Raw genomic sequence first — 72,089 nt, 5'->3', positions numbered from 1 at the left:
ATTATATCATGCGGTGACCGACTCAAATGAACCAGGGAAGTCATTGCATAATTGTTATACTAACTATATTCAATGTACCTGAACAAAAATGATTTCCAAACGCGTGACCGACACATATCATGCGGTGCCCAGAAGAATCAGGTGGTGGTTGACTTCTAAGAGGAAAAAATGTCATGCTTTATTGTCGGGACAACAATAAAAGGATTACGTTATACTGTGATGCAATCACATATCTCATCTCTGTTATATCCATCCACTTGTCCACACTAACCTGAATTAAGCAAACATACACATGTAAGTAATTTAAAGTTTGTTATTAAAAAAATTAACCTAAAAACATACCTTGGAAAACTCATCAACAAGTAGGGACAACTTTAATTGTTCAAGTCTCTTTGTGCCACCGAAGAGGTTCATGTACTCATGCGACCACCTACCAAGTTCTTTAATCAATTCGTTACGCACTAACGGCCACGAATCTTCCCCCATACCTAATAAAGCGATAATGGACCGATATCCACAGTTACCGTCCGCTTTCACATCCACAACGTCACAAATGAAACCTTGAATGAATGACGCAAATTGATCCAACATCGGGATTATCCTTGTAGGCTGAGGCAGTTCAGAACATGATACACTACGTTTGACTGAAGAGTTGCTGCTTTGAACAGAATGAAAAGCATCAACATACTCCCAGTAAGACGGATCACACTTTGTAGATCTTTGACTTCTTTTCATTGGTTTCTTCGGTGCACCTTTAGTGTTGACCTTTGACGGAGGAGGGCACATAGAGTTCTGATCAGGGTATGCAATTTCTCAAAGTTTACTCTTCAGAGTTACTTTGCTAGACACATCAAGTTCGTCAAACCTTTTAGATATGGTCTCAATCTCTTCCTTGATGCTGACTTCCACCTCACATAACCCTTGGTCTGAAAAGCAAAGTCTCCTCCAAAAAATATGGACTGACTCCACCGGGATGCTGCCAGCAGTATACCTAGAAAGCTCACATGCACAAGGAAGACCGTGCGTGCTTCTCATCACACAACCACAAGAAGAGTGATTGTTGTCGAGATAACATAGATGGTCAACCTCAGAAGTAATCTCATTTAATGTGTCCTTTGAAACCATCCCAAGAAGCCTCTTGTATAAGGTTTTTTTTAAATACATGCCCAACCACATGCGTATTGGTTTCAAAGGATGCTTTAATTTCAACGTGTTGTAGCGTGATCATGTTGTTCATGGCATCCCAAACACTACACATGTCTCCAAGGCTATTTTGTAGTACTCTTTTTAGAGCCCAATGAGCTGATATAACCCTACATTTAAAATACACAACAAACATGAAAAATATACAACAATTAAATACCATTTATTAATAATCCTTACTAACAAATAAAATCAGTTTTTAATACATGTTTGTTGTTGTGTTGCCTAGGTGCATGACCTTATTCGTCCATGCTATAATAAATTTTTCCTTGTGAGGGATAATCCATGTGTCCTTAACATAGTCAACGAACATCGGCCAAGGCGAACAAGCAATTTGAAACTTCTGAAGTGACTCAGCGAACTGGTGTTCGGACGGACAATCAACCAAAGTACCCTAGTTATCCATTACATAGTCCCAGGCATTTTTTTGACCGATTAAAGATTTGCACTTCGCCTTCACATTCTTATCGATATGAAACCTGCACAACAAATTTGTACACTCCGGGAACACAATTTTCACTGCATTCATATAACCACATCCAAAAATTTACTACATATTAACTAACAAACATATTAACAGGACATATGCATCATACACAAGTACATTCAAATTATCATATAATCACATCCAAAAATTTACTACATATTAACTAACAAACATATTAACAACTAATACAAATACATTCTAAATTTATAACTACATTATTTACTTAAACTAAACTTAACACTATAATAAACAACTAATAAAACATTTTTCTACTACAACAAAATACAATTATGTTACCTAAATCATTTAATATTATACCAAAATCATTATACCTAATTAAACCAATTATCCACAATTGAAAATACAGATATTATAAATGATAATATTCATATTATATATATATATATATATATATATATATATATATATATATATATATATATATATATATAAATTTTAAAACAAAATTAAAAAAATTTGTTAATAAACTAACATTCCGGAAGAAGTTCTTCCGGAAGTTAGTATGTGCAATTCCGGAAGAAGTGGTTTCGGAAGACACTTCCGGAACCACTTCTTCCGGAATTTGAATCATCAACTTCCGGAAGAAGTACTTCCGGAAATTCATAATTCTCATTCCAGAACTACTTCCTCCTTTAAAGTTCTTCCGGGAATAGCTTTTTACTGTTCATCTTCTCTAACCATCTACCAAGAAAACGCAAAAGAAAAAATCGATAAATGCGTACCTCCGACGAAATAGGAACAACAACGACTAACACAACTTCAAATACAGAACATCTACTTCACGGGACCACCAAATCTTCAAAAGCTTTTTACGGAAAAGGATAGCAATAGCAAGAAGACGGGGATGAAGGTGAAATCGAAAGGTGTAAAACGGAAAAGCAGCACAGTAAATTTAAAGAAAACAACACAGGGGTAAAATTGTCATTAAATATGTATTAAATATTATTTTATTTTTAATTATTATTATAAAATGAAATTTATTTTTACTTCACGTTGTTATAAAATTAAAATTATTTTTTTATTATATATTAAGTTTTGTAATACAAATTAAATGTTATCATAATAAATAGTTTATATTTTTTTATAAAATATACGAATTAATTAATTTTTATGATTCAAATTATACTAAATTGTCATACAAATTATTATTTAAATTTACATGTGCGTAAAAAAAGAAATACAAATATTAGTCATAATTATGTTTACTAATAATTTATGTATAATAATATTATTTATTTTATAACGTAATTTATTTATTAAAATTAAATTATTATAAAAATATTGCATTTTAAAAAAATCACATAAAATTACTTTCAGAAGACCCTTCTTTCGAAAAAATTTCGGGACACGTCCTTGCAGAACGTATTCTGGAGTTCTTCGGGAGGCCCACCTTCTTCTTCCGGAAGAAGGTTCTTCTAGGAGTTTTTCGGAGTGACGTCTTCCAGAATTTTTCCGAAAGAAGAGTCTTCCGGATACAAGCTTCACAGAAGGACAAAATGGTTCATTCACTGTTTGCTGGGTGTTCCAGCAATATTGCTAGGTGCACGTAGCAACTCCCAACTTTGGCTCCATTTCCCATATGCCAGAGGCTATCCCATTGAATGACCTATTATATTGATGCTTTCTCCATGTATAGTGTATCTATGGCATTTTCCAATTGGAGGCTAAAAAATTTCCCATTGTAAAAATATTTTTTTGCCACCAATAATAACGGCAGATGCCAAAATGACAATTTCAGGTAATAAATTCATAACGGTATTGTCATGCTCACTAAAGAATAGTATTAAGTATTGGAAAATGCTAATGAGTGTTATTAGAATATTGGTTAGATAATTAATATATATATATATATATATATATATATATATATATATTAAGATATGCAAAATATAATTGTCCATAATTTTCTTATGATTTTCTATAATTTCCACAATAAAAAAAATTTAATTCCTTGATCAATATTCTAATGGAGCACCACTTGGGGTCTATGAATTGAATTTTTATATGAAACGAGTAGCTTCAGTAGGGTATATAATATTTGCAATTGAACAAAGACAGTTAGTTGGAGGAAAGACACAATGAACTGTAACATTAGCATATAAACTTATATAATTAATAAACGGGTTAAATCCAAAATGTCACGGTCAAACACTGGATCTATTCCTTCTGACTTTAAAAACCAACTTTCACGGGATACCCATACACTTTTACAATTTCCACTTTCCATCGTGATTTTTTAATTTCATTTTTTTTCTTCATCATGTCATTCTGAAAATTTTAATTGATTATTTTTAGTAAAATGTTTCTTACAAATCACAATTTTTTTTTTGTATAAAACTTAAATTCAAGACTTTTATTTAAAATTTCACCAATCACGTTTCTTAGGGCATGGTTTACCTATATTTCCTGATGTTGCCGCTTGCTTTGATATTCACATTATAAAACTCGTACCATCGATGCTGTGAGAGAAGTGCTAGTAATTAACTCACCCAGTCCCGTATATGCTGCAATTAGAACATTCCCGTGGAAGGAGAGATAAAAATTAAATCTGTTGAAATTAACTTAGAGGGCAAGCATTTCTTTGAATGTAATCACATGTTCAATACTAGAAATCAATCATCAATTAAAAGCTATCATTGCAAAGTTGTATGAATGTGACCCTCATTGATTCACATTTATAGAGCCTTTATTTTGGGCAGTTGATATTATTTATAGAATTATCTTTCCAGCTAACTTTGTATCTTTTGTGGGACCTTCATTTTTGGTTATGGGTTATGGCTTCCACATCAAGTACCAAAATGCTCCCTCAGGACATGCAGAAGCCAGCCCTCCTAGTTGGGGGTGGGAGGAGGGGAGAGGGGGTTGGATATAGTAATTAGCTCAGTAAATAACATCATCACATAAAGTAAAGAGGTTTTTTTTTTTCAGGCCATGTGTAAGGAAAAGACTTTATTGAAAGAAGTAAAATTTATTTCCGGTGATTTTTACATCTTATGACTTCTAATTATAGGAAAATATTAGTTTCAGAATATGTGAGTTGTTTTAAACTCTTAAATATCTATCTTTAATTTTTATAGATAAAAAAAAATATAATAATAGAAAGAGTAGGGTGTTGGCATCAATAAACTAAGTTGTTGTTTTATGTAAGATGGACAAAGTGAGAGATAAGGTAGTTGCACTGCTATCACTACCTCTTTAAGTCTCACATTTATGTAGATGCTGTATAATGGCTCCAAAGGTCCAACCAAACATTCATTTCATGGGGAAACTCCATTCCCCTTGTAAAGAAGAGTGAGAAGCGGTGAGAGCGGGAATAAAGTATCTCATTCTTGAACAGAGAATTTAATTAAAAAATGATCAGAAAACTTGTATTAGGATTTATGATATATCTAGTCCCCCACCCCTCTTCTCTAGCATTTCTTTTCGGTGGGGTTTTATGGAACTTTGTTGAAAAAAACTCATTCCAAGGAAGTTTCCGTGGCTTATATATGTCTCACTCTCACCTTGAAACCATCAACCATGTTTTGTCCATATGTGAGGCAGAAAAATACTAACAAACGTATATATGTTTAGAGAGCATGCATGGTCCTGTGTGGAGCACTCTGAACAATGGTCCTCTGATTTCCCCAACACACAAGGATGTTTGTAGGCTCATTGATCAAATGAAGGAAGGCCAGTAATGTATTTTTCTTAGAAAGAGTGCCTCATTTATGAAATGTATTTATAGCTAGTTGTATGTACAAGACTCTTTCTACCCACTTCGTATGAATTAAAAAATTCAGTTAATTTATATATTACTATGTATTTTAATGTATTGACTAAAAATATATTGTATTCTAAATATAACTATACTTTTCTTCCATTAAATATTTTTAGTCTATTTATGTTAATGTTAAACATTTATATAAAGGAAATCTAATACTTACTCGGGTCTTTTCACTAAGACATAATTAATTAATTTACAAGAACTAAAAAACTAGTTAATTTAATTAAAAATATTAAATTTTTACTTACCTTATATGTTTTTTAAAAATTATCCCTAACAATAATGGTGCATATTCTCGTTCTTTTTTAAAAAAAAAATAAATATTTGTTTCAATTCTTTTTATATCCAATAAAGCATATGGCTATTGATTTTTATTTTTTTTGAGGTTATGCTTAAGTTTTATTAGCTATACATACAAAGAGACAGAGTAAGATGTATTTTCTCATAAGATAAAGTTAAACTTTCAAAAAATTAAGACATTTTATTAAATTTATTTTGTCTACTACAGTATTTATTTAACTTAGAAAGCTAATTAACTCATAATTAAAAGAATTTTTTATAAAAATAATAATGTAAAAAACATTATTGATTAATTCTTAACTAAACCACTAGCTAGTATTTTAGTTTTTGTATAAAAAGATACCGAAATATAGTAGTACTAGTACTCCATAGAATAGATATGAATGGAAGATTGTATATGGATATATAGATGCATGCAAGGAGAAGGCTTTATACAAAATTTTATGCCAATAAATTAATATTCATTTGATTTAGAGTTTTTCAGTCCCCTAAACCTTGAGAAAGCGTGTTGGGACATTGAGACAGGCATCCTGTTTGAGAAAACTCGGTGCGTTTAAGTCAAAAACCGATGGGAACTTCTAGGAATAATTAATCAATCAAACAAATCCGAGTTTCACCCAATAATTAATGCCTAGAGTGTCTCACATCTTCTTTTACACCACAGTAGAACATGTTTTTCATTAACCCCTTCACTGACCGTGTATAATTAATAAATCATGGTCTTATGCTCCCACCCAATTAATGGTCAGGATTCTTCAATAGTAATTTTGAATGTTTGGATATTAAATATTTTATCTATATATAGTTAAAAAAAATTGTTCGATCGCTTTTCCAAAAATGTTTTTGAAAAGTTTATTATTAATTCGATAAAACATTTGATTTTTATTCATTTTTACTAATTAAAAGAAGTATTAAGGTGGTTAAATTAGAGAATTTAAATTTATTCATATATACTCCAAGGATTAATTGTTATGCGATGGACAACAATTATGATGATAGCCCTATTGTTTTTCCTTTGAGGTAAGGAAAGCTAACGATGCCTAATAATAATAATTTGACAATGAGCGTAGTAAATGCAGTGTCAGTAATCTGACCGATTTTCTAATCATGATTTTACACGTATAGTTTTGCCTATATAAATAAGAACATACTGTAAATGATTGTTCCTTTTAAAAAAATATTAACGTTGAAGATTGCAACCTAAAAAAATACTACTAGCATTGAAGATGGAAAAACATGTTGATCTTTCCTAGATATAAGATCTTCAAATCTTCCCTACAGTGTATTTTAGAACGATCTTAAAGTCCATGCTTAAATTAAATAAAAGATTAAAACCTAAAATATTTTTATAAAAAATACTACTACAATCTTAATGTTTTATAGTACTTGTTTTTAATAATAATAAATATTTATTAATTACTGAACTACTATTTTGTGAGAGAATGATTTCTAAAATCCATCTTAGAATTGCAGCTAACCTTAATTCGTGACTTTAAATGTATGAAAATCCGCACAAAACTGAGTCACAGACACTGAATCAATGGCGTAGCAGCAGCGTTGTGCAGAACAGTGAAAATTAGCGTACTTTGTACTTATTAGCTAGCTGTGCTGTGTGCATCACAATATTGGTTACAGATTCAGTACTCATTCAGAGTAGCTAATATCGTGTGGCCATGATAAAATAATTAATCGATACCACAAGAAGAAGATTAGTAGATCTTGCCAATTAATTCTCACACACTGTGGTTTTCAGTTTTCCACAGATGGATACACAGAAAAGAAAAGAAAAGAAGGAAAATTCATTACTGCAAAAGAAACGAGAGCATTAACACTAGCCTCTTCATTTTTCTTTCTCCCAACTAACTGAAAAGGCTAAAGCTATGCTCTCATTCTTTTTCCAAATCCAAAATGGTTACAACATAGGGGTGGATTACATTGATATGCACTAGAACTTAATAACACTATCATGCATTAAAGTTTAAACACTACTAGCATACAAAATTAAATTAACCTTCTACCGTGGTTGGAATTTGCCACTACTACACTAGTTGTGAAGAGGGTTTGGACCTGTGTGAATTATTCTCTTCTCATCTCCATAAAGGGTAGTAGTGTGTGGATCATGATCAGCATCACCATTTTTTGAGCTCACAACAAGCTTGGTTTTTTGAGTGGTGGAAGTGGTGGTGGTGCTTCTTTGAAACAAGGCCCTGCTGAAACTACGTCGTTTTGGAGGAATTGAATGGCTGGTTCTGGTTTTGCTTTCATTGTTGATGGAGAAAAACAAGCTTATTAGAGAAAAAACTAGGATGACCCACAAGAAGAAAATTGCGACTCTGGCCCAAGAAAGCCTTCTTTCTCTTGTTCTTTCTCTTTCTCTGAAACCTATCATCGCAGTTGCTGTAGATGTGTCACTCACACACACAAGCTTTCAGAGAACACCCTCAACAAGGTCACCATGAAAGTGCACAAAAAAAAATTGTCTCCTTGACCCGTAGCACAGTGTGTATGGAAAACAACACAAAGTAGTGGTTTTTGGATGATTCGGAGAGGGGAAAAGTATGAAAAGAGGTGGTAGCTAGAAAGAAAGAGAGTCAACAAAATAAAAATGTATAGTACAAAAAATTAAAAATTAAAAATTAAAAAACACATAAAAGTGTGGGTTATTTTCCTTGTCTTATGGGTCTAGTCACATGATCTTGACCCTTGATTCCTGGAAGCTTCTTATAATTCTTAAATTTCACTTTCTGAGTCCTTTTTCGTTGGACTTTGCACTACCGCTACAAACGGATGTCATGTTGGACTTTATTTTTAAATTAAACCGGTGCATATTGTTTTCAAATAAATACAAGGTTTAATTTGATCTTTTTTATTGGCAAAGGCTAATTATTAATTTATTAATTTTTATTAACAGGAGGGATTAAATTTGTGATTTTTTTTCTCTTTTATAACTACCTAATCAACATTATATCCCTACAAGGTTTAAAAATGTATATTCCACATTTGATGAAATATTTTATTAGGTTAAAGATTTAATTTAATTCTTATATATAGGCCCAGCAATCATACTCGCACCCAAATGGTCTGATCCTCATTCATCTTGAGTTTGACAAAGAAAAATCGAATTGATCAAGGTTAGGTTTTCCCTGTTTGAGAAAGTTAGGGACGGGGATAGGATTTGGTATTATGATCTTCGTCTCGCACTCACACTTATCTCAATACTAATATACCTTAGTACAAATATATTTTTTTAGAGAGATTTGTGTCACCTCCTTTAACTTTCACTACTTTTAGACTTCAAAGATATGTGTGTCCTTCATCGTGTCGTTTGCCCTGCTCATGCCCGCTTCATCGTGCCACGACAGACACACTTCTCCTTCATCGCATTGTTCTTTGTGCTCCTTCATCTTGTCCATTGCATTGTATCGTCTGTTGTGTCATTATGCTTGTGCCTGCTTCTTCGTGCCACAGTGGTCACACTCTACCTCTTTCATCATAATGTTCTTTGTACTCTTTCATCTCCTTCATTGTAGCGGTTGCACCCTACTCCTTCATCGCGTTGTTCCCTCTTTCAACATAGTTGCTTCTTCTCATTAGAGTCAGGCATGTTCTTCGCTACTTCATCTTGTTCTCCAAGGTCAAGGATGAGGTCGAGGAGAGAAAATCCGATACCCAACTAGGGGTGGGGTGGGTCAAATTTTTTTAACCCAATGAGGATCAAGGTGGGAATAGTTTGGGATGTTGAGGGTAGGGAGAGGCTAAACTCACTCCTATCTTGTCCTGTTGTCATACCTACTTTTATATATATATAAATTCTCAATTTCATATTTATAAGTAAAAATCTATTGAATTGATCATAGTACATTTTTGTAAGGGACTAACATTTCTCAACAAATATTTTTCTATAGGTATAGACTTGTGATCAAACTTCTGTCCAAATGTTTAAAGAAAAGTTATTTATCAACCATGTCACACCATATTATTTAGTCCTAATTATAACATAGTAGATTTAATTAATTTGATCTCTACTGCCATTAATTCTGTTATGTATTCTTAATTTGATCTTTGAAGGTATAACATATTCTTAATTTAGTTCCTATATAGAATCTAAATTAAGAATGTTATATATAGAGAGACTAAATAAAAAATATATTACATATGTATAGAGATAAATTAAAAATGCATAAAGATAGATCAAATTGATAGGACTTTTGTGAATAAGGAGAAATTTAATAAATTTTTATGAATAAGAACTAAATTGAAAATGCACGACATATACTGATATTATATTATGTGTTTTGAACTTTTTTTTCTATGAACTCTTTTAAATTTAAGAAGAAGAAAATTTTCTATTTTTAAATATAAAATCATTACATTTTATAGACTTGATGTTTTCATATATTTTATGGCTTGATCATATTTCTTTCTTTGAGGTTTGGTTTAACTTAGAAAACTTGACAGAAACCTGTTTTAGAATAAGTTTCAAGCATGTCAATAAACTTATATTTAAATACGTTAAACGGCTTTTAAATAAGTTAATAAGGCAATAATCTTACAAGATTGGGATATTTAAGTACAAGTCAACAAAAGTAAAAATAAAAATTAAAATAAAAACATATTTTTGGTTAATCCGGCCAACTTTTTAAGATTAAAAACGCCTTTTAATAACATGAAACATAACTTTTTTAACTGAATAGATTATTAAAAAATTCTTAACCTAACTAGATTACTAATTAGACTAAACTTAACGTGGGTCAGGTGTAAGTTTGAGTCACTTGCATATTTCCACACCTGTTTATCTCTTTTACTCTATTCATACACCGTTTCCATAACTGGCTGGCCCGCCGGCTGGTTTGGCTTCTTAATATTATTTGCATTTTGGCATCTGATTTTTTTGTTACATGCTTTATGTATTTTTTTTTCTAACCTGTTTGTGTTTACTTGGTAAGGGCATATAGTAAAATTTTGCTTGATGGACAAACCCTTCTTAGAAGATATTTTAGTGTCCAGGAATCAATTTAGCAACCACAACGGAATAAAAACTAATTGAGTTTGGTAGAATGAAATGAAATGGGATGAAAATTTTAAATTAAAATAAAATGTAAAAATATGAATCACACCTTATTTTATTGTTTATTTTATTTTTTTAACTTTCTTTTATTAGTAATAATTCTGAATGAATAGTTGTTTTGGTCTATGTTAGAGTTTATAAGTATCTTTTAATTTATTCGACAAGAGATTAATCTCATTCATAATCCGATTAAATAATTATATCCCCATAAAATTAAGGGTATATTCCGATGCGTGTAAGCCACCGCTCTTCAGAAGTATCTCTTGGATAGAGTAAATCTTCAAAGTAGTTCTCAAGATTGCACTTATAAGACATTTTAGTTCTTAAAATTTTAAATATTCTCTGTTAATTTATAATCAAATGGCATTCGTTTTAATTAATTTTTAATGAAAAATAATAGTGAAAAATAAAAAATCAAAATTTGATAAAAATAAATAAATTTTCAAAAATAAAAATACCTAACTGTACAATTTGGAAATTTAACACAAAAGGTTTCTCAAAAGTGTAGGGACTGCCCAGTATTAATAACCGCTCTCTCCGGAATATTTTCAAATTTAGAGAGCATCGGAAAACAAACTCAGCGTCGTGTACTATTTTTTTCTCTCTAGAGATCTAGTGTGCGGAGTTATTAACTATATTGTACAAACTATATTAAATTGGTAAACGTAATGGTTTATAATTTATCGGCTCTAACTATAACGAATTATAATCAAATCAATGATAATATATATAATTTACCAAATCCCAAAGTAGCATTTACCTTTAACATAATGTCTTTATAACTAATCTAATAATCAAATTATACCGATATAATTTTGATAATTATTATATAATTTTATAATTTTTAACTCTAATATTTTCATAAAATTTATTATTTATCATTGGATTAAAAGTTCATTTCATATCGTATATACAAAATTTTATATTATTACAAAATCATTTATTATTTTGTTCATATAGATTACAATCGGTCTAATATAAATATTTTTAAATATATTAATATATAAATCATTTAATTACCTCTGTGATTAAATTTTGACAAAATTTTACACAAACAATTTTGATAATATTTAAATATAATCAACAATTAGATCAATAAAAATCATATTTTATATCAAATTATAAAAATAATGTAATAATTATTAAAATTATACTGATGTAATTTAATCTATTCGCATATATGTATAATATTTATAAATTGTAAGTATATTTCAAAATATATAAATTTAGTTAAATATATTTTAATATTGTATAATGTTAATTAAATATTTTTAGTTTTGAGGAAAGTAACACTATATTTATTTATTTGTACATGCATCTTATACATTCAAATTGAGGGACATTTAAGTTATCTTCTTCATTAAATACCGGTGAGTGGAACCTAATTACTTGATCTTTAAGTTTATAGTATGTTCTTCAATGGACATCAGATCTCGTCTACCAAACTGTGATTGATTTTTGAAAGTGACCGTAAGATAATTGTCGACAGTTTTGTCGACAGTTTTGAAAGTGACCGTATGTTCTTCTACTGGCATATCTGATCATCTCCATGTTATTTTAGCAAAATGTAGACATATTTTTTATAGTTTCTCAAACTCTAGTTAGGGTGACTTTTGTAAGACGTAATTATGTTGTTTATTCTCTTACAAAAGCATTAAAATTTAATGCTTGCAGTTATGTTTTCCATCACATTTCCTCTTGTATTTGGTCTTTGATTTGGAATGAAATTGCATAATCTTGTTTCCCTTAAAAAAAAAGGTTATAGTTTACAATAATAATAAAAAAAAGAACCTTCTGAAAGAATAATTAATATAGTAGGAAGAACCCATGAAAAATAATAATTGTCTGGTGCAATAAAATTTCTTTTTCTTAAGCAGTGTAATAAAATTTATGGATTGTTCTAAAATTGATTAATTTATAATGTTCGAATAATGATAAAGCCTTCCATATCTCTCTACTTCAGTGTAATTTAAGTTATATAATTAGAGTCTTGTTATTTCTTTGTAATATATATATATATATATATATATATATATATATATATATATATATTATACACATATAATGAAATTCAATAAAATTCTAATTTATTTGTCTTCTATATTGTATTAAATTAGCCTATAACTTCACAACCCTCTCTACTCATGGCTTCCTTACTTTTGGAACTACCCACCGCATCCACCCTTCCCATGCCAATCACCACATTAGGCACACTCAAATCACTCATATCTCCTACAAGTTCATGATCTCTATGGGTACATCACTCACAGCACTCCTTGTCCCATTGCCACCATTGATGAAGGAGATGCAACTACTGTCAATCCCGCCTACACTCATTGAAAACACCATGATGTGTTCCTCACCTTTCTTAGTTCTTACGGTCTTGCTCAAATTGTCATGACCTTTGCAACTTCTTCTTCTAATGCATGGATGAAGTTAAACAAACACTATGCAAATAGAACTCACACTCGTGTTGTGTCCCTGAAAGAGCACCTTTTATTTGTTACCATATGCACATTTAGCGTCAACAATTATCTACATATAATCTATTAGGTAATCAACGCTCTCATAAATAAAATTTCTCACACCCATAAATGATCATGAGAAAACAACAAAGATTACACCGTAGAAAAATAATAACAAACACAAGAATTTAACGTGATTCGGAACATCTTGCCTACGTCCACAGAATTGTCTCAAAAATATTTTCCTATAACAAAAATGATTACAAGATTGTAACCTTCCCCAAATAGTGTATCACTCTACAAACCCAAGTACCTCATTCAATGGTTACAAGAAATAATAACACTCTCACACAAAGACATTTTTCTCTCAACAAAAGAATTTTGTTTCACAATCTTTCTTCATGTGTTGTGTTTCTCCACTGATTCTCTTCTCTATTTATAGTAAAGATTGTCACCAACTATAATAAATAAGTTATATTGGAAGTTGAAACAAAAATAACTTTCAATGTATCAATTCAACTAAGATTCATCTAATAAAATACAATCTTCCACTTTGCATTTAAGTTATCTAAACTTTAATGATAAAAAATCAATTTCTAATATGCATGCACATTATCTTTTGGCTTGAAACTCTACACAATCAATATGACTCATAGCGGATGGACTTGATCTCATTGGTCATCCCATCGATGACCCTGATCTTGTCATTGTCACCCTTAATAACCTTGGATTGTTGTTTAGTGAATTCACGACCTCATTTCGCACTAGAGACACTCATCTACTATTTGATGAACTCTTTGACAAATTAGTAGGTTTAGAAATCTTCATGCAACCAGATGATCTTAACTCACACTCTACTCTAGTGATTACTAGCTATGCACAATAGGGATTTGACTTTCATTTCTCTTGAAACATTTCACCTCTCGTGGTCAATCATAAAATCGCTATACTTCATCGGCTAACACAAATAAAAAATCAGAACATCCAGTCGGTCAATTTTGTGACAATATAGGTCTCACCGCCGAGACCTGTTACAAAATTCATCACTATCCATACCCCCAATAAATGATCTTAGGCCCATATAGTCCAACATGAGGCCTTAGATGATCAAAGTTGGCTTGTTAACTTTGGAGCCTCACATCATGTTACCAAGGGCCCTACTAATCTTTTGTTGCCCAACAAATACAATGGCTCTTACTCATTGATTTCACAATTGCTACAAAAACACAGAAACAAATCATAAAGGAGGAGGAGGTTAACAACCATTCAATCTCAAATATTGGCTATTCCAATAAGCAACCATTTAGGGATGTAGACAATAAGAGAATTTTTTTTCCATCTATAGAAAAAAAAATTCTTCGTATATTTGTAAAATTATAAATGAGCTATTTGTCTTTTAATTTTCCCTCTATAGTTAAATCTATTCAAACATTTTTACCAATCGTGTGGGATTGATGTACTTGTAGCCTGTTTGGTTGAGGCAAAGCAAATTAAAAGAATGCAGCTGTGATGGTTAGAATTTATTCCAACCAGCGCAAACATATTTGGTATAAAATTTTAATGTTTTTAAAAAAATACGAAATTTAAAATTGTATTTGTATTTACATTTTTAAAGAAATTCTACTTTATCATTAATAGAAAACCAATTCTTCTAAACTCATTTTAAAATATAAATCTTAAACGCGAATCAATTTTTTAACCTCAATTCTTCTATCATCATAATATCATATTTTAAAAATCAATTCTTCCAAAAAAACAAACATTTTTTATGATAAAATTTTACACACTATATTCGTCAAATTATGTTTATCAAGTTGGTTTGGATATTTTTGTAAAAAAAAAAAGTCTACAAAGAGTTTTTGACAACTTATCTACGTTTAAATAAATTTATCTATTAACACTTTCAAAGAGAAAAGAATAAAAACAAAAAATAACATGAGTTTCAGTTAAAAGTAACTTATGTATAAACTATTAAATTAAATTAACTTATGCTTAAGTTAATTGGTAGAAATTTTTCATATTAAAATTTTTAAAAGATATTTTTTTTACTTGTGTATAGTATAAGCTAATTTTAGCTTTTGGATAAATTTTTTTTTCTTATTTTATTCTCTTACAAGTATTTTTGGAAAACTTTATCTAAAGTAGCTCAATATTTATACATGATTATGTCATAACTATTTTTCTTTCTCATTTTATTTATTTTCTTCTTTCGAGTTACTTCTAGTTTTTGTTAAATATCTTAATATTAACGGTTGTTGAGTTGTCAAATATTTATCCAGTGTCCATTATAAATTTATAATGCTTGATGCAATTTTAATTTAGTTTTAACATATTCTTAAATATTCATTATTATGAAAACATCAATATATCAAAATCTCGTTCCAGAAAAAGCATGTATTTGACAAGGCATTTTAGTAAGTTGTTAATTTTTTTATTAGTTGAAAACTTATTTAACTACTTGATAAATGAATTTTTTTTTCCTCTGAAAAACAGTGGTCTAAAGTGATGGAAAACATTGGAGAAGAAAGGATAAATAGTAAAAGAAGAAACAAAATTATAAAACGAAGAAAAGAAAAAGAATAAAATCTAGCCCTTAATTTAAAAAGTAATATATCTAATGTATAATATACTTTCTCATAGTGATAGTGAGAGATATGTTTGCCTTTTCCACCCTAGAAGCCACCATGGATTTGATGTCTGCTCCTAATGATGGGTTGGAGTTAGTCTCTCTTGATCTTTTAGCTTATTATTTTGCCATTTTTCTTTCCTTGTACCGATATATATATATCAACTCTAAAAAATAATTTCCAAAAATATATTTTTATAAAATACACAATTTTAGAAGTTAGTATATGTTATTCTAGAAAGTAATTGCTGCAATTATATTTTAACCAAATACAAATAGTTTCAGAAAACTACTTTCCATAATTGGTATATATTATTCTAGAAAGTTATTTTTAGTAGTCATAAACAAATCTGAATATGAAATTGGACGTATGTTCAGGAGTCGCAATAATAAACATGGGGCATGTAAAGATAACGTTAAAAGGGTATACTTGACAATAAAAGAATATAAAGAGAAGGTATAGGGAATACTTAGCAAACGTGTAAGTGTAAATAACAAGAACCTTGTTTTCGTCTTAAAACAAAAAACTCTGGTTGTAAATAGGTTAAGCCCAATTTTCCTGCAAGCCCAAACCCGATACAACAATTTAGTTTTTATTTATTCTTTTTTAGGTTAGTTTTTATTTACTTAAATAATAATTATTATGAAACATCAACATCAACAGAACAAAGTCTCGTTGCAGAAAAAAATATCTCTCCAGGAATAACCTTCACAAAATTTGTGTGTACAACTATATATATTTCACATCATATAGCAAAATTATACGTCCCTTAACAATTATCTTTTTTGAGAGTTGAATACTGAAGTTTTTTTTAAAAAAAATTCATCATTTGTTAGAAGTACTAATTTATCCTAATACAACAAATTTGACTCTTATTTTAAAAAGAAGATAACTTTGATACCTCCTTCTTATATAACTAAAATATATTCAGTTAACATTATATATATCATCAATTTTTTTTTTTACAATAACATCAATAAGGTTTTAACTTTAATGAATAAACCCTAAACTTAAAACCTTGTATATATTACTCAAACTCTTACCACGAGACTAACTTTAATGGATAAATCGTCATTGAAATAATCTTATTAATCAAATTAATTTATAATTTATAGACCAAATAAGTGTCCCACCAGACTTTTGATTAATTTTCTTTTGGATCGTCATAAACGTGAATCACAGTTCGTTCACACCTTTTGATTATTTTGGATTGGATTTACTTTTTGTTATATTTAAAATTAAGCAATTAAAATTAAATTCACTCCAAATTTCAAATGGGTGTCGCACCGGATTTTTTGGCATTGTTTTGCGCACCCAGTAAATTATTGGTACACCCAGTTGGACAATTTTGATATTGCCCGTAAAGTTAACATGGATTGCAAATTCGTAAGTCCAATACGGATTGGTTTAATTTTTTTAAAAACATGTTTTATGAATTAATTTAAAATTAATAGCACATGCAAGAATAGAACATGTGACTTTCATAATTATTAGCACGACACTCTAACCAACTGAGTTAATAGATCAATTATGTTATAAAATAATTAATATCATTATATATAACACTAAAATTTTTAATGTATATTTAATGGACATATAAATTTAGATAATAAATTTTGTTACAATTAATTTTGATCTAATAATTAATTTGTTTACATATATAAAATTTAATGAAACCTATGATTTTTATTTAAAATTTATATATGTAAAAAAATACATTATTAGATCAAAATTAATTATAATAAGACCAAAAAATACATTAATAGATTTATGTTAATAATATATTTTTTATATATATAAATTTTTATTAAACCTATTATTTTTATTTACAATTTGTATATGTAAACAAATTAATTATTAGATCAAAATTAATTGTCACAAAATTTATTATGTAAATTTACATGTGCATTAAATATAAATTAGAAATTCTAGTGTTATATATAGTAATATTAATTATTTTATAAGGTAATTGACTTATTAGCTCAATTGGTTAGAAGCATTGTGCTAATAATGTGAAAGTCACATGTTTAATTTCTGTATGGGTCATTAATTTTAAATAATTTGTAAAACATATTTTTGAATTTTTTTTTTAAAAATCATATGGGTTACTTACAGATTTGTAATTCGTATCAGCTTTATGGAAGGGTAATATTGAAATTGTCCATCTTATACTAGGTGTACCAACAATTTGCTTGGTGTGCAAAACAATGCCCCAACTTTTTTTGTGTGCTTAGGATAACCATGAGAGGAGAATTATTCTCACTACCAGTGGTGTTATTGACACCACCATGAGAATGGGATGAAAATGTTATTTTGCCCATAAATCTAAATTACACCCCTTGACCCCTTCCCTCCCCCTATCACTTCCCACTCCTTAACCAAGCAGTTTCCCTCTCCTCAACCATTATAGCATGGTCGTGTCACCCAATTGCCACTATTGCTCTTCTTTGGAAACCCTTCCCCTCCATGTCTCCTTTTTCCTTAACCCCTTCCATTGTGTCCTTTGCCATTCCTCCACTACCACCACCACCCTTCTCCTGAAATCCTCATTCTTGAAGCTGATTTTGCAACAACCTCAACCATTTTGGCGCAATTACCATCACTGGCAAGGCATAGTTGGATTTGTGGGTGTTGAAGACAAAGTTTTAGATCTCTCAGGTAGAGGAAGGTGAAATTGGGTTTTGCATTTTTGGGCATGAGGAAGACAAGGTTTTGTGATGCTGTTGTGGGGAGGGTCGACGCAAAATGGGAATGAGGTGGTGATTGAATGGAAATGGAAGAAGTTTCAACTGGTAAAGGGAATGGGAATGATATTGTGGTGAGGAGGGGCAACACATGTTCATGTGAAGGGTAATGAAATTGTGTTTCCGTTTAATAGAAAATAATTAAAAAAAAACAACATAAACATGCTTCCATTGTTTGCTAAAGGGGTGAAAAAAATTGAATAACATAAATACTATTATATTGTGTATAATGGGGTGTAAAAAAAAAAGTACATAATAGAAACACGATTCCATTCATAAAATACATAATGGAATCATGTTTCTATTGTGTAATTTTTTTGCACCCCCAATTTTATGCAACAAAATTATAATTACATTGTGTATTTTACGAAGAGAATCATGTTTCCTTGAAAATGACATTTTCAGAAAAAAAAAATATATTAAAAGCACTCTGGGTAGTGTCAATAGTTAATCCTCAACCTAAACTAGGTTAGGCCCAATATTTTTAAAGCATGAAATCCAAAACCCGATCCAATAAAAATGAAAACCCTACTTCATCACTCGTGCTTCGTCTCAGATCATTCTGCGCAGGTAAGACAGAGAGAAAGAACTGACCTCAGCGGCGGCGGCGGCGGCAACAGAAGAACAACCACCACCACACACAATGGGTCGCGTGAGAACAAAAACGGTGAAGAAATCCTCCCGCCAGGTGATTGAGCGTTACTACTCGCGCATGACCCTCGACTTCCACACAAACAAAAAGCTTCTCGAAGAAGTGGCCATCATCCCTTCCAAGAGGCTGCGGAACAAGATCGCGGGTTTCTCCACGCATCTCATGAAGCGCATCCAGAAGGGTCCCGTTCGCGGCATCTCCCTCAAGCTCCAGGAGGAGGAGCGCGAGCGCCGCATGGACTTCGTCCCCGACGTCTCCGCCATCAACACCGACCACATCGAAGTCGACAAAGAAACCCTTGACATGCTTCATTCCCTCGGAATCAACGACATCCCCGGCATCACACAGGTTGACCCTGTTCCTGTTCAACAGGCCTTCCCCTTCACCAGGAGGTACTGATGTTGATGTTGTTCATGGAGACTCTTTTGGCTTCAGATGTAAGACTTTGTTTTATTCTCTTCTCGTTTCGTGTTTTGGTGCTTTTTATTTATTTCGTAAGCCTTTAATTTTTGTTGCTGCTGCTACTGCTGCTTTAAATTAGACTGAGTATGTTTTTCAAGTAAAATTAGGGTTTTTGGATTATATGAAATGATATACTGTCCGAGTCTTTGATATATTCTTTTTTGTTGCGAATGTTGAGATTTTTGGTTTCGTGTTTAGCTGTGCTTCTCGCTTGTGATTAATCTGAATTTGAATGAATGGAAGCTGGAATGTGTTTATGAATTGCTTCGTAGAAACTGAAATGGCTATTATCGAATTTGGGGGAAATCGTAAACCCTATTTTAAGTTGGAAGTGTCAGCGTCATTATAATTTTAACTTTTTTGTTTTGGATTATTATCGTTTGTTTCATATGCAAAATTATTGAAGTGAATATCGATTCATGGAGGTGTTAAAATGAAAATTTTTGTGGTTTAGTATTGACGAAAGTGTTAAAATTATTGAAGTGAATATTGCTCCCTTTTTTATTATAAGAACCAGTTTAAAAACAAGTTCAGTTTGATGATTTAGCTCCAAATTTACAGCATAGGTCTTCAAAATGAAAGTCTAATTAAAATTCAAACTCGTGCTAAACAAAATTAACATAATAGAATTAAGGGAGTTCAACAACAGTTTTTTATTTATTGAGCAAAAGATATGGAGAGACAGGCAAAAGAAATCTACCAAATTCACATTCGTTTCACCTCTATGCAGAGACCAGTATGCAGTTCCTAATGTTGCATCTCACATCCTTACTCTCCCCAGTTCATGAGGGTTAGTAAGAATACCAACACAATTGTTTTTCCTGGGCAAATAAAGCATTCTAGGGTATAATAAGCATAGCCTAATGTCGAAGATAGACTTATGTTGAGTTGGGAATATTTTTCAACTCGGCCTTGTTCGCTGTGATGTGATAGGAATAGTAATTGCTTCAATCTTTGTTGTACAAAAGAAAAACGAGAAAAGCCACCTGCCATTCGTTTTTAAAACGCAAAATGATTGCAAAAATCAAAGGAAAAGTCATGCTTAACATGTTCCAATTGAACCTAGTTTAGAAGTAAAAAATTAAATAAAATCTAAGGAAATGAGAATCATAGATTGGAACAGCAGAGAGGAAGCCGAGTAGGCCCTAGTATCAGATCTCATTTAGAGGCAAATGAGCTGTCTTGGAAACTTCTAGTGTTTGTATTTATGTTTTAAAAATGTCAATCCAAGATTCAGTTGTATTGGAAGGGGAGACAATAGAAATTCACACTATTAGGTGTGGTTGGAAACCTATAATAGAAAAGTCTTATATCATATTTAATATTACTCATATTTATACATATTTAATAATAAATATTTCCTTGAGAAGAGGCCAAAAGATGCGCATATTAAATTGCATTCTTTTCTTTAAATATTTAAATATGTACAAGGAATCATAGATTGGAACACAGTCGAAGTAACTAAAAGCTTATCTATGAAAAAATCAGAAGGGAACCATCAGAATGCCATTCTTTCTGAACAAAATTGGTGTCAAGTTCCTCCCTTAGTGTCCTAATCAGCTGAGAGAATTTGTGGAAGCCGAGTGGACCGTACTATCAGATCTCTCATTGAGAGGCAAATGAGCTGTCTTGCAAACTTAAGAGTGTTTGTATGTATGTCTTAAAATTGGTTGAACGCCAATCCAGCGTTCAGTTGTATTGGAAAGTGAGACAATAGAAATACACACTATTATCATCATGGTGTGTTAAGTTGATGTTGAATGTGGGATTAGTTAGACAAAACTGGTGTCCATACGTTGTGTTTGTGTTACCGTCCAACCAAACATAACCAACGTTTTTTTAAGAAAGCTTCAAGATGTTGCTTTGCTGTTGGAGGCCTAAGAATGTGTTGGATGCCAAAGAATGTGTGAAATGTCTCTTGGAGCCTTTGTAATGGCAAGCCGAACACACACAGAGCGTGTTTGGATTGCCAGTATCAATTTCCATTTTCAAGAAGCATTCTCTTTGGTTCTACGTTGAAGTTGTCTCATACTTCGTGCTGCAACAAAATCACCAGAGATCAAAACACGCACATAGTCATTTCTTGAACACATCAAACCTCCATTGTGTTTTCATTAATGTTTCAACAATAAAGGGCATTACCCAACTTCAATAGCTAGAAAAAAAGCACTAAATCAAAGCATCTTAGAGTAGTTTTAGATAATCTTATAATATCAACATCTTAGTTAAAAATGAAGAATGCCTCACCTCTGCATCAATAAGGATAAAAACAATTAACCCGGGACAATACATCCATTAATGAGTCAGTCAGTTGCTTTCATCAACTATAGGTATTGAATTTACCTGAGCTACAAAGCAAGCAGATTTTAGGCACTCTACCTACTTTAAAAATTGGTACTTCTGATTTAACAATTTTCTTATTTTCATCTCAAACAAAAATGTCGAACTAGTAAAAAAGAAAACATAATCATGCATACAGTGTCATAATTTTAATGAAAGAATGAAATAAGTATAAATTTGAGAACTGAATAATTTTAATGAAAAAAGTATAAATTTGAGGAGAACTGAATTTTTTTTCCCTACAAAGCAAAGGAAAAAATGTTATGTTAACATAATTATGAACTCACTATCATCACAAACAGCACTGTTAGTGACTTAGCTTAGTTCCCTAGTTCCTTATCTACACACTATTTTTTGTTTGATGAAGAAACACCATACTAAGACTCCCTTAATAATTCTGTCAAAAAAAAAGACTCCCTTAATAACATGTTTAGACCTTTTTCAAATTTGGTCATTTAGACAACTGATACACGGGGTTGAGACTCAAACCTGAATCACAGCCCAATCCAGAACATGGTTGGATATCCCTGCAAACAGGCAGGTGGCAAAATGAATTTTGCAAAAAATTCACACCCTTCATTTTGCGTTCAGTTTGTGGTGAACCATTAGATTTGATCTCAAAATTCGTACACAATAAGTTGGACCGGAAACAAACATACTAAGTTCTTCGGCTGATCCGGTTTAATTACATTCGCGGCATTCAATCAAAAAAGCCTGAACAATTTAAAAGGAGAAAAAGAAAAAACATACATGTAGATTTTGAATTTTGATGCACACAATTAATGAACTCACGATGTACATCTTCCCACCATTCATGAGAATTTAAGATACTGAAATGCTGACGGGCAAGGTGTCTAATATGACATTATACTGCTACATAATCCATCGCATCAAGTGTTGAGGGAGAAAATGCTGAGATAATTTTTGAGTTGTCAAATTTCTAACTGAGTCATAGTAACCTATGCCCAGAGCTAGAGGCAGCAATCCAAAATAGAGCCATAACTTCTGCTACTATTGGTTCCCAATCTCAGGTGAATCCTATAGAATTTGTTTTTGTTTTTAGATAATAATAGCCACGTCTCACATCTTTCCTTTGCTCCGAATTTGGAATGCTAGATATATCTCCAAAGGGGAGGTAAGATAAATCATAAATGTAAATTTTCTGTAAATGTACTTTGAACCATAGACTGAGACACTTTCCATTTTCTAAATTTTTTGTTGATGAGAAAATAGCAAATATATCTCCAAAACAAAAGACAGGGTTTCTGTGATTGCTTGTCTATCGCATTTGTTTCTCACATTGGGGATACTCTCTGCCTCAGCTTTGGTTCCTTAATCTAATGAAAAAGGTGCCTGGTTTATATTGGTGTGTACTTTTACATTTAAAATAGATAATAACACTGAATAAAAATCAACGTTGAAGAAAAACTATATGAATGAGGCAAAAAAAAACTATAAACATAGTCATAAAGGATGAATGTAAAGGCTGAAAATTAAAGAATAATGAAACAATGAAAAATTAAAGTTATGACGGATTGATGATTGTGTGAACATTTTTAGTTTACAAAGCCTTTTTACATGGCTAAATCAACTAAGTTAGTCGTTAACTCCACACACGTTTTCTAGTGCTTATCATTTTGTCTTCTTCCCCAACATTTAGAACACTTTAAGATTATTGCGAACGTTTAGAATGCTAGTTATTATTTTATTAGTAAAGTTTCTTTATTTTAGGGGCCAAGAACACCTCCAACGGCTCCAAGGTTATAAAACTCAAAAGTTTACGCAAATTTATGAGAATTTTATAGACTTGACTCGTGACTCAACTTGTAGACTTGTAAGAGTCTACCCCATATAAAAATAATAATAAAATATCTATAAATAACATACTAATTAAACATTTCAACAATATAATAAAGCAAAATAGTAAATCATAAAGTTCAGGATATTTAATTAACCAAGTCTAGTAATAATACATCACTACTAGATAATAACTTGCAGAGAGGTTATAGTAATGGTAAATCATTCTCATCGAGGGTTTCATATTATTAGAGAACAAATGTTTGATATTATTAAAGGTAGGAATTTTGTATTTGAAAATAACACACTAAATGAAGATATGTTGAATGTTATACAGAGAGAAAATAATAAAAAATGACTTACATTTTGGTCTAATTTTTTTTAACTTGCTAAAGTTTGTCTAAAGTCTACTAAAAAAAGAATTTACTCAAGAGTTAACTTACAGAGGACAAGTGGACTCATAAACTCGTAAAAATAACGAATTAATTCGAGAATTTGATAACCATGATCAGCTCACTAACTAGTTAATCAAGTAGTTTATTGTTCCAACCTTACTCATAATTTCATGGTAAGTGGTTCTTCATGAATAATGTTCTCACTTAAAGGTAATTTGACCTAGTGAAACCTAAACAATCAACACGATTTTCCGCTGATTAATCAAACCACATAAAATCCAAAATGGAACTCTGATCATGGACTTGCCTATTATATAATCTTGATCAATATTAGCTTATGGACCCCCTCTTAGTACCCCCAACTGATTCCCTCGGCAACTTAATGAATCCAGGTCCATATATACATAAATTTTAATATTTTATCATGACTTCAAAAATTACACATTTGAAATAAGGTTTTTGTGTGTGAGAGAGATAATGTGAAATAATGATTTGAGTACTTGTGATAGTTCCAGACTAAGAAAATGATGTTTCATAATTATTTATTTGAATATTGTCTTTTTTACATTTTTTTTTTTCAAAATCATTAATATTAGCTTATGGACTTGCCTAATATATAATCTTGATCAATATTAGCTTATGGACCCCCTCACGTTTTGTAGTGCTTATCATTTTGTCTTCTTCCCCAACATTTAGAACATTTTAAGATTATTGCGAACGTTTAGAATACAAGTTATTGTTTCATTAGTAAAGTTCCTTTATTTTAGGGGCCAAGAACTGAAGAATAGCTTCATCAGCTCACTAACTAGTTAAGGGGGTGTTTAGTTTGGTTGTTTTCTGTTTTCATTTTCACTGAAAACAGAAAACGGTGATGAAAATGTGTTTGTTTGGATTTCTGAAAACATTTTCAGTAAAAATGAAAATAGGAAACAACCAGAAAATGAAAACAATAAATTCTCGTTTTCAGTGTTTTTCAGTTGAGAACAGAAATCCCATATCGAATAAAATGAAATTACGGTGACAATAAATGTAATTTTAAGCAAATATAAAAATACAAAAAGATAAGAAGTCAATAAATTCTAATGGATCCTATTCATGAAAACAAAAAATAAGAAGTCAAACCAAGCATGTTTTCAAAATTCTAATCTTTTGAAAATGAAAACAGTTTTCAAGAAATGAAAACAGAAAATGAAAATGCAAACCAAACACACCCTATTCAACTAGTTTATTGTTCCAACCTTACTCATAATTTCATGGTAATTGGTTCTTCATGAATAATGTTCTCACTTAAAGGTAATTTGACCTAGTGAAACCTAAACAATCAACGCGATTTTCCGCTGATTAATTAAACCACATAAAACCCAAAATGGAACTCTGATCATGGATTTGCCTATTATATAATCTTGATCAATATTAGCTTATGGGCCCCCGCTTAGTACCCCCAACTCATTCCCTCAGCAACTTAAAGAATCCAGGTCCATATATACGTAAATTTTAATATTTTATCACGACTTCAAAAATTACACATTTGAAATAAGGTTTCTTTTTTTTTTTTGGGAGAGATAATGTGAAATAATGATTTGAGTACTTGTGATAGTTCCAGACTGAGAAAATGATGTTTCACAATAATTTATTTGAATATTGTCTTTTTTACATTTTTTTTCAAAATCATTAATAATCCGTTAATAAATTAAGATTTTTTTAAAAAAATTAGACAGAAATAAAAGAAATGTCATTTAATCTATCCTTATTACATAATAAATCACAAATGAGATTTTAACAATTTTAATTTCAAAAAACTTCTTTAAGCATATGCAACATTAATAGAAATAGTTGAAATTATTTTATAAGCTGTAACTGCATTAGAAAAATAATGAAATGTTTTTAAATAATTTAATATCATAAATTTTAATTTTGATTCAATTTTTAAAACTTCTTATTTTATCTTCAAATAAAATTTTATCATCAACAACATGAGAATTATCATATTTTACTGAGCCAATTTTGTTATATTGCCCATAATATTATTTTATATATGAGAAATATAACACAAATTTATATTATTTAAAATATTATATAATATAAAAAATATAAATATAATTACTGCAAGTTGGATCATGACTCAACTACGGTTACACACTATTAAATCTGCATTCATTGATCTCGTTTTAAAATAACATTCTTTAAAGGTGAATAAATGTAGATGACTTCTAGCGTGCGAACACTAAGTAGATCCTCCACGGTGCGAAAGTTTTTCAACCATTGGATCCATCTTTTCCTAAGCAAAATGAGTTTAAAATAAAAGTAGAGTGGGATACGGTGTGGTTTACAAAAAAAACAATCTATACCTTTTATTCAGGGATAGATGGATCTGGATCCAACAGTCTAAAAAACTTTCATCGGACAAGATGCATGTACTTAGCCTTTGCAGGCTGAAAGATGTATTCTTATAAATTGTGATTTATGTTTAATACTCATGTCCTAATAATATAATGTCATCAATTATAAGTTATCTTGATATGATTTTAAAGATAATTATTTTAAAAGTTAATAAAATTATTATATATTATAAGTTATAATTAATAAATAATGGAGTAAAAATATTACGTAGTCTATTTTCTATAGTATTAGTATAGCAGCGGTTAAATGTTGAGAGGGAAGCTTTGGCTTCTACACTTTCACGGTAAGCCTGGAATAATGGTATCAACCAAAGAGCATGAAATAGTCGACTGGTGTTTTACTACGTACGAGATTATTAGCAAAATTCATAATTTTCATACTTTCGACCAATCTTTAGTTTGCTAGACAAGTACATATAATGTTTAACAGTTTTAATTAATAGCTTACTTAAATTCTGAACACTCTTCTTAAAACGATTGTATAACCATTTTCCCAATCACATGCAATACTAAACACTTGTGTTGTCAGTGTGAATGATATAGGAAATATATATATATATATATATATATATATATATATATATATATATACTAATAATTAAAGATTAAATAACACAACATAATACTACATTTACAACATATCTTTTTTTTTTTTTTTTATAAAATCTTAACGAGAGGATATATATCGAGAGTGAGAGTACTATTCAATATGTTGTAACTTGCAAGTATAAATAAATGAATAACTCTAACAACAAACAATATAAAAGGCTAACATTATCATTGACTTTTGTAAGAGATGGTCGGGGGACAAGCACCTATCTATTATTCATTCAATAGTTAATCAGCTTCCAAAGTTGAGACAACAGATTGAGTTTGAGGTTGGCTATATGATATAGCCACTATTTACGGTTTTAGGGTACACAAAAGCTAGTATTTATTCTACACGTGAGACACGCTGCCATGCCTTAATTTTACGATAAAGTTTTTGCTTTACATTCAATAAGCATTCAGTATCTGAGTATGCTCTACACGCAAGTTTATTTTATGACAATGATGGATGACAAAAAAGGTTGGTGATACATGAACAAAGAATAATCTGACATTTAATTCTTTCCGCGTTGTCTGTATGATCATATATATGTACGCGTAAAATGTTAATCCGATAGACTATCTTTTTAATTAGATGTGTTTTGAAATAAAATGTCCAATAATAATACATCATATGCAAATTGACCGTAGCTAGTAGAAGTAAATTTGTGATAACCTTTATTAAACTTGTAATTTTTATTTAGGAAAATGAGATTGTGGAGTATATAAAAATTAAATTTGGAAGGACGGAAACATAATTAGGTAATCCAAATCTATTTTAGTCTCAAGTCTCTCAACTAATATTTATGACACAAAATTAAGTGTTATTAATTATTTTTATAGACACATTGATCGTTTAAAACTACCTAATAATTTATGAGAAAGAAGCTAGAGATAAAAAGAAAAAGTGATAGATGTGAAGAAAAAAAGAAAAAGAAAAAATGAGGTGAAAGATATGAAAGAAAAAGTGAATGTATATTATAAAATGTCTTTACCTAACTATATATTACTCTCACTTCTATGATTAGTCTTACATCTTTGTCTATAAAGATGTGGATAAAAAGTAAAAAGGAAATTACATATTATATAACAATTCTATTATTTGGATAACTTCAAGATATCCTTCAGCTGAAACTAATATGTCGGGAATTGATCAAGACTTATTCAAGAGACTGGTCACTTTTAAGTATTCCTCCATACACATGAATTTGGGATCGAAGCCCTGATGTATTAAGCATTTTTGCAAAGTTAATACTTGATTTAGTTTTAGGACAATTTGTTAAGTTTATTGTAAATTCTCATCGTAGTTGATGTTTTTTCCTAACTATGCTCGGGATAAGTATTTCCCTAGCTATTCTAAACTTTTATACATATACAAAAACAAATTAATAGAAGCATTTTATTCCCCAAAGACCTATTGCAGTCGAGATAAGGTTGATCATGTCAGGTTACTAAAATTGTGATCTCGATTATAAGGTCTATGTTATTTCAAGTATCATCTAACTGTACTGGCAAGCCATAAAAAATTGCAACAGACTGATTTATTATGTAGTTGCTGTCAAGAAATCATGACTTCATTTTAGGAGTGTTCCAAAATACGTTGCATTTACGTGAAAGTAAAACATTTTGGCTGAAATTAAATAAGGATACCTGTTTGTATAGTTGGCATAAAGTGCTTGTTATTTCACACACAACATGATCCCCTGGCCCTCTGCTTCTCAATTGTAAACTTAGTGCAAAAAATTCTAACGAAAAGATTCGTTACATTCAGAAAACGCAAGTAGGAAACGATACAAGTTATACATCAATAATACATATCAAATCGTGTGACTTTAAAATTAAGCCTTAACTTAACATTTTGCCTTTAGAAACTATCTTGATCTATGGCCTTGTAAATCTTCGTTTCTCCAAATATTCCTTCAATTAGAGCCGTATTAGCTCAAAATTGTTCTAGTTTAGATTCTTTCTTCACTATTTAAGAGTAAATATATTGGAATGGATTGGAAGAAAATGAGTAATTTTTTTTTAATGGCAATGTCTTGGGTCACATTAAGATGTTAAGTTTAGATGAATTTCTTAACTATTTAAGTTGAACCTTTGTGAAAACATCACATCTATCTTAGATCACAACATGGTTGGAGTTGCTTAATTGCTTAGCAGCATTTAGATAATTCTTTTTTTCCAATAGTGGGTGTTAAAAGTTGTGATTGTCCAAAAGTGTAGTGTGTGCATACACACAGTGTCAACTGTCAGGTACAAGACAAAAGCAAAGAAGTACCCATACGAAACTGGTTTCCTTTGTGTACTTGTAGGTTATGTGTCTTAAACCAAGAGGAGGAGAAAAAAAAAACTTTGAAAGAAGAGTTAAAGGCACACCAAGCACTGTGAGGGAAAAAAAAAAAATAACCATGTGAGCGTGTTTGTGTAGGATGAAAGAGGAGGCATATGGGGAAGAAGCAACTTTAATAACACTACATCATCATCATCATCATCATCATGATGCTGTGTCCTTTTTCAGAAACACACACACACACCTTCACTTTCCAAATCTCTCAGAATTCTATGCTTTCCATTTCCCACCTGTCTCTCTCTCCTCATGATTTGAATACTTAACTTGGTTTCTCTATTATTACTATTGTATACTATTACACACACATTGGTCAACTCTTTTGTTGGTTTTGCTGCTCCACCTAAAGCTTTTACTACAACGTTCCCTCTCCCTATAAATACACAGTTCCTCCCTTTAACTTCACCCCCATCCCATTACATCTTTCTCAGAAAGAAACCCTATTTTCAAACCCCAAAAGGCTGAAAGTGAAACAATAGTAGCCAATGTGCAATATTATGACAAAAGACCTTGTAGCATAGATTCTAAATTAACCTTCAACATGTCTGATTCATTTGGTAGCACCTTTCACTCTTCCACTCCAAACTCCACCCTCAATTCCCATGCACCCCCCAAAATCACCACATTCTGCTCAATAGCCCAACCTTATTGCATTTGCACCCACTGCAACCACATCCTCACCTTCAACCACCATGTTGGTAAGCCTAAGCAAATTAATATTTATAAGTTCATGTTTGGATAATTAATTAGTCATTATTCTAAACATATTTTTGAAGAAGGATATATATACTCTTTGTATATTTTATTTTGTATATCTTCGGAATGAGTGCAATGCTTATCCAAACACATTGATTTTTAAAATTCTCATACATACTCATAGTATATAGTCTTGTAATTTTTGTTTTAATGTGGTTAATAAACATGTGATTTGTTATGGTAGGAAATTTGATGCTATTGTGAAGTGTGAACTTACACTTAGGTTAACCATATTTTTCTTTTGTTTTTCCATGTGTCCTGTGGTGCAGGTAATGTAGCAGAGGAAGGGACAAATAGCACAGGGTCCCATAATAATAATTTGCAGTCCCAGCAGCAACAAAGCACAAGGTGGAGTCCAACCCCAGTTCAGTTACTAGTCCTTGAGGAATTGTATAGGCAAGGCACAAAAACACCCTCAGCTGAACAAATTCAACAAATAGCTTCACAGTTACGCCAGTTTGGGAAGATTGAAGGGAAGAACGTGTTCTACTGGTTCCAGAATCACAAGGCCAGAGAGAGACAGAAGCGGCGTAGAAGGGAAATGGAGGAAAATAATAATAACAATATTTCTGCTTCTTCTTCTGGTGAAGGTAAGAAAGAAAAGAAAGAAAGAGTAATAAGTAAAGTAGTACGTTATGGGAAATTCAGAAAAGGCATTAATACAGCTAGATATTATATCATGTGCTAATACTATAAAGTTTTTTAGGCCTTTGGGGCTATTCAAGGTTCTTTTAGTGGTCAAAAGATTCCTATGTTATACATCACTCTTGCACTGATGATTACAACCAAAAGAGTGTGTGGTTTCTTATGATTTTTAGGATGCAAGATTTGACGTTGAATTTTGGTGTTGTTTGGATTTTGGCCACAGGGTTGAAAGAGACAGGTTGTGGAGTTAAAGAGACAAAGAAGTGGGCATCCACTTCAAACTGCAGTGGACATGCAGAGGTCTGTAATTACTCTTGGCTTTGTTCGCGGTACTACTACAACATTTTATTCAGCTTTGTTAAGCAAAGATACCCCAAAAGATTATAGAATACCAATAATTAATAGGGTCTAGGTGAAATAAAAGATAAAGCCAAAAATCAATTTTCTTTTACTCGGTATAGTGAGTATATTGAAGAAGTATGAAATGAAAAGAAAAGAAAACAACTAAGTTGTTTTATATCTTGGACAAAAGGAGAGGCTTCAAAAGCTGCTTTTTTTAACTTTCTGTTGGGGCTGTTTTGTGCTAGATCAGTGTTCACACTTTTGTTGGACGGTGAATTGATGAGTGTGAATTCTGAAGTCTGTGAATTCTCCCCTTCCCCATTTTTTCTCTCTCTATTCTATCTCTTTTTTTCTCTATTTTTTAGTTTTTAACTGTTTTTAATTACTGCCAACTTTCTTACTATCTGTATTTTTTCTTTTCAGGAATCTGCTGCACTGGATATAGCAGAAAAGGGATCTAATGGGTGGACTCAGTTTGAGGGGAAAGACAGCATACAAGTTTTGATGAGGAGAAACATAGCCGAAAAACAAGCTAAGTTGCAGGAAATTATGGAAATGCCTTGTTTCCCTCCTGTTACTATGGAAGCATCAACTCCTACAACTTCACACAGAAGAACAACGCATTATAACACACAACTTTTAACCCCTCAAAACTATAATAATTTACCATCTTCAGTCATCAACAGAGAAAGTTTAAACTACTATGGTGGTGAAGAAAATGCAGCTCCTCGAACCCTTGACCTATTTCCACACAAGAGGGATGACCAACATGGAATTTCTCTTGCTGAGAGGAAATCATCTATGTTCTGTGCAAGTGCTTCTATGGACACTGAAGTCACCTCCAACAACCAGTTTTTTGAGTTTCTTCCTTTAAGAAACTGAAAGGGATCATATCACTTGATATATGGTATGTCATGTCATGTGATTTTAGAATACATATATGCACTTGTTAAACCAAATAATAATAATATTGGCTGTAACGAATTATAATATATATACATGTTTTCTTTGTTAACAAATATTAGTTTGTTATTTTGGTTAAAAACATTATTCGGGAGAATTTGAACCCCTAACCTCTCTCTCCTTTTTCCTTCTCCACTCGTTAAGTTAATTTTATATCATGGTATTAATTTCTCTATTTTTTTTTCTCCGTTTTTTGCCGTTTTCATTGGGACTCAAAGTCACAAACCTTTAGTTTCATTTCTCTCTTTGTTGTGAGTCAGTGATAATGCATGTAGAAGTTTAATTACCTGTACGCGTGCATTTGAACCTAACGTTTTTTTGTCTTGTTGACTAATTAACTTCACGACGACTTTTTAGTTTTTGAGTCGAGTCCCTGGTTTTTGGGAAAGACGTGCTTCTCATAAACTCAATATCTTTTTGTTTTAAAACTCAAGATGGAGAAACTCACTCTTTTTGCGTAGATATTGATTTGCAAAACAAGGGTCGTTGTTTTTGTACACAAATTAAACCAGTATATATAGTAGAGTCTCTATCTCTCGTTATCTCTGTGTCTTTGTCCACATTGGGACACACCCAGTGAGAGAGAACTGAGAAGAGTTCATCTTCATCATATGTTATAACTTATAAGTGATCAAGATTGTTTTACTTAAACTTAATCCTAAATCATTTGTTTTTTATTACTTATTCAAGATTAGCTCTTCTGCTATACTCTCATCACCTGGTATATTTTCCATATATAGAAAATGTTAACATGTAATGAATGTGTGATACTTAAATTCATATCCTTAAAATTTAGAAAGAAAACAAAAAGACAATTAAGTTTTAAGCAAGGGACAGCTATATTGACAAGCTTTATATTACTATACTATGTATTTTTCTAGTGTGTAAATTCCTTGATTAGAATTAGTTCATATTCATAGAATTTGAGGTGGAGAAGATATATATTCAAGGCATGCACGTACCTTATGAGTAGCATATGGTACATGCAAAGATATCATAGACTTGACTATGATTAATCATCTAGTCTGATATATTTGCAAATAATTAATTAATTACCAAGTAACTAATTAAGATGTACTAGTTTGCTTGATAGTTGAGTGATAACCTTCCTTGTAGGTACGTAGGTTCGTTTTGTAGATGGTGGATTGTAGATGTTTGCCACGGCCATCTTGAGAAGAAATTAAAAAGTGACAAAGGAACGAAAGGTAAGAAATTAAGTGAGAACCGTATATAAAGATTTGTTACTAAGACAGACTTGCGTATGCAAATGAACCTTATAATGTGAACATCAATTTTCAAGTGTTTGGCACATATAATTCTCGAGTGGAACACAAAGTTAGTAGCTAGCTAGTTATATGTATTGCTATTTGATTGTCAATATACAAAACAGCTAGCATAGATCACTTGAAAATCAGATCAAGTAGAAGATACATGATATTTTAGTATGTATATTCTATTATATCATTGATATAAAGTATGCAAGGTCTTACTAATAGCTTAATTTTTATTATATAAAAGTTAAACAATCAAGGTGTAATTTAGTTAGGAGTTTTCTCAGCAAAATTTTTGGATTTTTACCGCTTAAACATTGTTCAACATACTCATCTCTATTTAATTTGAGATTTCTTACTTATGTACTTGCACACCAACAATTAATCTTCACCACAAGTCTAAGACTCTTTCACATGTTATACTTTTCTTAAGAAGAAAATCATTTTATCCACGACTATTCAATGTGAACCTTAGACTTAGAGTTTATTCATTGTCATCAATATACTCTAAATAGTTACACTTGGTCACCTTATCACACCATCAACTCTTATACTACTTAATCATGAGTTTATCACTTATATATTCCTCAACATATTCATCTCTATTGAATATGATATTTCTTATTCACACTTAAACACCAACAATGTAACACCAAATAGTAGTATATAACATTATTTGAGGTATGAGTCACTATGACTCACAAGGGCATCAACAAACAAGTCATTATAATATCCGCAGGAGATTTTGATTGCTTGTTGGACTTTGGAAATATAAGAAAGACGCAAGGGTTAAAACAAAAACTGAATAAAGAATGCTTAATCTCTACATATGCAACTGCCATATTGAAAGTTGAAGCCGCCTTTAGATTCACATTATATTAAATTATCTATAATTAAGTTGAAATATAAGCTAACATAATTTTAGGTGAATATTTATATATACTTGATTTTATATGCTGAAGAATTAATTAATTTTGAGTTAAAAACAACTTTAGATCACTTTTACATTGGATAAAAAGATATATTAATTTAAAAACATCTAAACATAAAGCACTTTATTTTAACTTAATTTTAATTAAAATCAATTTTATAAAATTTAATTTCATTCAAAATTAATTATCTAAAGTTCACTCAAAGGTGCACACACTAAAGATCAGAAATATAATGCTTTTGAAAACAACCACGTCTTGCCGTCTTGGTGAACCCTAGATCGAGGTGACCAAAACCTCATGGCAGCACGATAACATACAATGGGTTATTTAAGACATAAATCATCATGACTTAGCTATTCAGTAGAAAAAAACAATGTCAAGGTGGGTTAGCTAGCCAAACCAATCTCAATACTATTTGGAAACGTACATAGTTAAGAATATGCTCCCCATCACCACTTTCTGGACGTATACTAGTCGTGTGGCACAGTCTAATGGGGTGGGGTAGAGGTTGGTTTAGAGCACATCGACCCTGAAGCAGAAGTGGTTGGGGAGTATATATGAATGTTGAATCAAGGCTAGGACGTTATCATATTACGTCTGGATTCTGGAGTGAACAATATTTGAGTACGTAAAACCAGCAATGATATAAGATTAACTGACACTAAAACTCAAACTTTGTGAAATTAATTACAATATAATAGACACTTTAGAAATTTTAATGATTTTTATGTGTGAAAATCAAATCCAGGAAATTTATAACAACTTACATATTTATTCAATTAACTGAATTAAATTTCTTTGACTTTTTAATGTAATCATGTAGTAATAAATATTTAGTTATTTTTAATCTAACATAATATACATTAAAGTGAAGTAATGTAACAAAATATTAATTAATTTTTTTAACAATTTTAGATTTAAATTATTTTTTGAGAATTTTAAATTTTAACATACATGTTGAATTGATAAAATTTATTTTTGTAAATGTTACTAAAATTATAATTAATTTTACAAATATTGGCAATGTTAATTCGCCTATATTGCCCCAATACATCCTCCCTTTAACTAATCCAATCAAACAAATAGTTTTTATCTTTCTCTCTTTTTTGTAATGAAATCTAGTCTAACGAATAGCTTATTACCCTTAAAATGACATTGGCACTGAAGCATTTACTCATACAAAAAGGCATATTGTGAGCTTGTAACGAAATGATAAAAATTATATATATATATATATATATATATATATATATATATTGTGAGCTTGTAACGAAATGATTATGTGAGTGTTATTCACTTTATAAAAACTTGATGAAATGGGTTAAAAGAATTTCTGCCATAACCCATAATGGCTTTTGCTGCCTAAACAAGCAGCTTCTTTCCGCGTTTAAAGAGTTTCAGCTTTTTGCATCGGATTTGTTTGTATCTGTTATCAAACATTTGGTATGCTCGTGATCATGAATTTAAAAGAACTGTCGATGTCGAATATTCCCTTTTTCATTCAAGTTAACAAAGTGCATTGTGCTATGAAAGAGATCATTTTTACTCTTGAGGATGAGAAGAACGAAAAAAGTTTGGAAAAGAGAGATAATAATTCATTATTGTCCTTGTATAGGTGGAAAAAAAATCCATTGCCGAAAACAACTCATTGCGTAAAGGAATGAATATTCAACAAAGAAGATGTCCACAGGACCAGGGGTAGACAAAGCTTAAGTTCAGTGGGTCCTCTTTGATGAAAAAGCTTGAGTTTGCCAGAAATCATTTGTCAACAAATAAAAAATATAAAAAAATAAAAGAAAATTATTGTATAAATCTTTAGTCTTACAAATTCTTTTTTTTTTTTTTTTGTCTACTCAACATGAACTAATGGTTTGCTTATTAAAACACATTAACACCACATTAATGATCTGAGGTTCGAGACATGGATAGGATTAAAATCAAAACCAAACCAATAATAGATTCTTTTTTTAAGAAAAAAATATGGTGCAAAAGCTTTTAAGAATTTTTTTTATATTTTTATTTTTTTAATAAATCCTATTATCCATTAACAGTTATTAACTTTTTTGATAAATCATAGGGACACATTTGAAATTTTAATTAATGTATAAGAATATATTCAGTTAGCTGTGTTGTTTATCCCTGACCACATGGTATGTATATATTATAAGGATAAACACACACAGGCACACTATTATATACATACTATATGTAGTTTATATAATCAAGTCATCTTACAATAATAATATGATTGGTTGAGAGAGTTTTGAAGCAAAGAAAGTGTATTTTTTTATTATAAAATTCAATAGTCATATGGTATTTACAAGAATGATAGTTTATTTTTAAAGGAAACAAGAATGATAGTTTATTGTTTCATTTCTTTTATTTTGAAATATTATTAAATTGAGAAATATACTTTTACTTGAAAAGAAAATTATACTCTTCTTTATTACTTTCTTTTCAAAACCATTATCAAAGGATTTTTTTTTTGTTAGATTTATTTTATTTGAGATTACTTGTATACTTTTTTATTTGAGACGCGTTATGGGTAAAAAAAAAGTTACTTTTTTTTCAACAAGTGCTTTTTTAGGATAATTTTTTCTTTATATATTTGTCATTGAGTTTTAAGTTAAATAATAGAATATAGATACTTATTGATAATATTGAATTAGAAAAATATATTCATATATTGTTATTTAACGTTTCGTATAACTCTATTGATACCTGAATATTATGTTGAGAATCCAATTGGTAAAGACCCAGTGGGATAAAATTATGCAAATATTTAATATAATAACTTAATTATAATAATAATAATATTAAAAAATTTAGTTTAATTTATTATTTTATGTCTATGTGAGTGCATGTGCTTTGTTTTTCTTTTTGTTTTTCCTAATCAGTGTGGCAGGTTGATCCATAAAAGTTTAAATATGTATTTAGTGAAAGAATTTATGTTTAATTTTTATTGTATAAAAAAAAATTAACAACAATCACACACCTTAATGGAATTAATCTCTCATTTAGAAGTTTAAGAAACACCTATGATCTATCACTCAAACAAAAAAATTAAACTAAGAGTAGTATTTTTTAATGGGAAGCGAGTTACCCTATCTGGAAGGGTAGAATTTGACGAGGTGGAATCCCCACTTGTGGAAAGAGCCTAATTAATCGTAGTATTTTATCCTTCAAGAATTAATCTCATACACACGATGTAAAAAAAGAAGAAGAAATCTAACACAACCAAAAAACAATCCATGAGCATTTTCAATCAGAGTTTTTAACAAATAAAGTAAGAAACTAAATTATTCAGTTCAATTCAAACTACTTTGAATAAAATAAAGTTGAATTAATTTTTTTTTATATATTATTCAGATGGTTCACAATTCACATGTGTTTCCATCCAATGACATTTCACATAAAAATAGGAAATGCGAACACTCCTGTAATATTACTCAGATGGCTCACAATTTTTATATATTATTCAGATGGTTCACAATTAATAACACCCTTAATAAGCATCACATGGCATACATGAGTTTGAGAGATCACCTTAGTCACATTTCTTAGGGACCTCTAGAAGTTTTAAAGCAACTAAAATTTTTGAGTGCTGATAAAAGAAATTATATAATTTGAGTGACAATTATAATGTAATATCATAAAATATATGAAACTCTCACATATAACCTGTAAATGAAGTCTGAACTTGAGATGTTCTAAATGAGTTAACTAGTCCAAATGGGCTTATTATATTTCATTTTTGCTTATAAAAAACATTTCTATATTTACATAAACTTAAAAATATATTTAATTTAATATAATGATATAAGATTTTGTTATATTTATATGTGTGAGAATAATATATTTAACAAAAAATTCGTATTCCATTCTCTCCTATATAAATAACGGCAGTCCTGGAAGCATCTATGATTTTTTACTAGAAAAATAAATTTAAAAGCATATTTAACCTTAAAACAAATAACAAGAAAAATAAATAAAATAACTTTATATGTACATTCCACATACATTCAACAAGCCAAAAACAAAAGAAAAAAAAACTCCCGTGGCTTGCTGACGTTGACCCACCAAGAGCAGAAGTGAAAGATCATCATCACTCACCCCTGACCACGAACGTACATAAATTGAAAGAGAAAGAAAGAAAGAAAAAATATAATAAAAAAGGAAAAAAAATGCATTTATGTGCAAATGAAGCAGTCATAATTGAAGAGGGAAAGAAAGAAGGGTTTGTCTACGATTATGCAAAACTAGAAGTTGCAGGATTGTCATCACTGCATGTCTGCAGCAATATTGTGTGAGAGAGGAAAAGGACATAAACAACACTGTAGAAAGAAAGAGAGAGAGAGAGAGAAAAGGTGCCAAGGTGAGTAATGAAATAAAACCCTAAAATGAATTGAGGTGAGGTGGCTATGTATTTATATATGCATTGCTGCTGTTGCCAGCCATTGTGTCCTTAGACTCTCTTGTCTGTCTGTCTCTTCTTCCCACACCCAACACAACACAACACCATATCACATCACTCACGAACATCCATTGTCCAAATCATATTTGTTTTATTTCACATTTGTGATCGATCTGTCTTTTAACACTTCAATAATTATGATGGTGAAAGTTCATCATTCAACACACACCTGTGCCTCCCCCTTGTACCACACCTTCTTTTTGTAACAAAAATAATATTAATAGGCCTTTGCGGTAAGTGTAACTGTAAAAAGATATATATATAGTCTAAACATTATACCACCTAGTGTGTGAAATGATAATTAGTAGTCCCAAATTCAAATCTTAAACATATGCAACCCTATTAAATATTCATAAGGAGATTTTCGTTGTTTACAATGGTTCTAAATTATAATTGCAGTTGCATTGCATGCATTATTATTGTGTATATTGTGGTTACTGCGATGCAAATTACATACATTATGACCAAAAATTATTATATGGTTGCACATAATTCAAAAACAATCTATAATTATTCTAATTATTGATCTTTTATATATATATGTGTGTGTGGGTGGGTGTTCATTTTAAGATTTTTGTATCATTTGTCACCATCAAATCAAATGCCTCTTGCACTCCCCAACACATCCCACTAAACCACTCGCTCATTCAACCATCAACACTTAGAATAGAAGATTAAGTTCTGAATCTTTGATTTATTTATTTTTTTACAAAAGAACGGTGTTGCGGTCTAGTTGCAATCCTATTGCGGTTTTGTTGTTGCTGCTTTGTGGCAATTCATGTGATTTAAACTCATTGCATTTACAAACTAATTTGGTTGTGGGTAGCTCCACAACATCAATATTGCGGATGTAACAGGCGTTGTGGTCCTACATTTAGAACCCTATTCCTGTTAAATATATGATGCTAAAGGGATTTTGATACCTCCGAACATGGTAGATATTTTAAGCAATGTAAAGGACTTCGGCAAGAGACAACGATTTCCCATGACAAACAGAACCTGCAAACACATGTATAGACACTCCAATAATGAGTGCAATTAATGTGTACAAATGAGCTTTCATTCTTGCGTACTGAATGTCTTCTATAGTAATAGTTGACAAGTAAAATAATTAAGTAGTTAATATGAGCCATGAGTCACGAACCACGTGACAAACCTAGAGAAGATACTGAACATATAAAAAAGAGTAAACAGTGGCATTGCACTATTGGTATAAAGTATTTTTATAGTTATTTAATTATAAATTCATGATTGTTATGATTTTTAATTAGTTAATAATATAAACAATACATAAATAATATGTAGAAATTATACTTTGCAAAGATAGCACCTTATAAAAAGTTCAAATTTCATATTTAAATCAAAAGTTGGTTTATGTTTAACACCATACCGTATAAATTTTATTAAATATGTTAGTCACATTTTATATTTGGTGGGTCTTATTATCAAATTAGTGAGACTACCAAACTAGATTCAACTAGTAAGAGAAAAATATATATTGAAAGAGTATATTAAAAAATGTGTTAGTAACATAAGATTATTATGTTTTTCTTGTCGGTTATAAGGTAAAAGTGATATGTATAGTAGACATCGTAGATTTATTAAAAAAATTATATTCAAAACCCATTGGTGATTTTTTCGCTCACATGCCCCAGTTTCGAAACGGCAAAGCGTGCTTTACATTTTAAAAATGTAGATTCTTTTTTTTTTAGAGTAAAAAATGTAGATCCTTTATTTATTATTTTCGAGTAATGATTGGTAAATTTAACTAACAAACTTGAAAAGAAGACAAGATCAAAACCAGACTTGGGCCATTGTCCAGTTGGTATACACTTATTTGCACATTTAATTTTTCTGTACTATTTAACCGTTTGAGCCGTGAAAATTAACTCGGTTGCAACTTGCGAATCCGTGTGCAAAATAGGAAAAGGCACAATAATCATCCTATTCAATTTTAACCTATATTTGATCTAAAACAGTTCAGACTTCAGTTCAGACATTTCTTGCTCAGAAATTTGTGACTAGTATCGACAGGTAGATAAAGGGTTAACTTTATTGTTGAGTGAGAGTGAACTTGAATATACTTTTACATGATTAAATATATTTTTCTTTCTATAATATATCGATTGTTATTATTTCAAGATCCACAAAATATTTTAGTGACTAAAATCTAATTAAAAGATTAAAAATGGTATATTATAAAGACAAAAATATATTTAAACTAATTTTTGTTATTTGTTTATTTGACAAATTGAAAAGATCGAGATTATTGTTACAAAAGTATTAATGATGAAAAATCATAAAATAAGAGCATTGCTTATTCAGCAAAAAATAATAAGAGCATGGCTTAAAAGTAAAAAATCTGACTCCTACAAAAGAGTAATTCATTCAAGAAAGTAAAATAAGTAATCTCAATTCTTAACGAAAAAAAAATTAATGATTGATATTATGTGTACATTTATCAGAAATTATGAATACATCGAAATATCAACCACTGGTTTTTTCATCAATGATTGATAATTTACTTTACATTTATAAGAAAAGAATTAATGGTGCACGAAAGTTAAGATTAATGTGACAACGGAATACTGGAATTTGTTCCACTGTTTCATGTTGTTCTGTAATTTTCTTTCTTTTTTTTTGGATAATGCCCTCTCAATATTTTTCCATGCTTGATTTTTGCATATCGTGGTGTTTCAATTAAACTCGTTCAGCGTCCAGATTTTAAAAAATATAACTGAAACAAATTAGTATGAAAGATGTATTATAATTATTTGTATGGTCGTCGAGAGATTGGAATTAGGAACAATTTTTTTCAGTACACATGTGGATTGGGTCTACCTCGATCTAAAGTATCAAAGTGTAGTTATAATTGTTAATTAGAAAATGAACCCTTAAGATTATATTTTGATAACTTGGCAGTTTTTTTTAATACCTAATTCTAAGTGTGTGATTGGTGTGAGCATCAAGAATTGATTTTAAATTCATAATTGATTTTAGATATATTTTTATATATTTAATTTTACTTTTGATAAAAAATTAAAATTGATTATGAACTAAAACACCTTTAAAACAAATTATCTGTTAAATCCAAAATTTTATACTCATCCAAATACAATATAGGATCAAATCATGAATTGACAGTACACGATCAAATTATGAATTGAAGAATCAAAACTTATTGATATAAAAATTTTAAAAATGATTAAAAGACGGTACACGATCATGCATGCTGGTAGAGTAACAAAATATATACCTTAAAAAAAATCCAACTCAATTCGTATGCATCCATTTTGAAGTGGTGACACTTCTTAAAAAATTTATATATATTGCCAGTACAAAACTTTTCTATAAAGACATCCAATAAAACTTAAATTATTCACTAGTATGATGTGATCATAAAATGAATTCTTATTAGATGTCTACATCTATATAAAATAGTTTTACACTCAGTGCATATTATTTAAAATCGATTAAAAAATACTAAAATTATAAATAATATTTATCGATAAAATTAATTATTTTTTCAAATATATGTGTTAACACCCTTGGTATAAATTATAAAAACTATCAAATTCTGATTTATTCATATCCCAAAACCAAAGACGTGGAATCAGTGTTCAGTGGCAAGTACACAAACTGGTTTAACATTATTACAACGCTTTAAGCTTGCAAATTAAACATCATTACATCGTTTCTCTCAATTTGCAAATTTCAGCTTACAAAGAGTGGTTCTGGCTCAACTTTTCGTCTGATCCTGAAAAAAAGTTAGACAGAAAGAAGCAAGTGTTTAGCAAAATCCACCAAGTAGTTGGGACACAAGCCAAGTCCAAATTACATTACAAATACAAACTTGTGATATTTGGCAAATTCTACACTTTTCATAAAACAAACATCTTTCTTGCACTTGCAAGTGTCAATTATTGGGATTAAGGAAGACTTAGAACCGATTTGGTACAAGCATAAGTCCAAAAATGATGCAAACTCTAACAAAAGTTGAAGGCAAAGAATACTAAACACACACAAAACTCAGGCAAAAATCGAAGTGGTTGGTATCCAAGAGATTCAATCAAGTCAGAGGTGAATGGTCTATTATTAATAATATGTATGATCATATATATCAGAGATATCTTTTAGTAAATAAACCTTTCAATGATAACTAAGTTCCTAAAGGTGGAAAAGTGCTAATAAACAAACTCTTCCCATGATCTGAACTCACCAATTTTCTGGTGCCCATTTGCAGCCAACCATATCCACCACGTGCAAGCTGTACGCATGTCTTGATTTTGGAGACTGGTTTTCAAAGCTGTGATTCACATAAAAAAGCAGACAAGGTGAATTATCAGGTGAACACATTAAAAGGCAACTTTCTTTCTTCTATACTTCATGATACACATCATCTGAAGTGAATAGTTTTAACAAACCTTTGGTGGATAAGATCACCATGGATGACAACCAAAGACCCAGCTTTTACTTCAATAGGAACAAAATCTTTTTGATCATAAGAAGGTGATGGTCGATCGAATTTGACACCATCTTCATCTCTTAAGAATCTTCTAACAAGCCCATCTACAGAAAACAGAATAAAAAAGCAAAGGAAAAAAAATTAGATTAGATGAACCAAACAAAGGATAAAAGATCCAGGTAAGAAATGAACCAAAAGGTAGGAAAAAGATACTTTTGTGAGATCCAGGAATTGTCCAAAGGCAACCATTTAATATGTTTGCATCTTCTAGGGCCAGCCACAGCCCGGTGCATGTTTGTGGTTCAGTATAAAGGAACGAGTTATCCTGGTGTGGCACTACTTCACCCCCAATGCCTGGTTGCTGTTTATAAAAATTTCATTAATGATAATGACCGGGCATCAAATACTTCTATACTTAGATGCTCTGTGTGGCCATATAAAAATCGAATGAAACCTTGGAGCACAACATACTCGTAGCATGATTATAAATGAGAGAGAGAGAATTTCAACCAGCTTTAATATGTCAACTACATATAAAAATGGGTGGGTGTTCAAGTTCAAACCACAGCAATGTTGAAATAACCAACCAAATATATCCATAGTGTATACAGAAGTCCATAAAATAATATCAAATTCAAAAGTATGTAAATAAAACACAAACATAAATAAACCAAAAGTAACTTTAACTAAGTTTGAATATCAACAAAACCTACATTCAAGAATTATTCAAAATCTAACAAGATATGTGCCATTTTGGAAGAAACATATAAGGTGAATAACTCAACACCAAAAACTTATGCATGAAACCACTATAACAATACAGCTTTAAAGCACCATTCAACGGAGAAAGTGCATAATACACCAATTTGGTTAAAAATTAAAGAAATAACTGACACAAGCAACAATATTAAAATGGAGAAAGTGCATTTGCCAAATTGGAGTACAAAAATAAAGAACCAAATCACACAATCCCCTTATGCCCACTCTCCCTCACGCCCTTGAACCAGGAAAGTAAAAGAACACACATCCATGATGTCCAACCAATTCACATATCTATTGCTCATACATAATGCCCCAACACATTAAAGTATTGAACTTAAGTTCTTTCAACTATATGATCAGCAACTGAATATCACAACGGCAGAAGAAAAAACGCACCTTAAATATATACATTGACTGCATGACTGCAGGTCTCTTGTAACCTAAGGAGCGCATCAAACTTGAAACTTTCTCAGAAGAAGAAAACTTTTTGAATGCTGGCTCAATCTCATGAAGAGCTGCACAAAATCACAGCACATCCCCAGCCACAAAAAAAATAATAGATTAAAAAATAATAGGATTAATTCAGAAGGAACAATGCTACTCTCAAGCTCATGCATTCACCAGTCAGCACAATAGCTCAGGTGGTTCCACTCCATTAAAGTTAAAAGACTAAAAAGTTTACGCTGAGAAAAGTAGCGCCCCCACTGTCATAAACTAACTAATTCTACTATATGCTATGTGAACCAAGGTTTTAAAAAACGGTCCACAACCACAATTTCAACCATAACATCTAGATTTTGGAAGTTTCTGAGACCACATTGGCTTCATTTGTTCACTATTTCCCGCAATATGAAGGATCACAATAAAACCACAACTGCATTTTAAAACCTTTATATGAACAGAGAGTACCCCATTTCTTCTTGGTCAAAACTTACAAGCAGTTTCTTATAGTGTTGTTTTCCAATTAGAATTGAAGTTTCACTATACTAACCTTTAATACACCTCATTATTATGAGAATTATTGAGATGAAAATCTAATTCTGATTTGAGGATAACATCAAAAGCAAAAAAACAATTGCATGTAAGCTTTGTCCTTAATTCATTTCTACTTCAAAATAAGACATTTAGTATCAGAATATAAAAAGCTCACCGTGGCCAACTTTATTAAGGGACAATTGCTTCGGCTGCTTTAACTTACCATCATTACCAAATGCTTTCTCTGCCAAAAGTGAAACAGACAAAAGATTAAATTAGAAGGAACCCAATTACTCAAAAACTGAAAAGATTAATTTTTTAAAAAATACCCTCGAAGAAGAAAGAAATCCTCTCGGCGCTGTCGAAAAAGTAATTATCAGTCGACTGTTGCTGAAGAAAAATAAAAACAGAGCAAGAGTAAGAGAACAGATAAAAAAAATCCAACTTTAAAATGAAACTAAGAGAAAAATAAAATAAAGTGTTAGGACATAGGAGTAACCTGGTTCTTGGTGGAGAAAATAGAGGCGGTGGAAGAAGGGTCAAAGTCATCTACCAACTGCTCCATCCTCTTCATCATGGACTCAATCTCATCGCTACATGCGAAAGATTCAATCACAAGATAACCTGCGCATGCAGTTCCAAAGATTAGAGATTCGGTTGGTTGAGTTAGGATTATGCTTAAGATCAAAAAGGGTACCTTGAGAGTTGAAGAATTGGAGCTGTTCTGGACTAAGTATCCCCATCTTGTGTTGTGCTTTGCTTGCTTTGCCTCGCAATTGAACAAAGATTCGATGTTTAATATTGTTGTACTTACTTGCCTAGGTACCTATTATATTGATTGCAGTCTTCATTGTCAAAAGGTCAAATGTGGATTATTTTATCCACTTGTCGTATTCAATTAGATAAAGTTGTTTTTGAGGGTAATTATTACTTCTTTCTTCTCTAATTATAATTATAAGATATTTTTAATTCATTTAATAAAATAATTCATTTAATTAATCATATTAAATATTAAATATGTGAATTACTTATATTATTATTTTAAAATTATTTTTTATCTTTTTATTCAATTAATTATTTATTATTAATGTTTAGAGACAAAATAATTAAATAAGGATATATAAAAAAATAATAATACATCTAAAACTTAACAAAGTTTTTTATAAAAAAGAAAAAAAATTCTATAAAAAATTATAATTAGAGAAAAAAATTAATTCTTTTAATATTTTAAGAATGACAAAATAAATTTTAAATTTATTTTTTAAAATTTAATATTAATATATGTCACAAAGTTCTTATTAGAGGATATTGAAAACATAGAATGGAATGTCCTTATGCTTAATAATTTCTTTTATTATATCTCTAACTAACAATGAATAGAAATGAGTCATGTAACTCATCTCTATTTATCAAAGACGATGTTATCTTCCAATCCCATATACAAGTTTTTTTTTTTTGCATTGGCTCTGCGAGCCATGTACCTACATGTGTACAATATGTAGGATCTTAAAAACTTCATACTGAATACGTTGGGTGTCTCTTACTCTAACATGTCAAAGACCTGATGCGTTGTTTGGTGTTGTTGTCACGTTCTAATGGTCTCTAAGGCACGTCCTTGATGGTATGCTTAATCAATGTGAGCGTATGATCGTGGTTGATATTACAAAGATAAATGAAATATAACAAATCATTCTTAGAATGGTGATCGATCCTTCAATAGTACAATTGATTTACTGGTCCACAATCCACCAAACTTTAAGTCTATTACGTAATTGCTTAAGTTGCTTGGATAAGATCAGACCTTGAGGAGCATAGTTGGCCTGACGGTAAAATAATGAATTCATTACTTTTAACTTTTATAGAAACAACCTTTAAAGTTATATAAAAATATTTTAAATTCATCAAGTGTTGTGTAATTTTAAATGGTTTTAGTTTACACCCAACAAGGTTTAAAAGCAGTGTTGACGACACTCATGCATGAGGTGTGCTCTATTATTTATTTTTTTCACACAAAGAGGTATTCAACGAGATACTTCACATTTGATGGTCTGACAACATTTCATCTTACTAACTTATGTAAGATTATTTTAGTTTAATTAATAATTTTGAATTTAAATTCTAAATATATTATTACATTAAATACTTTTTAAAAATTTATATCACTCAAAGATGGATCTACGTTCTGATTTATGGTGGCAATTATATACCCCACTAATTAAGTAAATATTTTTAATAATTATTATTTTTTCATATAAAAATAGATATTATTCTCGTAAAATAATTTTTAAAAATAAAAGAATGTAAAAAATAAAAAATAAAATAAATTGATATTAATTTTATTCACTTTATTCTTTTAAATTTTTAGAAGCTTAGATATTTTGATTTTTTTATTATAAGATTGGGTATTTTTGTAAAAGCTTATAATATTTTTTCAGTAAAAATATTATGAATTATTTCTTTCTCCCCATTAAAAAAAAATCGGATCCATCACTGATATCGCTCATACAAGTCTTATATTTAACTCAAATAAAATTTTCTTCCATTACATGTGGTTTCTATCAAAATAAATAAATAAATAAATAGATGCTGATGTACCGAAAAAAAAAAAAAATAGATGGTGCTTTTCCTCGTAACATTTGTGTTGTTGTAAAACTTATTTTTGTGTGCAACAGCTCATTTGATCATGGCAGAGATCCGATCCACTGTGTTATGTGTGTCTATTGGCGCATGTACAGACAAGAATTCCGAGTAGGAATTATCAGAGAGCTGTTCATTGACTTCTCTTTGTCACCATAACTTTACTCGTTCTTAATATAATTCATTTTGTTTTTCTTCCTCTTTTTTAAGTGCCTGTTTATTCTTACTACAAATGTAGGATGCTGAAAGCTTTTATATGGAAGATGCAATCAATGAAATTAAGTAGATGAATAAAAATTATGACTGATATATATTGATATATACATAATTATAATTAAGTGTTTTTGTAAGCGTCTCTTAACGTGTAGTTCTAAAATTGTATTAATTTTGAAATATCTTTCTGATATACATGACAATTATTACTTAAAATAACAAGGAAGTTATGAATTACTAGTTATTTAATTTGTGTTTTACACGAGATCGTTATCCATATATTTAAATTTTATATTTTCAAATTGAAAAGATTTGATTAAATTCATATATATATATATATATATATATATATATATCAAATTAATAAATTTGTACAAATGAGTATTATCAGCAATAATCAATTGATTAATTAAGAGGTAAATTTTTATTTTTAATTTATTTAACTTTTTTTAGACTAAGGTTATCTTTGATAAGACATTTCAATTAATTTTTAATATTTTTTGTTAGTTGAAAAACTCATTTGATTAATCGATAAGCAAACTGTTTTTAGTAGTTTCTCATTAATTTCTATTATTTTTTAAAATGATACTTGAAGTAATATTCTTTAAAATGTTAGCTTCTAACTTTTTATATTTTCTTTCACTTTTATCCTTAATATATTATATTTATTGATTTTCTTGTTATTTTATAATTTTTAGTTACTTCAATAGAAACACTTTTAATCTAATAAGTTTTCTAACTTAATAAGTTAATTTTCCAACTTCAAGCTACCTGCTTCTAGTTACTACGAGTTAGTATTTATTTCATCTAAGAAGTTAAAGCTAACTTATTAAATTAAAAGTATTTTGTAAAACTAAATATTGAAGTATCTAAAAAATATAAAATGAAAAAAATAATAATATCATGATTTATTTAAAAAAAGATAATAGAAAAAATAAATAAATATATTAAGGATAAAATTGAAAAAATATATAAAAATTAAAAACTGACATTTTAAAAAATGCAAAAAGAAACATTAAAAGTTAAGAAACTACTAAAAAAAACTAATTTATTGAATAATTAAATGAGTTTTTCAGTTAATAAAAAAAATTAAATACTAACCAAAATATCTTACTAAACATAATCTAAATTACATTTTGTTAACGGATTAATTTTGTAAAAAAAAAAATATGAAATGTAAAATTATTTCATCATACATTAATTGACTAGTATAGACTTTGATTATGTAATTATAAAATTATGGTCCTTGATCAATTTTTATCTCTTCAATATGTGGAGCACAACATATTAGTATAGAAACATTAGTATAGATAGACTATGATTATGTAATTATAGAGGATTTAAGTTAGGTCTACTTTGCAGTATAGTAGAAAACATTTCCAGTTAACCAAAATGATAGGAATTTTTTAATTAAATGTGATATATGTTTACTAGGGAGTTTATGGTGCAGCTATTGTGTGATCTGGTATGAAATATGAATGGTGAACTAATTACATTCACTGGTATCATCGCTAAAACAATGGGGCACCAATGTGAAAGAATAACAAATGCGTACAACCATAAACCTACGCAGCTAACAATGGGGCCCTCAATATGGGGGTTAAACAAAATACAAAATTGAAAACAGGACAAAAAAAAAATCTAGAACAGAACAATTAAATAGTATGGAGGGACACCCTGAATTTTGTAAATGTACAGAGAGCTTGCCACAGCCTTAACACATGAAATATCGTACTCCACCATGTTAATGTACAGGCAGGGTGTGAAGGAACACGAGTTTGTCATTTTAGCTCTTCAATCATCAACTTGTTCCACACAGCAGGTGCTCGTTCATATGTGAAACCATCTCTGTCAATGAATGTTCTGGAAGAGTTTCCTGCAAAGGAGAAGGAACGGTTGCCATTTTGTTCTGAATTGGCATCGTGTACAAAAAAAGATGCCACTCCCTTGAAATTCAATCCAAATATATAATCAGATCAATGAGACCTTCAACAAAATCCTTTTCGACCCCCGAAAATTGGTGTATGCCCTCCCACCAGATGGAAAGGGGAAAAATGAAACAATCACAATATCAGAAATACAGTCAGCAGCAGCAAGGCATGCTCACAAAGTCATAGGTAATATGACACACCCATCAAATTCTGTGAGTAGATCAAGTTGCCGATGAAGATCTCGAATCGTCAGTTCTGTTGGCACGGCACATACAATCTGGGCATGGAAAGCTGTATATAGAATCATTCGGTCTCTTGAGCTCAACTCCCTTGGAATCACTATGCGACCTCATGCTCAGCAGTTGACGCTTGAGACTTTTCCATCTGGAAAGGAGAGAGGTTTTTTTTTTTTATCAGCAAAAATAAGTATTTATATTAATGAAGTACCAGAGGTACTCTAAAGTACAGATAGAGGGGTCAGATTTTTGGTTCCATGGCAGACTTAATGTAGTCTAACATAGAACCAATTTCTGGGTACATAACATATAATAAACTCTAGTAACAGTCTAACATTACACCCTGAGCTACCTACTAAAACCACTTGTAATGTTACTAGACCAGTGGTTGTAATGGGTAACAAAATCCTTCTCCAAGTTTCGAAGCCATGTCCATAACAAAAAAACTGCATCGTCCAGCAGTTTGGTAGCGTCAAATGTATCATTAGCAAAGATGATTTTGTTCCTATGTCGCCAAATAGTCCATGTCAGGGCTAACCACCACCATTTCCATCTATTGGTCCTTATCCCAAGATTCACTCCAAAAATGTGCTGGAGGAGAGAGGTTTATTAAGCAAAAAATCTTGGAACATTTTCACTAACATCTACAGACCTCACATTAAACACCATAAGAATTGTTTACAATGTCCTAACTCCGAAGAAATTAACAGCAGGAAAACCGAGCTATATGGTTCTTCAAAATCAAAAACTGAACATATTCTACAAAGAGAAATGCTATCTAATTAGTATCACATACTGTCTCTCTCGCTGAGCTAAAAAAAAAGAAACATACTGTCTCTCAACATTTTCCTTTTAGACTCAATTGGAGCACAAGTACAGTTGGGCATAGTTGTAAAGGCAAGAGTTGCATAAAGTAGCATAATTCTTCTATAAAGTAGCCAAGTCATAGCTCAATAGCTTAATTTACTCAAGAGTTTTCCGAGTAAATTTCCTCCAGTTCAATATAATAATAAGGATATTTCTTCAAAATAACCTTGTATTGATGTCACTTATCCCAAAATTGTAACTATAATTACATTCAATATATACAACACATATATGCCAAGGGAAGGGGAAATTTTTGTGGGGTGTGTGTGGGGAACTCATCTAATTTATTCTACCCTCGTAAAATTGAACAAAATAAAATATAACATACCCTATATTGGGATTATCAAACAGTAACGCCAACTTCCGCTTATCTGGTTTAATTGTCTTGGAATGTCCACCATACAAGTATCTTCTGTGACCCAGCAGAAAATGAGGGAAGTTGCCTCCCTGAGTTGTGACAAACACCTCACTGTGAAGACAAACTGTGTAATCAATAGCAGCCATCCTGGAAGAATAATTCTAGAAGTATCTCAAGTCAAAATCATAGTATAAATCAATGGAGTGGTCGAATAACATAAGAGTACAAACGTTATAACCTTAAATGGAGCAAGCTCCTCTTCAGAAGCTAGGGTCTCCTTAGTATGTAAATTAGGAAACATTTGAAGTAGTGGGGCCATTGTTTTCTCAGCATTATATATTTTTCCAGATGCCAAAAAGATAGATGTGTTCTTCGTGAAACCCATTCCCCTAAGCATGAGGCCAACCTGAAGAGATGGATTAATGCATTGATTATAAATGAAACAAATGAATTAGGCAAAAAAAAAATCAACAAAACTTGTTGCATAAGGAGCACTCCAAGAAAATTTTGGAAACTCCTTGCTAGACTAGCAACATCCAAAAAGAAAGCACTCCCTGAATTTTTCTTCCTCTTCATACAGGCTAAAATCACTAGAGCTTTAAGCAGACATTTACCTCTAATGGGGTAAGTGGACACTTCCCATTGATCCTGATTGCTCCTGGACGTATAACTCGTCCTGGTTTTGTAAATTTCCCTTTCCAACCTCTTTCTCTAGCTGCAATCATGTCTTCTCTCTCCTGTTTTCCACCATCGAAAACACAACAAGAGAAAGCAACCATATCCTGCCCATGGGAAATCATGTGCATCAGTTGCAACAAATATTAACATATCAACGTTCAAAGTTAATATAAATATTCATATCTGATCAAAACAAACCTCTTCAAAACGAAGATGTACGGAGACATATTTACCACCATTAATGGCACTATGTTTTCTCATTCTTTCAACCAAAGATTCACCTATGGTTAATATAGGACTTGAAAACCGTAAAGCCTCATAATTTGCTAAGCATCTAAGATGCTGGACAACTGAAGGAGCATCAAACGACAATCTATTTGCAAAAGGTGAAATCCTTATAACCCTGCACGAATAAAATTAAATTCAATATCTACATAAAAGCTCCCAGCCTCCTTATCTCAAAATAATAAACATATTTGATGATAACAATTTTACAGTAAAATTATCTGTTATGTCCCAAATTGAGTAAAGATGGAGCTTCATTGTGGTATTTAAGCCATAATATAAGACTCTCTCTCCCATGACACTAATCCAAATGGATAGATAACAAGCAAGAAAGAAAATATATCTATATGAGGAGTGCTAGCAACACTCTCTTCTATTGACTGAAATTTATTAAAAATTACAAATCTTGGTGGGTCCTACTTCTAAATCAAGAGAGAGAATAAATAAGTGAAACCCACCAAAAATTGTGATTTCCAATAAATTTCAGTCAAAAGTAGAGAGTATTAGAAAGTGTTAGTGAGACTGTTGTTAGCCTTCCTCTATATTTAATATAAGAGGAATGGTAACGACACTCTTTCTGGCACTCTATAATTAGCTGAAATTTATTTAGATGTGGGGCCCACTATAATTGGTTGCAACAAATTTAAGACAATCATAGAGCGAGCAATAAAAAGAGTGTCAAGAAACAATGAAAGAACATCAGCTCAAAACATTAAGCAGAATCCTAATTCCTAGCCGTGAATGAAGCCAAATATACCATATGACAGAAAAGAGGCCACAACACTACAACATTGTGCACTGTTTTCACCTCCTATATATATATTTGGTTCCATGATAAATCATTCCGAAGGGTTGTTCAAGAATCCTGGACGAATAATCATGTAAGGGGTTGGGGAGGATTTGTGCTTAAAGAAAAAATAAAGGGAATCAAGGCAAGGCTGAAAGTATGGAATAAGGATCAATTTGGAGATTTGCAACAGAAGCTAGCAAGCATCGAGAAGGAATTAAACAAGCTAGAAACTGAAGGAGATGAAAGACAATTATCTGACTAAGAGCTACTGACTTGAAAAAAGTTGCAAGAGGAGTTGTGGGCAGCTGCTCAATCTCATGAGTTCCTACTAAGGCAGAAGGCAAGGCCAAGATGGATCAAAGAAGGGGATTGTAATTCCAAGTTCTTCCATAGGATTGTAAACTCAAATCGCAGATTCAACACTTTGAGAGGAGTGTTCGTGAATGGTGTTTGGATTGATGAACCTGGAAGGGTGAAAGAGGAAATATATTTGTTCTTCAAGAACAGATTTCAGGAGGAAGGGTTAGGCCCAAACTAGATGGGGTCAGATTTAAAGCCATTGGACAGCAACACAATGTCAGATTGTCGGAGCCATTTAATGCAAAAGAAATAAAGGTTGCTGTGTGGGAATGCAGGAGCAACAAGAGCCCCGGACCAGACGACATTAACTTCAAATTTATTAAGGAGTTTTGGGAAGTTATCAAGGCTGATGTGCTTTGGTTCATGGATGAATTCTTTGTTCATGGAACGTTCCCGAAGGGGTGCAATGCCTCATTCCTAAGGTGAATGATCCGCAGAACCTAAACGAATATAGGCCTATATCTTTAATAGATAGCATATATAAAATTGTGGCCAAGGTACTAGTGAGGAGGATGAAGGAGGTGCTGCCATTAATAATAGATGAGAGACAAACTGCATTCATAGAGGGCAGACATTTGTTACGCAGCACCCTTATTGCAAATGAAGTAATTCATGCAAAGAGAAGTAACAAGCCGTGCTTGGTGTTTAAAGTAGATTATGAAAAAGCCTATGATTCAGTCTCCTGGGATTTCTTGCTGTAGATGTTAAGGAGGATGGGATTCTGCGATAAATGGCTATCTTGGATTGAGGCCTGCCTAAAATCTGCTTCTATCTCCATATTGGTAAATGGTAGCCCTTCGTCTGAGTTCATTCCCCAAAGAGGTCTAAGACAAGGGGCCACACTAGCTCCCCTTTTATTTAACGTTGTTGTGGAGGGACTCAATGGACTGCTCCCCTTTTATTTAACGTTGTTGTGGAGGGACTCAATGGACTGCTGAGAGAAGCAACGGAGAAAAACTTGTTTCAAGGTTTCCTAGTAGGAAGAAATGAGGTGGAAGTTAACATCTTACGCAGATGATACAATTTTCTTTGGGAAAACATCCATGGAAAATGTCAAAGCGATCAAGGTGATTTTGAGAAGTTTTGAACTTGTCTCAGGCCTCAAAATTAATTTCTCAAACAGTGGTTTTGGGGTAAAGTGGGAGTCAGTCAGTGTGTCTACCAAAGGAGAAAGGGGGAATGGGAATCAGGGATCTAAGGAAGTTTAATTATGCACTTCTCGAAAAGTGGACATGGAACATTTTCCATAACCAAGGGGACTTGTGGACTAGGATACTGATTTCAAAATATGGTGGATGGCGGATTCTGGATGGGGAAAGAAGGGGCAGCAGTGAATCAGCATGATGGAAGGGCATCAATCTCATTGCTCATTCCGGTGAAGATGGCAGCTGGTTAGATAAAGGGATAAAATGGAAAGTGGGGTGTGGAGTAAAGGCCAAATTTTGGGAGGATGGATGGAAGGAGGATGGAGTATCACTCAAGTTGAAGTACCCTAGACTTTATTCTATTTCCTATCAGCAACATGTCATACAGCAGATGGAAAGTTTCACAGCTGCAGGCTGGGAGTGAAATTTTCAATGAAGACAGCAACTTTTTGATGATGAATTAGATATGGCTGCAAAGTTCTTGGAAGAATTAGAAGGTATCAGCATTCACCCGGATCGAGAAGACAAGTGGATTTGGAAGGAAGATGCATCCGGTGTATACACAGTGGGAAACGCCAACAAGATTCTTATGACAGACCACACCGATGAAAATCAGGATGGTGCTTTTACTGTGCTATGGAAGGTAAAGGTCCCAAGTAAAGCTTCCTTCTTTGCGTGGAGACTAATCTAATCAGGGACAGACTGCCAACTAAAATGAATCTGAACAGGAGAAATGTGGAAAGAAATTATCTCACCTGCCCATTCTGCAAAAATAAAGAAGAGGATGCAGCACACATTTTCTTTAGTTGCAGCAAAATTTTGCCACTTTGGTGGGAGGGATACTGGCAGGAGCATTTCCGCAAAGTCCAAGACAGCACTTCCTCCAGCATGCGTTTGGGAGGGATACTGGCATCAGATCAGGTTTCAGAAATGGCAGTGCTGGTGGATCTCCTTGACATGGAGCATCTGGCAGCATCGAAATAGGATTGTTTTTGCAAATGATAGCTTTAATGCTAGTAAACTGTTGGAGGATGCTATTTTCCTATGCTGGACATGGTTAAGAAATTTGGATAAAGGTTTCGACATACCTTTTCATCACTGGTCCAGTAATATGAGGGAGGCATTTAGTGATTAGGTTGGGATAACTCTACAATTGTGGGTAGTTTTGGGCCAAGTATACTGTCAGAATTATGGTTTCTTAATTCATGTTATATACCTTGTATTACCGCACCATGCTTCTGCTCAACTTGGCCTCCATGTGTAAATTTCACAGTACAACTTGTACAGCTTTATATATAATACAATATTACTTTCACTGATTGAAAAAAAAAATATATACATATATATATATATATATATACCTTGGACAACTAACAATTACTCCAAACTGTTTAGTCGATAAATATTTATAACCAATGGGAATAAGGAAATAATCTATACAACATGTGTCATATACTCACTTTTCTTCAAGTAACTTAGGGAGTACCACATCTCTGTAATACTGAATAGATGACCATGCCTTGATCCTGAAATTGTGAACGTTTGTCATGTTGCTACCAAATCTTTCCATTAGGTACTCAGGAATCTTGTCAACCACCCGTACATCATTTTTCAAGGTATTGACAAAAAACTCTTCATCATAAATATCCTGGAATTTGCTGGACACATGAAACATTATAGATCAGTTTAGATTATTTCAAAATGAATACCTTGATCAAAATCATTAAAAACATCAAGAAATTCCCTGCAACCAAGAAACTTATAAAGTACTAATATAAATGCATAATATTCCATTTGACAAAACAGCTTACCAATAGTCATACTCAACACTGTAAAAGGATGTTTCCTCTATTAAAAGACAATGATCAACAAGGAAATTAAGATTTCACTATTTAAATGTTTCAACTACTTAAATTGACATGAAAGAAAATCTTAACAAGTAGTTTCAAATGACAATCTCACACATTTTGGTAATACAATTTTCACGATACAAATTAAGTGCATCCCACTTGATTATAATATCTCTTGTTGGATATAGGTTTTCCACTTTTCCTGTTTTGGAGGATTTGTTATTAGTACTTGGGCTTTCCCCCTTCTCTCTAAATAATTTTATTTTTCAAATAAGTTTTTTAAGGACAGCATGTGATACACACACACACACACATATATGTATATATATAAATAAATAATTGAATTAACAGTCTAATATGTGTTAATCTTATGCCAACATAAAACACTAGATTTTCCTAGTCCTGAAAAGCTAAAATTGATAGCATAACAAACCAACCTGGGATCTTTCCATATGCTATGATAATGAAAGTTGGGGAATACAAGGGTAGCATTGAGATAGCCAGCAACAGCAACTGCATTGCATACCTACGGAAAATTGATATCATTCACAAAATAAATGAGTCAAGTAAAAATACATTAAGCACATTTTGAATATATGGAAAAACAGATTGTACAGAAAACACTTACCGATGTCCTCTGCTGATTTAAGCCACCGTTAGCCTCCACATATATGTATCCATTTGATTCGGGTAGGCCTATCAACAAAAGAAATATAAATTCATAGTTAACAAAACTCAGTACACTGAAGAAGATACAAATATGATTTTCCAGATTTATCCTTAAAAATGCAAGTATTAAGCTTCAACCAGAGGAACTACATGAGTATCAACAAGGAATAGACAAATCAATGATGCCAAAATTGAGATAAAAAGGACATGTCATCATTTATTGTGCATAATCACTTCATCAGTACGCATTATATTATACCTTCTGAAGATCTGTTCACACATGGTTTCCACTCACCACCTCTATAGGGATACTTCCATATTGTAGATATCTGAAAGGAGGGAATTTACAAGCCTGTCACTGAAAGTAGCCATCTATTCCAGAAAAACAAATGAAATTGGAAAAATGAAGATTCGTAAAGTACTATGGGAGAAACCAACAAAAAGATCCAAATTTTGAAAATTAGGAGAGAAAAATATGCATGGTTAGAATCAAATATCCTTCAACAGCTAGTGGATGGTCATAACCAAAATGATATGAAAGATTCTGAAGAAATTATCCTTACCAGAGCTGAAAATATACTTTAAAAATTTGTAATTTTAGCCACCAGCATTCAAGAAAATTTTAAAAATTTTGGAAGGAAAAATCCATACCAATATTGCAATCAAACATTAAATTCTCATCAAATCAAACATGGCTTAACAATATAAAGCTCACACCTCTCCTAGCTTAGTGGTTAGTTGATATCTTCTCAAACCACATAAGCATAGGTTTGAACATGACATATACTGCCTTTCATAAAATATTCCCATCAAACATGAAATTTTGTCCCATGTGAAGGCATGAATTCTCTACTAACAAAAAAGACACCACAAGTTCTTCATATACACATACACTATACATGTTCCCTTTTCTTTATTTTGGTAATGATTATTATCATCTGAAAGGAATCCCTTGGAAGTTAGGTCAAGATTAGTTTTTTTTTAAAAAAAAAAGAATATGCTACAAGCTAAGCACAGGAGAAAGCAACAAAAAGAAATTTGATGCTTCTGCCAATGGTTTTTCCTTGCAACCCAGCTTCCTTACCAAGAACCTCATGTTAGGTTTGACCCCTTGTGAGTCTAAATGTCAAGCTTAGAATATCCTTTCCTATCAAACCATGACCTCCCTTGTAACCGGGAAAAAAAAGTTGTCACTTTTGGTAGCCAATATTAAGTACTAAAAGCAGTACTGCCAATTTCAATCCACCTTATTCGTTATTACTATACTTTTCTTATACAGATTGGCGATAATATACTTAACCAATACGTACAACATAAAACATTAACACCGTATACTCCTATTTATAACAAATTAACAAAAATCTATATCAAGTTCAAATATATGCAGTACAACCAATACAATCTCGGTCAACAAAACTCCTAAAACGATAAAACTCCCAAGACCTAACACGATAACAATCCTAACATTCTTACAGATAATTTATCAACCTCCTTTGACAATTACAACCAATTTCCTCTATCTGAAAACCGCTCAAAGCACTTGCTTAATCAGTTTCACATTACCCCATTCAAATATCTAGCCTCTGGTTTCAGGCCTAATAAACAATCTAACCATAGAAACACATCACAAACCACAAAATCTCTTCCATAAGCAAATTACATTTGAAATCAGGATGCAAAACAAAACAAATCCAGACGCAAAACGCAAAGGCTAAACCTACATTATAAAAACGCAAAGAGTAGAAACTTGATTTCGAACATTCCAAATTCCAAATAAAATAAAAAAACAAAATAAACAGATTTCACCGGAATAACCTGACAAATCACAAATCCGCCGAAATATATATAAATAAACAAATAATAAAAATATTGAGAGATTTGAAAACGAATCGAACCGCATCGGCGGAGGAATTATCGGAATCCATGTCGAGGCGGAGCTTGGCGAAGAGCTGAGGGCTACGGTAGACGGAGCCAGGCGCGGGACGGTGTTTAATTACCGGAACGACGTCGAACGACGCCGTTCCCATGTAGAGGAGCATTCCGGAGATGTAAATGAGAGGAGCGAAGAGGAAAACGCCCTGTCGTCGAAGGAGGACCGAAAGGAACATCCAGCTGAGCTGCTGCGCGGCGGTCCGACCGCTCCCCCGGCTCGGAGAGAACCGCCCGGCCTTGGACTTCCCTGCGTGGCGGAGCCTCGGCGAGCGGAGCGGCGACGGCGGCGGCGACGGCGTCGAGTGCCCGCTGCTTGGTAGCCGGTTGTACGGGTGCATTTGGGATCAACGTTTCCGCATCACCGCAACACAACTCTCTCTCTCTCTCTTTTCTCTCTTTCTCTCTTTTTCTCTCTAAAAAACGTTCCGAGAAACGACACCGTTTTCGGGTAGGTTGGGTTTTCTCCCTGAGAGAAGACAGAAAAGAAAAGAAAGGAGAGAGAGAGCACGTGGGTTTGGCTAGCAGGGGAAGCGAAACGCAACCAACAACAATACAATGCAGTGAGTCTTTTTGTTTTATGGAGAGGGAAACAAAGAATACCACAAAAAGGCATGCATATTTTGGGTTTCTATTTTTTTTTTTTTACATGATTTATTTATTTAGATCACATTTAAATTATTGTCTTATTTTACTGTTGATAATATTGATTAAGGAATTAAAAATAATATTTTTATATTAAAATACATAAAATTATATTTATAATTTATAAGAATTTATATATCGTGTTAAATCAACTAAATTAAACTCATTTTAATTACTTATGACTCTTTTATATTCTCATATCATTTTTAAAATAAATATTTTTTATTTTTAATTTTTAATCAATATTTTAAGAACATGATTAAGTGAGCCATTATTATTTTTTATCTTGTGCCTGAGTGCATGTGCGTGAAGAAATGTATCAGGCAGATCAGAGGAGTGGATGGTTTCCAACGAATTATGCTTTTCTGAAAGTGGTAATGGTAAGGGTAATAAAAAACATCATCTGGGTCTTGGAATTTTTCATTTCGAATGGATACAATGTGCCATGATTTTGGATTTTGACCTTGCAACAAAGAAGAAAATGGAGTTTGATGAGTCATCTCCTATTTTGTTCTTTTTATTTTAAGGATGTTGTTCTTTTTTCTAATCTTATCTTATCTTTTTGTGTTTTCTCTTTTTTTTAGTGGAACTAATCTTATTAATTGCACTCTGTAACTGATATTCTTGAGAAATCGTGTCGTCTAGATGTTTTAGTAAATGTCATAATCGCGTTACATAGAAGGATTCTGATTTTTTTCACGGCTTTAATTGGGGGTTGACATTAAGGCTTTACATAATCAGGCGTTTGATTTAATTTTGTAAGATGTCTGTGGTGAAGTTATGATTAATGTCTATAATGACCATTTGTTTGAGAACATAAGGCTTTTTTCTAAAATTAAGAAATTAATGGTAAACATATATATATATATATATATATATACACTGTAGTTAGTGAGATTTTGTTAAACTTTAAAAACCCAGTTGATATGATTTTATAAAAACCAGAAGCAATAAAAACTCGTTGATATGATTTTGTCATGTAAAGCAAAAAAAAAAAAAACAACAACAACGATAGTTCAAAAATCTTGAAAGTACTCAAGATTGATCATTGATTTTCGGCAATAAGCAAGTTTCCACATAACCCTATCTAAGTAGACAATTTTAAACATCATTTAATTATGCCACTTTTGACAAAAAGTACTTAAGGATATGCGTTTAGATGTGATTGATCTTCGTATGCATTTTTGTCCCAAACGTATATTGAAAAACCAACAATATTTTTTGTTCGCCTGTTGAAACAAAAATATTTATAAACCGTGAAATGGTTCTAATTCCATATTTATATTTAAATTTAAATTGCGTATGATTTTTTGAATTTAATTATATATTTTTATAATATGATAATTATACTCTCAATTAATCACAAATGATACATGTGATATGTTTTTAACATGTATAATATAATTATTGTTAAGTTATATTTAATTTTCTTCTTGTGAGGAATATGATAGTTTAATCATGTTTTAGAATGGTTTCGAAGTTGTAATGAGGTTTTTCTCCTCCTATAAATAAAAAAGGTTATATCCAGACTATTTTTTATCTATAAATTATACTAACTATAGATGCAAATTAAAGTCTAATTCATATATATATATATACACGCGCGCGTTGAGAGAGATAAATTAGATTTGTTTGTTTAAACTTATTTTTTATATATTTGTGTAAATCGTTTCTGTTTAATAAAAATCAAATTTTTACTTATTTTAAGAAGTAAATATTATTTTTTTATTAAAAAATATTTATTTTAAAGTTGTTTAATTTTAAATTTAAATAAACTCACACGTCATATGTAGTATGAGATCATCACGTGATCTTGACCAATGATGACATGACATATGAGATTTTTTATTAAAAGATTTTTGTTGTTGTTGTGAATGCTTTAAAGAGGCAAAAATATCAATTGGGGTCTCTTTTACAAATTATTTACTTAAATGGGTCTATTATGAAATTATTTATTTTATGAGTCTATTTTTTTACTACAAAACGCTTCTCCGTTGATCGCGTTCAATGTAATCGCGATAGGTGGCGTGATGTGACTAGGTGGCAGGGGCGGTGGGACGTGCTGTTAATGCTGGCGCTACAGGATTGGACGCGCTGTCAGTGCTGACACTTTGGGTCGCGCCACACCTGCATGCGCGTTGGGTCACGCTCTGCGTGTTGACTCGCACCCTTAAGCCAGGCGCCTTGGGTCGCGCTGTGGGGCCAGGCGCGTCCATGGCCTTATACATGGGGAGCTGCTATTTTGGGTGTCCTTTATAGAGAGATGTGCATCGCAACAGACTATAATGTTAAATCAATAGGCGGTTTCACTCTCTTGATTCAATTATGGGCATGAGAACGATGTCAAACGTTAGCCCCGTCGTTTATTCCTCCACAACAACAAAATGCACCACTTGCCTATAGGTATACTTTTCTTTACTATTTTTAATTGATTATTAATAAATATGCTTGGTTGATGCTAATCATTATTGTATCTAACATTTTTACTTTTTGTTATATAATTTTTTGTGAAGATGGTTGGGAGGTGAAATTCATCACATAGGCAATGATAATTTACTTGATTTTCGTCGTAAATTAGATGTCATGAAACGCGACGAGGTAACAATTTTGACATTTATTTATTAAATGATGTTGTCATTCTTAATTAATTTATTAAATTATATTTTTATATGCAGTTTCTCTGGGTCCTTTATTCTGGACATGTGAAAATGAATTTGAGCCAAGTTTGTTTTATTGGGTCTGTATTATGGAGATGTATCGTACCACTTATTTGTTTTCAAAGAGTGGAATGGCACCAGCCAGATAGAGTCATAAGATAATTTGGAATGCAACAACCTATTCCCGGCCCAGTAATGCAACCCAGCAACATACATGACTTGACATCAAAGGGAAAAGAATGAAAAAATTGGATGCGACTAATGCAACCCGCGCTTAATGAATGGAATAGTTGCTATGAAAGGAGAGTAGAGCAAACGCCGCCACAAACAGGGACCCTTAGTATGAACTCTGAATATATGAGGTGGTACAGGCGTAAAACAAAAGTTTATGTGGACCCAAAACATGCAAGAAAAGGACTATTGGTATACACTGTGTCATGGTAATTTAGAAAAGAATGTTGCAATTATTGAAGATTATTTTAATTACTATTCCATTATTTTATATGCAGGGTGAACTCGCTGAAACAATGCATTTTATGGTGTCGCCTCTTAGGAGAAGGGTTGGGAGAAGGGTTTGTACTTTTGACGATTTACTGTCATGTATTGAGAAGATCACTCTTTTGTCTGACGAAGAGGATAGGATACTTGAGGCACATGAAGATGCTCCCCCTTCTATACTATAGCGAAGTGTGGAGACTCGAGGCCTAGTGCGACGTCGGGAAACTGTTGATGCAACACCATACAATTTCCCTCCGATGCCAGAACAACAGCATAGAATGTATTACACACCGTAGGCATTCACCCAAGAATCATCGCAGCTATCACCGATGTATTCTTACCCATATGATTTACAACCAAGATACAGTATGGCAGGTATATTTGGGTCATCTCCTCCTTCGAGGGGAACTCCTTCATTTACCCAAAGTGGCGAACTATCGACCCCAAATGCCCCACTTGGTGCTCCGTGGAATGTACCTGGAAATATATCCGACATGAATGACTTATTAGAGGTCAATTTACGTCATGATTTCTCTGCTGAGGCTGACCAAGTGGATGAAAGGGCAAATCGTAGAAGAAGAAATCCTGATAGGGCAACTAGGAATTGGGACCGGCCATATGGGACTTCGTCGCGACATCACAGACATAGTGATGATTGATTAATAATGGGTTCTCCTTCATTTTCCCATGTTTTTACATTTTCATGTACTTTGTATTGTTTTTTTTCATGTTTTAACATTGTCATGTACTTTGTATGGTTTTTTTCCATGTTAATTTTATATTATTGCCACTTTAGCGTTTCAATCTTATTGTGCAATGCTTTTAAAATAAATAAAAATAAATAACAATAACGTGAATGACACATAAATGTGTTAAAGAATAACCAAAAACGAAGTAAACATTTCATTATCATATGATCTAATACATGACATCAACAACTGTCTTCTTGAGATTGCAATGGACAATTATGTCGGTTGTGTCCTATTGTCCCACATCTGCCACACTTGTATCGAGTTTGAGATGACTCCCTCCAATCCATTTCATTTCTTAACCGTGTTGATCTTGGCCTTCCTTTTTTGTCACGAATAAAACTTGGATAAGGCACAAGTGTCCACAACTCATCAGATGGGAGAATCGCATCGTCATTCCTTAAAGGCCACCATTGTGCGGAGTAAACACGTAATATGTAGTCATTTGTGTACACAATATTTATATATTGATAGAAGTTTATGCTAACAGTACTGCACGCAGCAATGATATGAGGCATGGATAGTGGTAAGTAGTAAATTGTCCACATTGACAGTAGCGCTCATTCAAGTTAACTGCCCATTTATGTCCACCTCGTTGAGTCATAGGGTCGAAATCCTTCTCAACCTCAAATATTGTTCTCTGAATATCATATATCCGAACAATGTGAGAACAAGCCTATTCTTGATTTTCCCAAAGTTTTTTCATGACGTGTGAGCAATATATTTGTCCATTGCGTATTTCCCTTTGTGCTTGATGACCGCGATCAACAAAATACTTTCGACACCTACTGTATGTTGACTTCACAAGGGCAGTTATTGGTACATTGCGACATCCCTTGAAAACTTTATTTACACATTCCGATAGATTGGTTGTCATATGATCGTATCTACGGTCTTCTTTGTCATATGCCATTGTCCACTTTTCTTTTGAGATCTTCCCAATCCATGCTTTTACTGGGGGACTCAACTCACAAAATTTATCAAAATTTCTGTCAAAAATATGCTTACACGGGGTGTATCCTGCACATAATTAATTATCCACATCAGTAAAATTTGCACAAAAAATAACATATGTTAGATATGAAATAATATATGTTACATAAGAAATGTTACCTAATTTTTTTAACATTTCTTTTTGTTTCCCATTCTTAAACTTGTGATTAAAATTGCTTGCAATGTGACACACGCAATACACATGATACGCATGAAGAGGTTGTCACCCAAGTGCTTCATTCGCAACAGCTGACTTTATACTTGCATGATGATCAGAAATGAGACATATACCTTCTTTATCTGTCACATGTTCACGCAAGTGTGCCAAAAACCATGATCACGCTGTTAATGTTTCTCCCTCAACCACAGCAAATGCAAGCGGAAGAACATGACTATTTCCATCTTGTGTTGTTGCAATTAACAGTGTCCCGTGATACTTCCCATACAAGAATGTACCATCAATTTGTATGATTGGTTTGCAATATTTAAAAGCCTTTTTGCATTGACCGGAGGTCCAAAAGATCCGATGGAACTGCCGGTGTTCACGACTGACAGTATTGCCAACAACAAAATCATCATCACAAATTTGATAATACGATCTTGGCGAATGATTTTGCATGTGTTTCAACCATGACGGAAGAGCGGCATAAGACTCATCCTAGTCGCCATATTCAATTGTTATTGCCTTTTGCTTTGCCTTCCACGCTTTCCTATAAAAAATGTTGTAATTAAACATTCCATTGATCCTCTCTTGAATCAAAGAAATCTTGAGCGACGGATCTTCTTTGATCATCCCTATAAAAATAAGTACGAAAAATTATTGTACACCAACAAACACAAAAAAAGGATAAATAAGAATGAAAATTTATAATCATACCTACTACACAAGTGGCAATCAAATCAGAATCCAATTTATCATGGTCTTGAGTTATACTCATATTCAAGCAATTGTGTGGTCCTCCCCATTGCGTAACTTTCCATGTATACGTGTTTTTAGATAAAATTGCCCTCGTATAAAAAGGGCATGGGATGTCAACGCTTCTATTTCCACAACAGAAGACATATTTCTGTGATTTAGATTCAACAACTTTGAAACTTTGATGCACTTTCATTACATATTGTTGTAATGCATTTTTTACTGCGCTTTTGGTATCAAATTCCATACCAACATATAATTCTTGACCCATATTAAAAGTTGATCCCATATCTAAACCGCAAATATCTTCTTGGTCAGGATGACTCCAATTAATATTACTATAGTGAGAAGCAGAATCTCAGAATAGAGTCTGACTTCCACCTACAAAAATAATATACCAAAAATTTAAAATTCAAGGGTAGCAAATTATTTAAATATTATAATATTTATTTATATATAACAATAAATATACCTTCTCCCGATTGCACAACTGTAAGTGGTTCGATCAAACAGGCAACTTCATCATCTGTGTCAGATATTTCATCAATATCTTCATCCTCATCTAATGAGTCCTCAACGTATGAATTAGATATTAAATAATCATCATCATCAAAATCTTCTTCTGAATTTGTTCCAACTCTTGAACTACCCGATTCATTGTGAGACATATTATTTTCGCATGATAACAATGAATTTGTGAAATTAATTGCAGAAGCACCTGCAACATCAACTTCAACACATAATTCTATGACAGACATTTCTTGTTGTTCAAAACTTTCAATCATTGTTTCAACATCTTCATCGTCACAAATTTACAATGCAATATATTTACCTGCAACTAAAAATCTACAAGTGATAGTAGATATACTTTCATGTTTTTGTAATTTTACCTTGTCGTGTATCCTTTTTTTTTAAGTCTCAAAACTAATACCACGCTTTATTTTAATAGCTTTTTTAGGGCCTTCAAATGTGATACCATCATCAGTTTCATAGATCTTACCATTTAAATAGACGAGTGTAATAATTGAACTCATTTTTCAAAAATATACTTATAATAAATAATTAATGTCGTCAACAAACAATAATATAAAAAATATATTAACATAACATAAATTATTAACCTAAAATAAATTAACATCAACAAATTACTCAAAATAAATTAAACTAATGTGAGAACAAATTACTACTTCGCACACTCATGATGCAAAAGAATCGACATTTATTTTTAACGTCTATGTAAATTTTTCCTATTAAAAAAATATACCAACAACATAAATAATTATGAGCTTAACTAATAATAATAATAATAATAATAATAATAATAATAATAATAATAATAATAATAATAATATTAAAATACAACACAAAATAATTAAATATATGGTAGACATAAAAACTACTACAATAAATAATTATTGTCATCAACAAAGAAATATAACATATATAAACACAACATAATTATAACCAAATATTAAATTATTAAGTTACAAAAAATTACTATTTATCACACAAAAAATATAAACAAAATTACTATTTCATTTTATCATCCATGTCAATTTGTCTATGCACCTACAAAATATAATTATTATTATCATCAACAAAATAAATATTAAATAATGCTATAATATATTGAAGATAAAAACATTTATTAGTTTTGAGCAAAATTTCTAACCGATATAAAACACTTCAACAATGATACATACAACAGCAAGGAGTGAGACTCAGCTGAGCGTAAACCACTTCAATGATTTCGTAGTGCAAATGGAACGAAGGAGGAGGAGGGGTTTTATAGGGAAGCGTGGAAGGAAGTGTCTGGCAGACCAGCACAACTGGTTGCGCCTGGCAGACCAGCACTTCCTAACCCTGTCCCGCCTCCCTTGCCACGTGTCGCTATTACGGGGAACATGCCTAACGGAGAAGTGCATTGTAGTAAAAAAACAGACCCACGAAGTAAATAATTTCAGAACATACCTATTTAGATAAATAATTTGTAAAAGAAACCCCAATTGGTATTTTTGCCCTTTAAAGATGCAAAGGATAGCTTGAAAAATGTCCAATTCAAAAAGTTAGATGTAAAAATTGATTGTGAAGCAATGATTAGATTTCAGGTGAAAAATCGACATGGCTGGTCATCACATCATTCACCATTTTTTTTTTAATCAGAATTCTCCATAGCAAAACTTTTATGAGACTTCAACAATGAATTTTAGTTTTTTCTAATATTAATGATTATCTTCATAAATCAATAAAAAAAATTAATGGATTTTGTCTTCATTCACATACATCTTTTGAAAACTTCCTATAAAGTTATTCATTTAAAATAAAATCTAAATCAAACTAATATTTTATAGTTTAGTTCGGTTTGGTTGTTGTGATTTTGACTAAGATATTATTTGATTAAAATTTATATACTTTCTTTTCATATTTTAAATAAAATTACATAAAAAATTATTGATAATAATTTATGAAACTTATTAATATGTTAAACCTTCTTTAATAAAAATTTGTAAAGTTTCATCTATTTTAAATCAAACATATTTAAAAAAAGTCATATGAAAAAGAAAGTAACATGCATTGTATAAGTTTTTTATACATAACACTACAAAATATTGTGAAACTCAAGTGATACACACATAAAATGCACAATACTAAAGTAATATAAGTGTTAGTACAAGTGTTACGGTTTGGATCAGTTTCAAAAACGCAAACTACAGACCGGACTGAACAATCAGTAGTTTGAGAAAAAAATCATCTAAAGAAATCTAAAAATAATTGATTTGGTTCAATTTTTGATTTTTTGAGCAGTTTTCGGTTTTTATTTTGGATTGGTTTGGATTTGAACACCCCTAAAGCCAAGCAGACTTAAGTGTTGAGTTCTTAAGTGACAAGCTACCGAAAATTAAATGTATCTTATTGGTATAGGTAATACCAATTAATTCCTTTAGATGATCCTCAATTATATAATTTTATACATGTACAACCTTTGGATCTTTCTCTTTTTGGTGTAATTCGCTAAAGATATTACGGGCTCACTAGCTTTCGCTTGGTTTGTCTTGGAATCACGTTGTACTACAAAAAGAGTGACATTTCACACAATAATATTTTACTTCTCATTATCCTTGTTGGTTAAAAATTCTTTATAGATAATCCTTTTTAGGACCTCAACATTTAACTCTAATTACTTTATTGATAAATATTCCCGATACATTTATCAAAAGATGAGTTCACTTGAGTTATTAAATTATGTTCAAGAGGTCAGGAAGGATAAAAAAAATTACATTAATAATATGGCTAATTCGGACAATAGTGTAATTAATACTTTCAAATACATGTCACGAGAAACATCCACTAAGGATCCAATTACATTTTTAATTTCAACCATACAATAAGAATTGATATTATTTTAAAACATATTTTAATTTTCGTTATATACAATATTAAAATTAAAATTGATGTGTTATTTCTACAAATTAAAATAGCCATATTCCATTCCATATATTAATAAAATCAAACTCAAATATAAATATAAATTAAGATAAAAATCATTCAACATATGTAAAAAAAATATCTTCCCATTACACATGAACCATAATAATAATAAAGAGCCATAGATGCGAAATCAGAGAAAGCCCTAGAAGTAGAACAGAAGAGAAAAGAGAAAACAAAGGAGAGAGAGATGGGAACTCCAGAGACGTCAAGGGAACCATGTCCAGACCGCATCCTGGACGACATAGGCGGCGCGTTCGGCATGGGCGCGGTGGGTGGGTCCGCCTTCCACTTCCTCAAGGGCCTCTACAACGCACCAAGGGGCGCGCGTGTCGTCGCCGCGTCACAAGCGGTACGCCTCAACGCGCCGCGCGTGGGCGGAAGCTTCGCCGTGTGGGGCGGCCTCTTCTCCAGCTTCGACTGCACCATGGTCTACCTCCGCCAGAAGGAGGACCCCTGGAACTCCATCTTCGCCGGCGCCGCCACCGGCGGCTTCCTCTCCATGCGCCAGGGCCTCCCCGCCGCCGCCCGCTCCGCTGCGTTCGGCGGCGTCCTTCTCGCTCTCATCGAGGGCGCCGGCATCATGCTCAACAAGTTCCTCAGCGCGCAGCAGCCGATGCCGATGATTGTCGATGAGCCTCTTCCGCCTAACGGGCTACCGGGCCAGCCGGTTGCTTCGGCGCCGGACGCTGCCTCGCAATCGTCGTGGTTAGGTGGTTGGTTCGGCGATGGGAAGAAGGATGAGGCGGCGGCGGAGGCTACCGGAGGAAGCGAGACCAAGGTTTTAGAGAGCTTTGATGCGCCTCCTGTGCCCAATTTCGAGTACAAGTGAAATTGGTTAAGAATTAAAGATAATTTATTTTTGGGGTTTAGGGTTTTAGTTTTCTTTTTAGGGTTGGGAGGTTCTTTTTGAATCTTTCTTCTCAGTGATTGACTATTATTGTATCAGCAAGTATAGTTTCGATTTGCCTTGTTTTCTGTTTTCTTATGATATATCATATATGCTAATGCAAGAGAATAACAGGTGGTGTTAAATGCTTTTTAATTTAATTTTTTTATCGGCATATCTTAGTTGTTAAGTGTTAAATGTTTTTGATTTGAAATTCTTGATATCGTTAGTGGATAATGACCTTGTTTCATTGAATTGGGAAGATGATGAGTTAGTGGTTGAGCTTCATTCGTTGTTCATATGATTGATATATCATTTTGCAAATTGAATTATTGATTGTTGGTAGTGGTAGATGTTGATGCTGAAAGAACAAAATTATTGTAGGGGTTTACCTGTGTGGTGTATGTTGCAAGGGCACTGTTAAATTTTTTTTAAGAGAAATTTTGTTTCGTTTCATTTTCTTTTAGCATCTTAAGCTAGGCTGGAGGATGATTATCAGATTATGCATTGAAAAAACTGGTAACTTGTATGCTAATTCATGGAGGTATGTGTAAATACATTAATGTGTCCAGGGTGAAAAGATAGATTTCAACAGTATGGTGCAAAACCAGAGTGAAGACTCCATTAGCATCTAAGTATGACGCCATTGCTTCTTTTATGGAGAGGTAAAGTAAGAAGGGGATTGTTTCATAATGTGTTCATAAAGGTCATGCTAATGTTTTATTTTCTGCTGCTTCAGGTGTATATTGGGAGTTTTTATCATGGATTTCGGTTTTGGAGTAATCAATTATTCTGTAGTTCCTAAATTTGGGTGTATCTTCTGTAGAACGATAGCAATGCATATTAATTGATTATGACAAAACCAGCGGTATGTATTTCTCGTTTTTTGTGATTAATTTGAGAGCTAAGTTAAAGAAAGGCCATCGACCTGTTATTGTTTGTGCGAGGATTATGCACACAAGTCTCAAACTTCATTTTTTTTCAACTTGCTTCACGCGGTTCTTAGCATTCTTCATTACTTGTCACGTTTTGATGTTACTTCGGCCCCAAATTGTTCATCATTTCTACTCATTTTGCCATCAGTCATCATTTCTTACAGTGGTTTTCCATGTAAAGAAATGCTTTTCACTGCTTAGCTCAGTTGCTAATTAAAGAGCAAAATGCAAAATGGCATATCATGTGTACCTAGCCATACTGAATAAAAGATTTAAGTAATGCGCTACATTTATCCTAATTATATATATCAATAGGTTGTTGGAAATAATTGTGTATGTTTTAGATCTAATATATGATGTAATTAATTTTAATTATATTAGTATTGCTATTTCTTTTTATTATTTTTTTTATCTATTTGATAAAAATAGTTGATTTGATAAGATCCTTAATTAAATTAAATATTTGTTATTATAATTAAGATTATGAAAATAAGAAACAAATTATATGATTGTTATGGATAAGATATTAATAAATGTGATAGTATATATTGGATGAATATTAATAAATTTTATTTATTAATTTTTATATATAGATAATATGTATATAGATGATGTGATTATTGAATTGATTCAAGTGAGATATTCTAATGGATGATATTACTTTTTGACAATAGAAAATTCATGATAAGAAATATAAATTTTTCTTTTGACTTGAGATTGTCATAATAATTAACATGTCATTTGTTATATTTTGATAATACATAATATTTTAGATCACTAATTGAATGGACATTAAATATAACTAAATAATTGTAGAGTTAATGAATAATGAAGATGAAATTTATCAACTTTTGATAATAACTTTTAAACTCTATAATAAAATAAAAATCTTGATCAAGACAATTGAATGAATGAAAAAATAAGTTTTCTTGAGTCATTCATTGAATAAATTTATTAATTTATTTGAGATTGACATAAATATTATTTTTTAAAGTTAATTCAAAACTATAAATGAAAAAAAAATGTTATATTATTTTTTTATTTGATTCTTGTAAGTAATAAATATTATTGGATTACTAACTTAGTGTTGAATCTAAAGGATTACACACAAAAGTGTTAAATTTTCA

The 72,089-nt window shown here is 31.6% G+C and overlaps 5 protein-coding genes across 7 annotated transcripts; 3 read left to right on the top strand and 2 right to left on the bottom strand.

Moving 5' to 3' along the window:
* Positions 1–19,217: 19,217 nt before the first annotated feature.
* LOC114403766 (40S ribosomal protein S17-4-like) lies at positions 19,218–19,992 on the top strand. Its single transcript, XM_028366918.1, has one exon. It carries the CDS (start codon positions 19,325–19,327, stop codon positions 19,730–19,732), a length of 408 nt encoding a protein of 135 aa, XP_028222719.1. The 5' UTR covers positions 19,218–19,324; the 3' UTR covers positions 19,733–19,992.
* Positions 19,993–29,521: 9,529 nt separating this feature from the next.
* Positions 29,522–36,335, top strand: LOC114402813 (WUSCHEL-related homeobox 1-like). Of its 2 annotated transcripts, XR_003664521.1 has the most exons (6): positions 29,522–30,359; positions 30,687–31,007; positions 31,286–31,362; positions 31,828–32,311; positions 33,484–33,572; positions 36,186–36,335. XR_003664521.1 is itself a non-coding variant. In XM_028365495.1 (5 exons), the coding sequence occupies exons 1-4, from the start codon at positions 30,203–30,205 to the stop codon at positions 32,284–32,286; spliced, it is 1,014 nt and encodes a 337-aa protein (XP_028221296.1). In that variant the 5' UTR covers positions 29,522–30,202; the 3' UTR covers positions 32,287–32,311; positions 33,484–33,680. The 2 variants fall into 2 exon arrangements, 1 of the variants encoding a protein (XP_028221296.1); XM_028365495.1 differs by lacking the exon at positions 36,186–36,335 and having other exon boundaries at positions 33,484–33,680.
* A 6,263-nt stretch (positions 36,336–42,598) lies between these two features.
* On the bottom strand, positions 42,599–46,078 carry LOC114402264 (phytanoyl-CoA dioxygenase-like). The gene is made up of 9 exons (XM_028364773.1): positions 45,944–46,078; positions 45,746–45,870; positions 45,576–45,636; positions 45,422–45,490; positions 44,668–44,786; positions 43,723–43,870; positions 43,469–43,613; positions 43,264–43,350; positions 42,599–42,801 (listed from the first exon to the last, which is right to left on the bottom strand). The coding sequence occupies exons 1-9, from the start codon at positions 45,987–45,989 to the stop codon at positions 42,759–42,761; spliced, it is 843 nt and encodes a 280-aa protein (XP_028220574.1). The 5' UTR covers positions 45,990–46,078; the 3' UTR covers positions 42,599–42,758.
* A 3,401-nt stretch (positions 46,079–49,479) lies between these two features.
* On the bottom strand, positions 49,480–59,755 carry LOC114403237 (protein ESMERALDA 1-like). Of its 2 annotated transcripts, XM_028366063.1 has the most exons (11): positions 59,161–59,755; positions 57,525–57,594; positions 57,225–57,292; positions 57,034–57,122; positions 56,207–56,404; positions 52,365–52,569; positions 52,103–52,270; positions 51,727–51,894; positions 51,459–51,649; positions 50,228–50,411; positions 49,480–49,972 (listed from the first exon to the last, which is right to left on the bottom strand). In XM_028366063.1, the coding sequence occupies exons 1-10, from the start codon at positions 59,533–59,535 to the stop codon at positions 50,249–50,251; spliced, it is 1,695 nt and encodes a 564-aa protein (XP_028221864.1). In that variant the 5' UTR covers positions 59,536–59,755; the 3' UTR covers positions 49,480–49,972; positions 50,228–50,248. The 2 variants fall into 2 exon arrangements, with proteins under 2 accessions (XP_028221864.1, XP_028221863.1); XM_028366062.1 differs by having other exon boundaries at positions 49,480–50,411.
* Positions 59,756–69,251: 9,496 nt separating this feature from the next.
* On the top strand, positions 69,252–70,202 carry LOC114401302 (mitochondrial import inner membrane translocase subunit TIM17-2-like). The gene has a single exon (XM_028363790.1). The coding sequence runs from the start codon at positions 69,329–69,331 to the stop codon at positions 69,968–69,970; it is 642 nt and encodes a 213-aa protein (XP_028219591.1). The 5' UTR covers positions 69,252–69,328; the 3' UTR covers positions 69,971–70,202.
* The last annotated feature ends 1,887 nt before the right edge of the window (positions 70,203–72,089 follow it).

The sequence above is a fragment of the Glycine soja genome, chromosome 20 (genome assembly GCF_004193775.1).
Source record: "Glycine soja cultivar W05 chromosome 20, ASM419377v2, whole genome shotgun sequence".
In the NCBI taxonomy this organism is placed as follows: domain Eukaryota; kingdom Viridiplantae; phylum Streptophyta; class Magnoliopsida; order Fabales; family Fabaceae; genus Glycine; species Glycine soja.
Note: the sequence above shows the minus strand (reverse complement) of the source record. Positions and strands in the feature narration are given on the sequence as shown.

Bases quoted from the DNA above. Each gene is read 5' to 3' on its own strand.
- LOC114403237 (XM_028366062.1), bottom strand. From the start codon at position 59,535: ATGCACCCGTACAACCGGCTACCAAGCAGCGGGCACTCGACGCCGTCG. The intron at 52,271-52,364 runs GTTTGTTTTGAT...TCCCATGGGCAG, and splicing joins TACATCTTCGTTTTGAAGAG to GATATGGTTGCTTTCTCTTG. The intron at 51,650-51,726 runs GTTATAACGTTT...AGATACTTCTAG, and splicing joins AGGAGCTTGCTCCATTTAAG to AATTATTCTTCCAGGATGGC.
- LOC114402813 (XM_028365495.1), top strand. From the start codon at position 30,203: ATGTCTGATTCATTTGGTAGCACCTTTCACTCTTCCACTCCAAACTCC. The intron at 31,008-31,285 runs GTAAGAAAGAAA...TTTTGGCCACAG, and splicing joins TGCTTCTTCTTCTGGTGAAG to GGTTGAAAGAGACAGGTTGT. The intron at 31,363-31,827 runs GTCTGTAATTAC...TTTTCTTTTCAG, and splicing joins ACTGCAGTGGACATGCAGAG to GAATCTGCTGCACTGGATAT.
- LOC114401302 (XM_028363790.1), top strand. From the start codon at position 69,329: ATGGGAACTCCAGAGACGTCAAGGGAACCATGTCCAGACCGCATCCTG.
- LOC114403766 (XM_028366918.1), top strand. From the start codon at position 19,325: ATGGGTCGCGTGAGAACAAAAACGGTGAAGAAATCCTCCCGCCAGGTG.
- LOC114402264 (XM_028364773.1), bottom strand. From the start codon at position 45,989: ATGGGGATACTTAGTCCAGAACAGCTCCAATTCTTCAACTCTCAAG. The intron at 45,637-45,745 runs GTTACTCCTATG...ATTTTTCTTCAG, and splicing joins TTTTCTCCACCAAGAACCAG to CAACAGTCGACTGATAATTA. The intron at 44,787-45,421 runs GTGAGCTTTTTA...GATTTTGTGCAG, and splicing joins CCTTAATAAAGTTGGCCACG to CTCTTCATGAGATTGAGCCA.